Source organism: Lygodium microphyllum, chromosome 23 (genome assembly GCF_053477565.2).
Source record: "Lygodium microphyllum isolate KBCC chromosome 23, Lygodium_microphyllum_v1.1.10, whole genome shotgun sequence".
Lineage (NCBI taxonomy): Eukaryota > Viridiplantae > Streptophyta > Polypodiopsida > Schizaeales > Lygodiaceae > Lygodium > Lygodium microphyllum.
In genome coordinates, this window is record NC_141157.1 from 79,085,678 (window position 1) to 79,157,766 (window position 72,089).

Consider the following 72,089-nt stretch of genomic DNA (forward strand, 5'->3'; position numbering starts at 1 on the left):
ATAACATTTCTATCATATCTTTTGATTCTTTGATTGCTATGAAAGACACATATCACCAGGATATTACTTTTCATTCTGATTGGCAAAAATTAGTTCAAAATAATTTCATTCATGTTGATTCATTGTCATATAATGATGGATTCATGTTCTTTGAAAAGAGACTGTGTGTTACTATTCCATTCCGATCTTTTGTTTTAAATGAAATTCATTGTCCCCCATATCAAGGTCATAGAGGTATCATCTCTACATTACGCATGTTAACTGAAGATTTTTATTGGCCGCATATGGATGCAGATGTGTCTAATTTTGTTTCTGAATGTTTGATTTGTCAAAGAATAAAAAGACATCATGGTAAACAGTATGGGTTATTAATGCCTTTATCTATTCCATCTAAACCTTGGGAACATATATCTATGGATTTCATTACTGGATTACCAAATACTAAATCTAACCATGACATGATTTGGACAATTGTAGATAGATTTAGTAAGCAAGCATATTTCATTGCATGTAAGAAAACTTTAACAGCATCACAAGCAGCACAGTTATTTTTGAAAACTGTTTTTACTAACCATGGATTGCCGAAAGTGATCATTTCAGATAGAGATTCTAGATTTTGTAATAATTTTTGGATTACACTGTTTGCAAATCTAGGCACAAAGATTGATTTCTCATCTGCATTTCATCCAGAAACAAATGGACAAACAGAAGCCACAAATAGCACTATTTTAGATCTTTTACGTGCATACACTATCTCTAAACCTCAAACATGGGATACTCATTTGCATTTATTATAGTTTGCTTACAATAATACACCGCACACATCTACAAAGAAAGCACCTTTTGAAGTTATTTATGGACATAGATTATCTACACCTGTTGCATCTTTGTCTAATAGAATACAAAGTGCCGATGATATTGCTGTTATGCATAACACTATTTTTGATGAGGTAAAGGATATGATTGCTAAAGCCCAACAATCATATACCAAACAAGCCAACAAGAAAAGACAAGCCATGAATTTCAAAATTGATGATTATGTCTGGCTTAGAATAGAAAAGCGTAGACTGCAAAGTGTAGATAGACATCCAGTTGTCAAATTAGCCCCTAGATTCTACGGACCATTTAGAATCATTCATAAGATTAATGACAATGCATTCAAGTTAGAACTACCATCTCATTGGAAAATTCATAATACATTTCATATTAGTTTATTGAGACCATTTAGAGGACAATTACCTATCCACCCTGTCTATGAAAACCCACCTTTACTAGAAGAAGAGACTGAAATCCTTGAACCAGAAGCCATCATAGACACTGACTACATGACCACTAGAACTGGCCGAAGGTATTCTAGATATCTAGTGAAATTTAAGAACCATCCTGTAGAAGAAGCACAATGGATGCACGCTAGAGACCTAAATGCTTTCCCCACTCTGTTAGCTCCACATTGAGCTAATAGCAATTGAGGTCAATTGCTATCCCACCCCGGGGGTATAATGCCAGGAGGCATATTCCACGGTGGATTCCGTGAGGTTTTACGGTGGATTCCGTAAACTTAGATGACCGGGGCTCATACACAAAGAGGATTCTTTGTGCGAGAAGTTGATGGGGACGCCTGTCCTTTTCGGGCGTTTCATTAATTTAGTGTGTACATGGGTGATTCCATAGCGGGTGATTCCGCAAAATGCATATTAAATTAATAAACGTTTATGAGTTTAGAGTGCCCACTCGTAATAAATTAAGGTTAGGATTTATTTCTAACCAGTTGATTTATTTATGTAGCTGAAGACTGCTAGGTATTCACTTTTGTCGGTTTAATTGTGTTATTTTACTAACGATTGTGAATGCTTCAGTTGATGTGTAGAGATAGCAGCAGTGGCGGAGGAAAGCATTGGAGTCTAGCGGGTTTTCGATCTTTGGACTATATTTTGATAGGCGTCACGCCTATGTTTTGATTATGTCTATAGAGACATCGATTATTTATTATTATTTTGTATGCGCTTATGCGCCTGGATATGTTATTTTTATTTGGACATTGAGATTGGGCGTGCCAGACTCTTTGGGCGCCGTCCATTAGCTTTATTTTCCTATTTTTGGTAGAAAGCAAACTCAAAAGCTAAAATCTTGTCATATTTTTGTAATTGGGCTATTTTTGAGCATAAAGATTGGAAATATATATTAAATACATGCTTTGTGAAGCGCTCACACAAGGCATGGGGGAGATTCAACCCAATTTGTCTCTTGTCTCATGTCGTGCTTGTTTTTACATTGGTTTTTGTGCTAAAAAGTAGAGTGCTTTGTTCTTGGGGACCTTTGGGAATTCACTACGTGAGCTACCTGCGTCCGATCTGCGCACCACAATCCCAATTCTTGCACACCAAGCAGGTCTCTGAACTTGCGCAGCTTCTCTGCGCCCAATGCCTTCGTAAATATGTCAGCTACTTAATCATCTGTGCTGACATAAACTAGATCAATAAGACCTAGTAAAACTCTCTCTCGCACATAGTGATAATGCACCTCAATGTGCTTTGTTCTAGCATGATAGACTGGGTTATTTTCCAAGTGTATACTACTCATGTTGTCATAGTAGGGTCTTCGAGAAGCTCACCTGCATTTGCGCTCAACTTCACATTCTGCTCCAAAGGAACTGAAATAGGCTTACAGCCTATCATCCCATATTTGGACAGCATGTCCAATCCATACTGCCTCTGCAAGAGCCATATCCCACTTGGTGATCTAATCACCTCAATGCCCAAGAAATAATGTAGCTCTCCCAAATCCTTCATCCCAAACTTCTGCTTCAATAGCATTTTCACATGAAGGATATCTTCATCACTATCACTTGTGATAATCAAATCATCAACATAAATGACAAGCAGCATAATACCTTTCTCTGTTTTTCTCACATAAAGTGAGAAATCTGCCTTGGAAATCTAAAAGCCAATAGTGACAAGATACTGTCCTATCTTGTCAGACCATGCTCTAGGTGCTTGCTTCAAGCCATACAAGGCTTTCTTCAACCTACAAACAAACTCAGGATGAACAGCATGCACATAACCTGGTGGCTGCTCCATATAGACCTCTTCTTGCAAATCACCATGCAAGAAGGCATTCTTTACATCCATCTAATGTAAAGACCATTCCTTTGATGCAGCCATAGCAATGAGTGCTCTTACGGTTTCCATCCTTGCAACCGAACTGAATGTTTCTTCATAATCAATGCCATATGTTTGTGCATACCCCTTGACTACTAATCTTGCCTTGTATCTGTTCACAGAACCATCTGCATTGTGCTTCACCTTATAAACCCACTTACAACCAATTGCATTCTTATCTTTAGGCAAAGGTACCAATTCCCATGTAGCATTTGCTTCCAAAGCATCCATTTCTTCATCCATGGCTTTCTCCCATTTTTCTTTTCCCATGGCTTGCTCAAAAGAAGTGTGTTCTAGTTCTTGTATCACTTTGACCATATAGGCACAGTGAATGGCTGTAAATCCATCATATTTCAGCCTATCCACAGGATACCTAGCTCTGGTAGACCTGCGCCAAGTAGGTTCACTCCCAGGTGCTCTCAAAACATCCATGGTCTTCCTTACTCCAAGTGTAACAATAGAAGGAATACCCAACTCATCATCAATGCTCTGTTCTGAGCCACTGGATTCACCATCCACATAAGAGTGACCTGCATTCACATCAAACATGGGCTGATCTACCTTCTCTTTTCCTTTTCGTGAAACCTGCATACCACTACCTGCATTATTTTGAGGAGATTCTCCTGATCTCAATCTGCCTGTCCATGGCAAAGAATGTGAACCACTGCTAGAGGACACTCCAGGTCCACTAATATTTTGTGAGTGTTGTTGTGAGTTCTATGCAGCATTACCATTTTGTGCATCTACATCATCAATCACATTTACTGGTTTATACCAGCTACTCATCTCATCAAAAACAATATCTCTGCTCACTGTAAACTTATGAGTAGAAGGGTTATAGTATCTATACCCTTTTTGCTTGCAGAGAGTAACCAATAAAGATGCACTTCTCAGCTTTTGGATCCAACTTGGATCTCAGCTCATCTGGCACATGAACATAGGCAATACAACCAAAAATATTCAAATGAGAAATATCTGGTTTCCTACCAATATACCTCTCCTCTGGAGTCATCCCATGTATTGCTACAGTGGGAGTCCTGTTCATTATGTAGATTGCTGTAGTTACTGCTTCAGCCCAGTAAAAATTTGGCAAGTCTTTTTCGTGGAGCATGGCACGAGATACCTCTCCAATATGCCTATTTTTCCTTTCTGCAATTCTATTTTGTTGTGGAGTATGACTGCATGAATATTGTTGTTTTATGCCATGCTCCTGCAAGAACCTTGCAAACTCATTTGAGAGGTACTCTCCCCCTCCATCTGACCTTAGGTATTTTATTTACAGGCCTGTTTCTTTTTCACCATAGCTTTAAGAGTTTTGAAATGTCCAAAAACTTCACTTTTCTTTTTCATAAAATATACCCAAACTTTTCTGCTATAGTCATCAATAAAAATGACAAAATAATGACAGCCTCCAAGAGATGCAGCTTTAGTAGTCCACACATCAGAGTGGATTAATTCCAATGGCTTCTTACTCTCTTGAACATGTCTAGGAAATGGTTTCCTTGCCTATTTTCCAAAATGACAGGCTTCACATACCTTATGTATTTCTGCAACCTTGAATTTAGACAATCCTACAACAATATTTTGGGCTTGCATTGATTTAAGTCGTTGTACATTAACATGACCAATGCGTTTATGCTAGATATCAATATCAGCAACTACACCAATCCCATGTACAAACATTGCTGCACTCAATTCAGGCATGTCTACATCCAACGTAAACATTCTGCCCTTTTTCTTTCCTTTTGCTATCAAGCGACCTTTATTTTTCATATCCTCAACAAAGCATCCATGAGAATTAAATCTGACCTGCAAGCCCTGCTCAACCATTTGATCAACAGAAACCAGGTTCTTAGTGATATTCGGGACATGAAATACATACGACATGTATTTCTTTTTCCCATCCTGCATAGACAAAGGATTTTTTCCAATCTACACAATAGGATGTGAAGTATTATCACCAGTCTCCACAAATCCTAGTTTTTCCATTTTCCTTGCATCCTGCATCCATTCTGCATGACCTGTCATGTGGTTTGATGCACCCGAGTCAACATACCACACATCATTGCTTTCTTGTGCACTTGTCACAGAATTGGTCATATGCTATACCATAAACAAATGCTCATTTCTCTCATCACACTGTCTACTAGAAGATGCATAATTCCCTTGTTGCAATTTTCCATTCATGATGTCATTCTGCTTTTTATAGCAGTCTTTAGCCATATGACCCATTTTACCACAGTAGTAGCATTCAACATTGCTTTTTGCATTTTGGCCTCTTTGCCATCCACCACGACCTCTTTGGCTCCCCTTGCCTCTAGATTTACCACGTCCTCCTCCATAGGATTGGTTTTCTTGAGTTTGCTGCATATTCTGATTTCTACCACGGCCTCCTGTACCTCTGACTCTACCTCTTCCAGCATTTGAGTAGAAGATAGCTTCTTTTGAAGTTCCCCCTGAAGAAGCTGCACCACCATTTCTTTGCTCCTCAGAAATTAGAAGAGCAATCAACTCTTCAAAATCAGGAAATCTTTCACGAATGGAAATCGATGTTCGGAACTGTGCATAATCCTTTCCTAGACCATTCAAGGTCACATAAACTAAATCATCATCTTCCACTGGCGACCCAATGGAAGCAAGTGCATTTGCAATCTTCTTCACCTTCATGTGGTAGTCATTGATGCTCATACTTTGTCTTTGCATATTGTGCAACTCTTGCTTGAGCTGCATTTTCCTGGCTTGAGTATTTGTGCTATACATTTGTTGACAGAGTATCCCATGCCTCCTTTGGCGTACTTGCATCCTGAATATGCACAATCATAGAGTCTGAAATGCTAATAGACAGCCAGTACATAACTTTTCTTGCTCTCTCATGCCATGATTTAAATGCCTGCATTTGCTGTTGATTGGGAACATCAGGAAGAACTGGTTCTTCTTCATTTCCTGCAACGAATTCCCAATATCCTTTTCCCATAAGGAAATTCGTCATTCTGAACTTCCATGCTTGGAAGTTGTTCTTGTCAAGCTTTTCAGTGAGACAATCTATGAAAGAGAATCAGACGCCATTACAGAACACTGCAAAAAATTATGTCACTGCAAAGAACACAGCTTCAGCCTCACAAGGGCAAATTTGCAAAACTGACGAAAGTGGTATTTGACCACACAGTCACTTCCTAGTGACGATTTTGCATCAACAGGCAACAAGGATGATTCTGTAACTCCCAATGTCTTTGCGCACAGGCATACGATGCAATTTCTACAGTAACTTTTCACTGACCTGTAGAACAGTGGTCGCACAGCATAAAACAGGGCCTTTTCCTGAGTGCGTGCAGAAAACTTTCGCCTCCAAAACAGGCCCTGAAATGGCCTCAAATAAAAAAAACAGAGCAACCATGGGCTAAAGCCCTTTCCCGCAGCATATACTGCCCTCTTGCTATACCGTAAAGGGCGTCTCAATCTGAGAAAATGCACTCTTGGACTTTCCGGCTGTGCTACTTGTAGAGACTTGCTCCCAAAACAGAAAAATGAAAGCAACACTGGTCCTCTTACCAGAACACCGCGAACTTGGTTTGCTTTCTTGAGCTCCTTACCACGAACAAGGCTCTGATACCATGTCAAGATTATGGAAGAGAAGGAAGGAGTCTCACTTGTAGCTTTCCTGCTTGCACAATGGGGGAATACACACAAAGGTGGAGGCCGAAAATAGTTTTCCTCTTCTTAGTTGTGTAAGACAAAAGAACTCAAGTACATAGAAATAGAAGAACCCTATATATGGGTCTTAAACCAAACTCAACTAACTAAGGTGGCATACTAACTGAGCCACGAACTAGAGTAGATAAGGATAGTTGTCATCTAGCTATTATTCATGGGCGGTGTACCAACTGCATCTGCAAAATTGGCAAGTCGGTGACATAAATGCGCAACGGTCACCCTGGCATATCATGAGTGGAGCTCGATATCTCAACAAGTATTTTCCCTCAAGATTTGGGGTATCCACTGAATGTAGCTATACCTACACATGAGTATTGGGCTTTGGTAGGAGGTGGGCAAAGCTTCTTCCATGCCAAGTTGCACACCCCTTCAAGGTCTTCAACAGTATGTATTTCTTTGTTTTTTTCTTCCCCCCATTTCTCTCTTCTTCCCTTCCTCCCTATATGTACACACACAGACGCACACCCCTATGTATGTATATGTAAAATTATGTCTCTCCCTTCCTCTATCTCCATCCCTCCTATTTAACTCTATCTCTCCCTCTCATTCTCTTTTTTCCTTCCCTCCCTCTATTTCTCTATCCTTCCCTCTTCTTCTCTTTTTTATCTCCTCCTTTCTATTTCTCTCTCTTCTTTTCCCTCCATCTCTTTCATTATCTTGTCTATCCCTATCTCTCTCTCTATATATATATGTATAAACACAATGTATATATATGTATAATTTCTCTCTCTATTTTTCCTTCCTTTCTCTAATTTTCTATCCCCCTCTCCCTCCCTTTTTCTATTCCTCTCTCAAATTTTCTCTCCCTTCTTATCTTTATTTCTCTCTCTTTTTCCCCTCTCTAAATCTCTATTTTTATCTCCCTTCCTCTCATTTTTTCTCTGCCTTGTCTCTATTTGTTTCTCGCTCTCTCTTTCTCTCTCTCTCTCTCTGTGTCTCCTTTTCTCTGTCTTTTTCTCTATTTTTCTCCCTTATCTCTATTTTTCTCTCTCTCCCTCCCTCTCCCTCTCTCTCTCTCTCTCTCTCTCTCTCTCTCTCTCTCTCTCTATCTCTCTCTTTCTCTCTTTGCATCTCTCCACAAACAAAACAAAGAGAAGAGAAGAAAATAGAAAGATGACAATGCAGCTACGTCAAAGGCTTGAAGAAGAATCCCTTCACACTTCCTTTCTCCTTCTTTGTGTTTGCATGACTTTCATCCTTCTCCTTTGCGCCCATCTCCTCCTTCTTTGAGAATGGTAGTGGTAGCAGTGGCCTCTCTCTCTCTCTCTCTCTCACACACACACACACACACACACACACACACACACACACACACTCTCTCTCTCTCTCTCTCTCTCTCTCTCTCTCTCCCCAATAAAATTCAAATGAATAGACTACAAACTTGAGAATAATTGAATCAAACATTAATTTCCTTCATTCTCTTCCCTACAAGGGAGTAGCTCATAATATAGCCTCAAGACATGTTTCTTAAAATCTTAAAAAACTTACGAGTATGTCTAAAGTTTCGCATGTCAGGAGTCTTATGTCTAAGGTTGCATATATTAAAACATTATCTGACTTTTGAATTTTCACAATAGTTTATATAACTTATTAAAATTATTTTGGCTATAATTTTTATGCACGTATAGAAATGCATTATGTAATTGACAAAAAAGGAATCTAGGGAGTAGTTGGTTGGTAGAATTGCAACTCCAAATGGAGTTATAATTATACAACGAGTAGCTTCTTGGTCATTTTCCTTTAAACAATATCGTCCTCATCAAATCAAGTGTAGCAAAAAAACTCAAATAAGTCAAATGGTATAAAATATAAAAGTATTGAGATTTATATAGTTAAGATTAAAAACTGTTTGAAGCCAGTTTGAAATTCTCTTAGAGAATAGTTTGTACAAGATGCACGAATTGAAAAACCAAAAACTAAATAGGAGACATTGCAAGTAATATGTGCTTGCCTTATAAAGATATAGAATAAATGCTAAAAGTACATGATAACCCTATAATTAGATAAGAGACATTCTTAGTGTCTATGCCTTGCTAAAGCATGTGAGGCTCACTCCTTGCAAAGTGCACATTGTGGTGGAGGATTCATATCTAATCGTGTGATAATGTGCACACCATATGTGGTGTGTGTAATATTTTGCTCCTCGATGCCATGCATCTCCAATCTTGCTTGCTTTCAATGTTTTGTTAAATACAAAAGCCATTACACCATAAAGTAGTATGGTACCTGCCATAAGGTACACTTCAATATATAGCTCTATCTATAAGATAGGCAAAAAAAAAGATATCAAATGTTAAAGTAAAAGAATGCAAAACTAATCCATCATAGAAAAATGGATGACAGAAAAATTAAAATATTTTAATTTCTTGTTTGGATCTTGTTCTAAGGAAAATAGTATCTCTTATGCATTTCTTTCTATACCTTAAAAACAAGTCATTAAGTACTAAAAAATAGGAAAAAGAAATCAAATCTAAAATTTTGTGAAAAAATAGGGATTTAAAAATATCAATACAAAATACCTCAAACAGGATAATATAAGATATTACATACCCTTCGAAGAAATAAGAGTGTTAAAAAGTGGACAATGAACTAAATGTGTTTATTAACATTGCATGTATCATGATTTTCTATAGTCTACATGCACAACATTTTAGTAGCATAGTAGTACTATAGAAGTGTTTTAATAAATTATCGATGCTACTCCATCCACTCCTTAATGTTATATGACACTTATAGCTAGTGTTTTGACACTTATAGCTAGTGTTATACGATCATCATAGCTTGGTGTGCAGATCGGATGCTGTACGCTCGCGTAGTGAATGCTGGAAGGTCCCCAAGAACAATAGAACTCTATTTTTTGCACAAATTACAAGGTAAAAAGCATGAACGACATGAATAAGAGACCAATTGGGTGCAATCTCCCCCCATGCCTTGTGTGAGCGCTCCACAAAGCATGTATTTGATGTATTATTCATCTTCAAGCTCAAATAATAGCCCAAATTACAAAATAGCAAGCTTTTAGCTTTTGAGTTTGCTTTAACACAAAATAGGAATAAAGCTAATGGACGGTGCCCAAAGAGTTTGGCACGCCCAATACAATGTCCAAATAGAAATAACATAATCGTGCGCCCATGTGCATACAAAATAATAATAAATACCCGATGCCTTAATAAATAGGCGTGACAAAATATAGGTGCCATGCCTAAGGTATGCATCCATCAAAATATAATCCATAAATCGAATACTCGCTATCCTCCAATGCTTTCCTTCGCCACTACTGCTATCTCTACACATCAACTGAAGCATTCACAATCGTTAGTAGAATAATACAATTAAACCGACAAAAGTGAATACCTAGCAGTCTTCAGCTACATAAATAAATCAACTGGTTAGAAATAAATCCTAACCTTAATTTATTACGAGTGCGCACTCTAAACTCATAAACGTTTATTAATTTAATATGCATTTTGCGGAATCACCCGCTATGAAATCACCCATGTACACACTAAATTAATGAAACGCTCAAAAAGGACAGTCGTCGCCATCAACTTCTCGCACAAAGAATCCACTTTGTGTATGAGCCCCGGTCATCAAAGTTTACGGAATCCACTGTAAAACCTCACGGAATCTACCATGGCACGGAATCCACCGTGAAATATGCCTCCTGGCATCATACCCCCGGGGTGGGATCAATTGACCTCAATTGCTATTAGCTCAATGTGGAGCTAACAGAGTGGGGAAAGCATTTAAGTCTCTAGCGTGCATCCATTGTGCTTCCTCTCCAGGATGGTTCTTAAATTTAACTAGATATCTAGAATATCTTCGGCCAGTTCTAGTGGTCATAAAGTCAGTATCTATGATAGCTTCTGGTTCAAGTATTTCAGTCTCTTCCTCTAACAAAGGTGGGTTTTCATAAACAGGGTGTACAGGTAATTGGCCTCTAAAAGGTCTTAATAAACTAATGTGAAATGTGTTGTGAATTTTCCAATGAGGTGGTAATTCTAACTTGAATGCATTGTCATTTATTTTATGAATGATCCTAAATGGTCCATAGAATCTAGGGGCTAATTTCACAACTAGGTGTCTATCTACACTTTGTAGTCTACGTTTTGGCAGTGACATGCTTTGGCAGTGACCAGCAAGACCTCCATAGATAGTAGATTGGCTTTATTAAACCCATACGAAGGAGCTTGGGATAGATCTAGAAGTAAAATGATCAAAATGGTAGGTCATCACAAAATTCCAAGAAAATTTTGGAGGTATTTTGTCTAAAAGGAACTCACAAGAGTTAGAAGAAGTTTTAACTACTTTTTTAGAGAGAGCTTATTCTTATTCTCCCTTTCTAGCTTCCATGGAAGTTTCCAACCAAGATCTATGTATCTCTTCCTTATTATCATCTGACTTCCAATTTGAACAATCTAAAGACTTTATGGAGACTATTTATAGTTAGGTAACAACCATTAAGCATTAGTGTAGTGGCCATTATTCACTCCAAGATAGTCCTCGAAAAATGAGGCGCATTTTGCCTTGGTTACATGTAGTTTATACTTAATCTTCAAAATATGATATTTCATTTGGAGCTAGCATAGGCAGTGAGCATCAAGTTCTTATCATTCTTCTTTAATATTGAGCTCTATTTCTAGTGTTCTTGGCATTTTTCACTCAAAAACCCTAATATACTACATGCCAACTATTAAAGCTTACTCCAAGCTTTCAATTTTGGGAAGATTCATCCATATCTTGGTCTTGAGATTCATCTATAGTATTGGTACTTCAATATTGTTCCAGGATTTTAAGCATTGAAGCGTATTTTACAACAATAAGATATTATGGAAATGGATTTGGGGAGTTTTAATACAATTCTTCAACTTCGTTTCTGAGCATTCAAGAGTGCTAAAAACCATTTAAGATTGAAGCTACATTGACTTCCAAGTAATCATGGCTTGTTATTGTGCATGACATTGAGCTTTTAAGAGAATTCATGAGCCACCATTGAAGCTTTATAAATAAGGATTTGCTAGTGAGGGTTGGTATGACTATGTTCTTTGACTATTTTTGTTGGATTTTTTGCTAATTTTTGTATGATTTGAATGATGATTGATTGAATTGGAAGTGTTTGAGAGAGTTTTGGATAAGGTTGGATAGGTTTGAGAAGTTCATGATGTTTTTCAATGGATATATGATATGTTGAAAGGTTATGTTGAGTGTCTAATTGGTTCTGTTGGGCTTCTGTTTTGTTCTATTTTCCTTTTGTATGAGAGGTTGGAATGATGATTGCTAGATTTTGAGAGTGTTTGGAAGATTATTGAATAATTATTGATGGCTTTGAATGGTTTTAGTTGAGCTAAATGCTTTCTGATGACTTTTTGTTAAGCCTCTATTGACCGTCTGTAGAGCCTCTCCCTTTGTTCTATTTTTGCTCTCTATGTCTTTGTAAATGTTATGTTGGATAATGTGTAGCTTGGGAAAGTTTTCTAATCTTTGGAAGAGATGAAAACAAGTTCAAAGTATCTCAAAGAAGTGAAAGAAGTAGCTGCTAAATACTCAAGTGAAGACTAAAATGACACTGACATTATTGAACTACGAAAGGATACTGTAGTGGCTTTGGTGACCTTTCATGTTATACACACCTCTTGGGAGAGGTATCCATGACCAAAGAGGGATTATGGATGATTATTCTTGATGATTCCAATATACTATTGAGAGAGATATGTGAGAGAGATATAGAGTGAGAGATAGCTAAATTTTCATGAAAAACAATGTATCTATGAGTGAGAGACTATGAGAGAGACTATGAAGGTATTGAAGATGAATACTATGTGATGATTTCCATTCTAAGTGAAGAATTCTTTGTACTTTCTTATTTTTTTGATAAACAATATGTTGAATTTTTGTTGTAATAAATTTGTGGGAGAATTGTTATATGATGATGCGTGAAGATTTGAGAAGATTGGTGTTGTTTTTCTCCTTGTGGTTGATTAAAATATGAAGAAAATGCTTGTTGATGATACATGATAGATTTTATTATAGTAGAATTCCCATTTTTCTTGGTGTTCCTCTTGGGGATCCATGTTTTTGGTGTATAGCCAGGGAAATTTTCCATTAAAAAGCACCAATAGAGGCTGAAAATGGAAGAAGTGGCACTATTGAAGAGAAAGAAAAGCAATGGAATATTGGCAAATCCTTGCAACTATTGAAGAATTGGATATCTTCATTTCCAAAGCGACGTTCTACAAGAAGTGAATTCCTCAACGGCAAAAGCATGTCACTATCTTGATGAAGGCTCTATGTGATAGATTGATTTCACTATCCTTTGAAGCTACAGAAAGTTGCATTACAATAGCGAATTGTTTCCCACAAAACTAAAAAGAGAAGCAGAAACAGCGAGAATGACTATCCATGGGAGATTTTTGCCTTAAAGGAAGAATTTTCAAACATCATCAAGTGGAAGATTCTAAAGAAGCTTTGGGAGTCACGATCAGTTAAAGTTCACAAGAACAAGAAGGAAAAGAGTTGGAATATGTTTGTGGATGCTCAACAACAAGATATGTGAGATGCTTGGTGCATTGACAACCTTCTATTTGTCCAATTGGAAATCCACTAAAAGCTAGTAGACAGAGTGTTTTTCACAACCTATGCTATTTAAACCCTTCGAAGTTGGTATTATCAAGACAATGGCACTAAGAAGAATGAGTTTCGATACCTTCAGAACTGAATATCTTTCCCTTTGTAGTAGAATGAAAGCTGAATTTAGAGATGTTGAAAGGAAGGAAGTAGAAGAAATGTTGGCAAGAGAGTCCTCTAGAGATTGAAGCCCTTTTGATTCTGTTTTGTTGAGTACAGGCAAACTAGGTGGAGCTAACTCCTTGATGAATGATGTGATCAAGAGGGAAGCACTAGAACAAGTCCACAGGTATGTGAGAAGAGAGAAAGCAAAAATCAAAGTTGAGAACGAGCTAGCAGTAGAAGCCTCCTTTGACGCCCTTCTGGCATTCTTTACAACCCATGGTAACTCAAGGTCCCCTTCCTAGTCAGATCCGTCTTGGAAATATTGATGATAGGCTAGCAAATGTAGTCCCATTGCCCATTTTTAAGGGATAGTACAATGAAAACCTTGATCTTCATGTAGTTGAGTTTATGGTAGTGTGTGTAGCTAATAATGCCCAAACCCCCAAGCATTGGTTGGCAATATTCCTTGCCACTTTCAAAGGCGCATTGTTTTAGTAGTATGAGAGATAAGCAACAGGAACTTTTGGCATATGGGACGATAACCTTCCTCACTAAATTCAGGCATGATGGTTTTGAAGAGCGGATGTGAGAGGAGTTCATGAACTTAATTCAGTCCTTTGGTGAATGGGTGGAAGCATATGTCTCTAAAATGGAATCCATAATGAAGAGATGGACCAACCATCACTTGGGTGAAGGTATCTAGAAGGGAGTTTTTCTTAGAGGCCTACAACTAGAAGTTTGTAAGTTTGTGGAGCTGAGAAGACTAGTTAACTTGCAAGCTGCAGTGGAAGGTGCAAGACTGTATGATGAAGTTGAAGCAAGAATGTCAATAACCTCAGGAAGAGGAGTCTTATCTTTCCCCATGATAGTGAGAGATGGATTTTAGATCCCAAAAAGCGACCAAAATGTGCCAAAATATTTTACTCCAAGGCGGGAATTTAACCTCATTGGAAGTAGCAGAGATAGATTTGCCAATTTTTACAAGCAACAAAAGATGGGATTTGAAAGCAGTTTTGAAGAGCAATTTGAAAATTTTTCACAAAATCTTCAGGTGCCTAGTTAGACTAGTGCAAGTGGTCAGCAATGCAAGACCCCGAGTCGGGCATGCAGAAATTTCTGGAACTCAATTTGGAAGCCGAACAGTGGAGATATGAGACTGGACATTACAAAAGGCAAAAAGGCCAAAAATTTTAGACATTGGGCATGGTCCTTTGGGGGGGGACCAATTGGGCCCCCTATTAAAAAAATTTGATTTGGGGGGGGGGGGGGGGTTGAAACAGCGGCAACATGCAGTCAACACCCCCTCCTTCATGCGACATTTTTAAAAAGATGGCATGCCAAGACTTAAAGAAACCTATGGAACAATCTTCAGCAATGGATTCTTCAAATTTTCCTCTCCCTAATGCCGGTCTTTGCTCGCGTAATGGCTACCCAGATGTAGAGATCAAAACTCAGTCTTTCTCTCTCCTCTAAGAGGTTGATCACATGTAAAGAATCATGAAGGAAAGGGGGATAAAGAATGCTTGTCCATACAAGATCAAAAGGACACTAAGAGGCAATCTCCAGCACTATTGGGGAATCTTTGATGGGCCCATTGGTTACCCCGAAACCATTTTTAATAACACGCAACACACAAATAAGCGGTATGCTCATTTTTTACAAAGGAAATTTTATTGTTTTGATGTTTGATGTTTGATGACTTAAATGATGTGCACATGGAAAGAAAATTTGTATGAATCATGTTTGAAGTATGTTCGAGGGTTGCACATAATAAAATGTAGAACTAGTCACACATGGTCGTAATAAATAATTTAAAACTTGAAATGTGTCTTCTAAGAGGAAAAATGAGGGTTTCTTCCATTTTGAGTTAGGTGATGAAGTTCATATAGAATAAAAAACTAATAAAAATCAATTTTCAGTCAATATGATCAGTTAAGAAACATAAATCAGAAAATACCAAATAAATGAGGAAAAATAGTTTTTGCGACTAAAAAAAGTGATTTTTAAAAAAAATATTTGTGAACATATAACAAGGTTGGAGAATGAGGGATAAGCCTCAATTTAGCCTTGTTTCTATGTTAGAGTATGGTTTTTATCGGTTTTTACATGAAAAATTACATAAAAATAAATGTTACACCTATCCACCAATGAATGCAAAACCTAAACGATAGGTGGAAAAGGGGTTGTAAAAGTGAGTGGTCACTGAAGATATTTTAAATTCTAATTTATGCATAGCATATAGGCCGATCACCATTTAAATTTAAGAGAAACTGGTAGCACCCACGAGGAAACTTGGTGGTAGTCTCTAGCAATGTCGCAACTACGAGTAACTTGGAAATCATGAAAGGATTGATTTTGCACCTCACGTTGCTAGTTTTTTTAATCATAAAATGCTTGAGCGTGAGGTGTGTCATCCACAATTGTATTATGCATATCACATGGTAACTCCTAGATGCATAGCAATTGATTGCCAAAAAAATGACCTACACTGAGTTGTGAGACACCTAAGCTGTAGGCTAGACAATCGAATCTTTGGAGGTGAGATTGGTAAGGGAACACAAAATATCTTGGAACATTTGAAATATATAAGAGTAGGATTTATGTTAGAACAGTGTATCTTGGGGCCAATCCCTGAGGTGTAGGAGAGCTGTAGTGGGGCCACGACATTCAACTGGGGGGTGCCTCCTTTTAATTGTGATTATGTTGGTATACTACACCAAGATATGTGGGATCTCCCTCTGAGGATTAAGGAAGGGTAATCGTTGAACTATGTTCCACTACAAACACAATATCTACATTGGCAATTAGGGTAGTGTGTCCCCTAGACACTCCTGGCTACGAGCCCATGTGGCGTTATCTTGTGAGTGTTAGAGGCCCGGCTAGTGCCTATAGCCAGTGTCACACCCGTTTTAGGTCCCTATATGTGGTGCATTTTTCGGGAGCTGCCTACAAGTGGCGGTTTTCGAATCTTGGTCATATGAGGGACATGTTAGCCTTATTCTATATTTGAGAGCCACCTTGAAGCGATGGATGTTAAAATTGACCGATTACTATTACGCTAATTAGCATGACGACCAATCCAAGGAATCTCAGTAACCCAAAGGATACTTTGTCCATTTTAAATGGTTTAGTGGGATTTTTAGTTAGGCATGTGACTGATTACTTTATTATTTGCCCCGAAAGCGACACCATGCTCAAGTTTGGGTCGTTATATGGGGAACTACCCATGGAATAATCTTGAGTAATAATCCATGGGAGTTAGAGGAGAGATTAGGGAGAAAAAGTGAGGCTAGGAAGGCACAATCATCTATGATCCTCAATAATTGTAAGTTTTTAGAGGAAAAGACTGTGATGCCATTGGTTGGAGTAATACATGCCTATGAGCGAGATATACATTCGAGGCTAGGGCTTGATGTAGTTGGGTATCGAAGTGCAATTTTGCAAATCCATAAAGCATTGGATGATATCTATATATGTGGAAAACCCTTGTCAAAAAGGAAGGTTCTATTGGGACCTATCTCCGATTCTAGGGAAACAATAGCAAATGAGGATAGAATTATTAAAACATCATTAGGGTGATGAGGTAGACTCCCTATTGCATAGCATAGGCCTCCCCAAACCACTTTATGAGTTGTAGAAATGAATGGCAAGGATAGTATTAACCTTCCTATACAAATACAGGTGGAAACAGAAGAGGCGAGATACCCTAAAAGGCTAGAACTAGGTCATGATGAATATGAAGATTTTAATGACCTAGTGATGATCCCGAAGGAGAGGATTAAGTGCCCTCCTCCTTATAGGAATCTCCCAGTGTTTCATGGGCTAGTAAATGAGGATCTAATGGTGCACTTAAAATAATATAGCCTAACTTGCCTTGCAAGTGGGCTCAATGATATTCATCGGACGCTTGTATTTTATAGCACCCTGAAGGGAGAAGCTAGGAAATGGTACTAGAGCCTCCCAAGAGGGTCAATTAAATCCTTCGATGAGCTATGTGATAAATTTTTAGATGAATATGAAAATAAAGTGCCGATGACTAAGTCTTTAGGGCAGCTTCTACAGATTAGACAGGAGTCTTACCCTTCTGCTAAAGAATATGCTAGAGCCTTTGATGATATTCTTAGGATTTGGCCAAGAAGAGCCAATATGTTGCCAAATGATGTGCTTATGTGAGCTCTTTATGAGTGGTCTAGTGCTTACTACACAAATCCAAGTGAGAATGCGAGATCCTAAGTCATTAAATGAGGCCAAGATGCACACAATTGACTATGAGCAATATTTTTTGGAGTTTTCCCCGCTCATTACAAGTGCATCCTATTATCCAACCATTTCTACAAGGAGATAATTTATTTGTTGATACCCAAAAAACCTCTATGGGGGATATTGGTAGCCAAAATCTCCAAGTAGGAAGTGGCAATCCTATGAGCATGGATAAGATGCCTCTTGGTGGTAAAAAGATTTCGACCCAAGCAAGTCCCATCGAGGCTTGCAACAATTCCATGAGAGGTAGCCATGGAGGCACTAGTGGCATAGAAATTAGGTCTACAAGTGTGAATGAGCGTCCTATGAGTGGTTATTATCTTGCTCCTAGTCAAGCTCATAAGAGACATGTGCCGCCTATTAGTGAATCATGCTTTTGAGTAGATGCTATTCCTTTTAGTAAAAGCATGGTTCCTATGGCTAATCAGTTTTCAGAGTGGACAGAGGCAAGTAAAGACATCTCAAATAAAGAAGATGCAAAATATTGAAGGTCCACCTATGCTTGATAGAATTCATAAGGATGTGAGGCTAGCTATCCATAGTAATAGGTCCGCATTGAGTCCATTAGACCAATGTGGAAAATTGAGGCAACATAAGAATATAACAAGTGGAAAAAATAATTTTTATGCCTTAAAAAATTAGGAAAAAATATATTTTATGTTTGTGAATGTATAACAAGATTGGAGCATGAGGGATAAGCCTCAGTTCAGCCTTGTTTCTATGTTAGAGTATCGTTTTTATCGGTTTTTACATGAAAAATTACATAAAAATGAACGTTACACCTATCCAACGAATGCAAGACCTAAAGGGTAGGAGGAAAGGGGGTTGTAAAAGTGAGTGGTCACTAAAAATATTTTAAATTCTGATTTATTTGATTATGCATAGCATATATCCCAATCACCATTTAAATTTAAAAGAGACTGGTAGCACGAGGAAACTCAGTGCTAGTCTCTAGCAATGTCACAATTACTAGTAGCTTGGAAATCATTAAAGGATTGTTTTTGCACCTCGCGTTGCTATTTTTTATTATAAAATGCTTGAGCACAAGGTGTGTCATCCACAATTGCATTATGCATATCACATGGTAACTCCTAGATGCATAGCAATTGATTGCCAAACATATAACCTACACTGAGTTGTGAGACACCTAAAATCTAGGCTACACAATCAAATCTTTGGAGGTGAGATTGGTAAGGGAACACAAAATATCTTGAAAGATTTGAAATATATAAGAGCAGAGTGTAATCACATGTACTTTATGTTAGAGCAATGCATCTTGGGGCCAATCCTCGAGGTGTAGGAGAGCTATAGTGGGGCCATGACATTCAACCAGGGGTGCCTTCTTTTGTTTGTGATTACGTTGGTGTACTACACCAAGATGTGTGGGATCTCCCTCTAAGGAGTAAGGAAAGGTAATTGTTGGACTATATTCCACTACAAACACAATATCTACATTGCCAATTAGGGTAGTGTGTCCCTTGGACGCTCTTGACCGCGAGCCCGTGTGGGGTTATCTTATGAGTATTAGAGGCCCGACTAGTGCCTATAGCCAGTGTTAGGCCTGTTTTAGGTCTTGACAGGCCACAAACAGCAGTACCTCAAATGATGGTTTAATGAGACAACAACAGTGGTCTCAAATAGTTTCCCCAAGGGCGACTCAACAACAATAGTGGAATCCTACCAATTGGAACCAACAACGCCAATCTCAACAGGAGCTTTGAATCAAAATAAGAATAGAGGACCCTCTAGATCAACCCAACCAGTCTATGCAGTGATTATAGAGGCTTCCCAAAATCCTACTGCAACTTGAAGGACTACTTGTCCAATTTAGTTGCAAGCATAAAAAAAGGAGCTTGTGGATGTGATTACAAAAAAACTACAGACGTACAACTGCAAACATTCAAGGTGAATATTTTCAACATATCCAGTCCTGCAAGAGGTGGAGGATATGTGATGCAATCTAATATGTGGTGTGGAAAGTGCCATCAAGCGGGACATCTAGCCATTGAATGTACCTGAAAACCAACTATCCCTAGACCCTTCTATTCTTACTGTTTAAGAAGGAAGAGATGCATGAAAGAAGGAAGAAAGTCAAAGAAGCAAGGTCAATTTGTGGAAATTCAAAATGACTACCCAGGATATTGAATCAAAGCCTAGAGGGGTCGATCCTAATTTTGGCCCAAGGAGGTTTTCCTTTGAGTTACAAATGATGACAGTCTGACAGTGGCAAGCAGAGATCAGAAGTGGAGTGTTACAAATGTGGAGAAAAGGGACTTGTCTCACCAAGCTGTCCAAACCCTAGAAGGTCCATGGACTACAAACCCTTAGGCAATCGATTCAAAGGAGAAGTCTACACTACAAAAGAATGTCCCATTTCATCGGCTCCTGTGAAAGCTACCATTGATGCCCAACAAAAGACCCAAGAATGTGCCTCCAATTTAGTGTAATTGGAAGTTGCCGCAATAATGTGTACTAAGAAAGGAGAACCCATAGTTCCAAAAGAGAATATTCCCTTTACCAAAACAGTAAAGTTCAATATTCCTAATAAGGAGACACAGAACAATACTGAACAAAATGGCATAGTATAGAGCCATCCGATAGTACAGAAGGATACAGAGACAGGACTAGAGATCCAAGAGATAGAGGATGTAGAAGTACCTCTAGTAATAGATGAAGTGCAGATGTTGCCACAGCTAGAAGAAAGAGGGAAAATAAAAGTGGGTGTTGCCCCATTTGGTAGCCGGCTGGAGAAGCCCATGGATTCTATTAAAGAATATGACTTGGTCAAAGACTTGGATACCTTCAAACCAAACCTAACATTCTAACAGTTGATGATGTTGTCTTCTAGCTATTGAAAATATTCAAAAGCATACTGACAATAACAAGAGGCCTAAGAATTGCTCCTACCATTGTCCCTAAGTCCAATAAGACCCTAGAGCCTGTGAAAGAAGTGGATGAGGATCATGTCTTCTTGGATCCTGGTATCCTAGAGATTGGTGTGTGGATTGAAGGATGCTTTATGGTGGATGCATTGATTGATAGAGGTTTATTAGTGAACATAATGATGGATGTGACAATGAAGGATCTAGGCTTGCAAGGTATACAGCCTACGCAATGGCTTATCTCAGACTGCTAGACCAAAGCAGAATTAAGCCTTTGGGCATTCTCCCATATGTCAAGAAAAACCCTTGCAGGAAGAGATTATTGAGTGACCTGTTCTAGTTGTAAACCAAATTCCCACGAGACCTTATTCTCAGCTGGGAAGATAATGACTTTTTGAAGCAAGGGCATAGAGGATTGGTTCAAAACAACCCTAAACCTAGGTAGAGGACCCAATAAAGTGGTGCTAAAGTTGTATGGTTCACAAAAATGTAATGGATCCGCTTTCATTGAAGTCGTCACAAATTTTCCCAATGAAATTACAGATGGCACATTAGGAGACGAAGAGGCTATCAAAAAGATCTTTCCAAGAAAACAAAGGCATAGTCTTACCAATGGGTACTATAAGCCAACTCCCAAAAGAAGAAAAGTCTTTGTCAATGGGTGAACACCTCCTATGCCTAACCCAAGAATGACTTTAGAAGTCATCTCTGATACAGTGTGAAATAGAGGTATGGATGTACTATTCTCCTTGTTACATGGCCATATCAGAGACAGAGACAAAAGAAAAGCTAGACATAGAAGTAGAGACAAAGGATACAACAAAGAATCTTTCATTATCTTACAAAGCCCCTACACAGAGGGCAGAAATAGAGTCTGAAGAGGACAATGATGACAGTGGTAGAAGAAGATTATAAAAGTGCATTAGAAGAATCCATCTAGCTTGAAGAGAATACAAATGAGGAAGAAGTTCCAAAGGCTACAAAAGCTAAAGATCCCATGATGCTAGACAGAATGACAATGGTACCCTTTTGGATTGGCCAATAAGTCACATTATATGAAAAATATCCATAAGAAATGGATTAAGCTGAATAAGCCTTCCTTGAGTAGTATCTCTTGTCACCCGAATCTACCCTTCTCAAGAAAGGATTATGACGATGCACATTGCCAACAACCACTAGTCCTATAGCCCAAACAGAACTTTGAAAGGTCCTGTTGTGTGACAATCTTAGAGGCATCCTCAGAAGATGAGTCCTCGATTCAAGAGGTAACTAATTTCCAAACCAAATCTAAAACAACCGTGATACCATTTCAGCATCCCAATGAGCAAGTAGGGTCCTCATTAAAAGAGGAAATTGATTCATATGAGGAGGCCACTCCCTTAAAGGAGTTAAATTTATACCTAGAAGCAGTCCTCCATGGGACCTTCATCTGTAAAGTGGAAGGTGAAAAGTAATTAATGTTTGTGGATGCTGATGGTACGAAACGTTACTTGAAGGTGGGTAGTATTAGTCTTCCAAAAGAGGAGCTATCAATCTTGCATGACCTTCTAAAGGATAACTTGGACATGTTTGCATGTTCCTATAAAGATCTAAAGGGGATTGATCCCATGGTGTATCAACATCACATCGACTTAGAGCCTAATGCCAAGCCAATGAGGCAAAGACAAAGGCGTATGAATCCAAATTACTCACCTTTGGTGAAAGTTGAATTGTTAAATCTCCTTGAAGTTGAGTTTATCTATCCAATGGCCAATGGTGAATGGGTTTTGCTGATTGTGGTAGTATCCAAGAATAATGGAAAGTTGTGAATATGTGTGGACTTTTGAAGGCCGAATTCCAAGATAAAGAAAGATCATTTTCCTATTCCTTTTACATACCAACTATTGGACATAGTGGTAGGACATGAGCTCTATTCCCTCTTGGATGGATTCAGTGGATAAACCAAGTCCAAATCGCAAAAGGAGATCAATCCAAAATAACTTTCACAATAAAATAGGGAATCTATGCCTACAAAGGAATGCCATTTGGGCTCTATAATGCTTCTATTACCTTCCCAATGAGTGATGATGGTGGCATTTCAAAAATCATCTACGTGATTACATTGAGGTATACCTAGATGACTTTTGTGTCTATAGCCTAATTCGTGAGTACTAGGGACACCTAGAGTAGTGCTTTGACAGATGTCGAGAGTATGGGATTTCTCTCAACCCTGAAAAATGTGTCTTCAGAGTCTCTTCAGGAGAAATTTGGGCCACATTGTTTCTAGATAAGGGATAGCAATAGACCCCACCAAGATTGAGAAGATTACAACTTTAACAATGCCAACCAACTTCAAACAGTTGAGGGGATTCCTTGGCCATGTGGGCTATTACAAAAGGTTCATTGCACACTTTCAACAAAGCAGTCCCTTTGCATAAGCTCTTGAGGAAAGATGCGGAGTTTACATGGACCATTGATTGTGACGAAGTATTCAACACCCTGAAGAAGTAGTGTCTGATTGAAGCACCTACCTTGCAACCTCCTAATTGGATGAAGGAATCATGTGTGCATACTAACACATTTTTCAAAGGTTTAGGAGCAGTCTTATGCCAAAAAGGTTCCTCAAAGTTAGATCAACCTATCTACTATGCAATCCTAAAGGTAACTAATCGAGAAAGAAATTACACAGTGGCGGATCTCAAATGCCTCGCTATGGTGTTTGCTTTGGAGAAATTGTGGCACTACCTACTGTTGTCGATGCATTTTAAATTCTATGTGGACCATGAGGCCCTATCCTTCTTGATGAATAAAGTAGATGTGAAGGGGAGAATGATGAGATGGCTCCTTTTGTTCCAGTAGTTTGACTTTGAAGTGGTTACCAAACCCAATTGCTCCCCTGTCGTGGCAAAACATCTATTAAAAATCCCTCAAAGTGATGAAGAGAAGGAGGATGACCTAGACCTCCTTGATTCTTCCCTCTTTCTAGTCGAAACTATAACCCCATGGTATCCAGATATAGCCAACCTCTTGGCTACTCAACTGTATCCTCGTGGTATCTCCAGCTATGAGAAGAAGAAGTTTCTATTTTGGAATCAATCTCCTACACCTTGCTAGGTGGTGCTTTGTATAAGAGAGGCAAGAATGAAGTACTTCGAAGATGTGTTGCAAGAGATGAGATCAGGATAGTTCTAAAAGCATGCCGTGACGAGCCCTGTGGAGGACACTTTGTAGAATAAGCAACAACCATAACATGTCTTGTGCATATTGCTTTTGCAACAACGAATTACCATGAGGTGTAGAAACAACCTCAATCCCAAGGAAATACTTCAGTTCACTCAAATCTTTGACTTGGAATTCAACATGTAACATTTCCTTGACCTCTCCAATTCCCATGGCATTATCACCTGTAATGATCAAGTCATCCACATAGATGACCAATATCACATAACCAACCCTTGTCTTCTTTGTGAATAGGCTATGATCAGCCTTGCCCATAATGAAACCAAGCTTTTGTAAGAATGTACTTATCTTAGCATTCCAAGCTCTAGGTGCTTACTTCAACCCATACAATGCTTTCTTCAATCTACACACACGTGTAGGAAAATCAGGATGTACATATCCCTCAGACTGATCCATGTATACTTCCTCAACCAAATCACCATTGAGGAAGGCATTCTTAACATCCATTTGATATATACTCCATCCTCTATATTTTTCCAATGCAATCACTATTCTCACAACTTCCATTTTAGCAACAGGGTTGAATGTCTCCTCATAATCACGACCATATTGTTTTGCATACCCTTTTGCCACAAGTCTTCCCTTGTATCTTTTCAATGTGCTATCTGATTTTCACTTCACCTTGCATGCCCATTTGAAACCAATAGGATTTTTCCTTCAGGTAAATCAACTAAATCCCAAGTGTCATTTTCAGCCAATGCTGAATATTTTACATCCATTGCCTTAGACCAATGATCATCCAAAATAGCTTTAGAAAACTTTGTGGATTCCTTGAAGCTAGTGAATTTTTCCATATATGCATAGTGCTTCATTGTGTAGCCACTTTATGTAAGCCTATTCATAGGCTTTCTGACTCTTTCTGATCTCCTCAACTAAGGTGCAGTATGAGACTCTCCTCTCTCATGAGGTGGTACATATCTATGTCTCACGCAAGGAGTCACAACTGATGGAATGCCAAACTCACTGTCCAAGTTGTCTAGGTGAATCATAGCCAAAAGTGAGTGGCCCTATAACATCATCAAGTTTTCATTCACCTTTATCCACATTTCTACCCCTCACTAACATATCCATGTCAGTGGATAAAGATGATGAAGTCCTCAATCTACCTGCTGTCCAAGGACTAACTGATGTAGTAGCATCTCTAAAAGGCCTAGAAATTTATGCGCTCTCATTTGTACCTACATGTACATAAGTCTCCTAACAAACATCATCATCATCCCCATCAAGATGGTCTTCTTCTCATGCCATAAATTCTTCTCATCAAATACTGCATCTCTTGAGACCAATGTCTCATGAGTAGAAGCATTATAGCATTTCTAAGCCTTCCTATCTTGTGCATACCCTATAAAGATGGTCTTTTCTACCTTTGGATCAAGCTTCTTCCTCTTCTCATGTGGAACACGTACATATACAAAACATCCAAAGACCTTAAGATGGCTAATGTCTAGGCTTTATCCCATAAAGCCTCTCATGAGGAGTCATCTCATGTATCCTTGTTGTTGATGTATGATTAATGACATACACAATAGTCATTACATCCTTTTCCCAATATGCATTGGTAGGCTCTTCTCATTAAACATGGCTCTAGTTGATTCCATGATCACCTTGGTTTTCCTTTCTGCCACACCATTTTGTTGTTGTGTGTATTTGCATGTCAATTGCCTCTTTATCCCACATGGGCTACCAAGAAGTGATCAAAGTCTTTAGAGACATATTCTCCACCACTATCAAATCTCAAGCATGAGATGTAACAAGCCAATTCTTTCTCCACATGTCTCTTGAAGTCCTAAAAAGCATCCGTGACACCACTCTTGTGCTTCAGCACATACAACCATGTGTACCTACTATAGTCATCTATGAATGACACATAGTAGTGTGATCCGCCAAGAGATGCATTCTATGAGGGGGCCCATACATTAGAATGTACAAGCTATAATGGTCTAGTAGTGGTGTTTACATGCCTCATAAATGGAAGCCTTGATTGCTTCCCAAATTTACATGATTGACATACATGTCCCAATTCCACATGCTTGAACTTAGGGAGTCCAAGTACAACTTTCTTATGTTATATTTTTCAGCTTTTGAACATGTACATGACCAATCCTTTTATGCCATATCTCAATGTCCCTTATTGCAACATTGTCATGTGAATACATAGCAACATTCAAGGCTAGAATTTTTGCATCCAATGTAAACATCCTACCATTTCTTTTGCCTTCAGTAATGAGTTTGCATCCTTGACCATACTCTTCAATGTAACATCCATCTCTATTGAATCTAACTTGTAGATTCTGTTCAGCCATTTGTCCCATAGAAAGAAAGTTTTTGGTAATGGAGGGTACATGTAACACATCATATAGACTCTTTTTCTTATCACCATGCATCATCAAGGGAATGGTACATGTATGCTTAATGTCATGTTGTGTATCATCCCGTGTGCAAACATATCCATGAGCACCTTCTACAAATATGTCAAACCACTCTCCATGAGGAGTCACGTGGATAGATTCCCTTGATTCTATATACCATACATCATTTAATTTTCCTTGTGTAGGTAACCCTTCTTCACATCATGCATAGCAAATAGCTTGTCATTCTCTTGCATACCACTAGAAGAGGCATAATTACCATGTTGCCTCCCTCTTTCTTTCTGAACATTCTGCTTCTTGTAGCAATATTTAGCTACATGCCCATATTTTCCACAATAATGATAATCCTTATTTGCATTTGATTGATGTCCATGACTCATTTGGGGCTGTTGCCAAGTACCTCTTCCTCTAGATGAGTAATCCCCTCTTCCATGAGCATTAAAGGCACCTCTATTTGCTTGAGGCTACCTGTTTTTCCATCTAGTACCTTGTTGTCGACGGGCTGCATATGCATATTCAGCCTCTCTTCCTCTAAAGTTTGACCTTCCTCCTCCACCTCTACCCCTTTTATTTGAGTAGAAGACATTGTCCCTGCAGTTCTTAGACCCACTGGAACGTGTATTGAGTCCAAGCTTCACTTCTTCATGAAAAAGAAGTGCCACAAGTTAATCAAAGTCAAGTTTCTTCTCACACAATAATATGGAAGTATCCAAGACCATGGAGGGTAGTGGCCACCAAATCATCATCCTCAACTTCAGCTCCAATTGAGCCTAGTTGCACTAAAATGGTTCTAATCTCACTCACATAGTCTTCAATAAACCTTCCATTCCTAGATGTGTGGCTGAATTTTTACTTCAATTGTGTCTTTCTTGCATGAGCGACATGGCCATAATTCTTTACCAACAAGTCCGAAGCAGCTTTTGGTGATGTACAATTTGCAATTTGCATAGCTTTTGTGTCTGACACACATAAGGACAGCTAATACAAGACCTTGCTAGCCTTTTCCAACCATGCCTTTAATTGATTCTATGTTGGAGGTCTATCCTCCAATAGCTCTTTCCCTCTCTCTCACTTTCTCTCTCCCTCTCTTATGCACAAGAAGGAAGTAAGAGCAAGAAGCAAGAAGAGAGGAAGTTTGGCCACACATAAGAACGATCTTCTGAATTCTCTTTTTGACTATTATACATGCCTTATCCCCTCCTTGGGCTACCATCCCCTTTTTGGTCCACCTTTGTCTATACCTCTACTCTATTTTCCTCCTCCTACTATTGGGACCTAAAACGGTCCTGACACTAGCTCTAAGCACTAACCGAGCCTCTCTATACTAAAAGAACACAACCCCTCAGCCTTGGGGTGGCCAGGAGCGTCTAAGGGATACACTACCCTAACCTAACTTCTATCATAAATTTCACGTTTGTTTTAAATTGTAGCCCAATGGTTAAGCCTTCCCCACACTCCTCAGAGGAAGTCCCTATACATATATTGGTGTAAAAACACCTCGTAAGCACAAATAGAAGGAGGCAACCACTGGTTAAATGCTATGGCCCCAATACAGCTCTCCTACACCTCACAGATTGGCCCCTCGATATGCCGCTAACACAAATAATACATCACAAACTCCACTCTTGTTTTAATCCATTCCATGAGATAAGATATTTCCTCACTTAACACTTCCCCAAGGAACCCAATCGTCTAAATCTATAGCTCAGGTATCTCACAACTCAACATGGGTCATATGTATAAGAAAAAAATTGCAATGCATCTAGAAGGAATGACCATGTGATATGTGCAATGCAACTGTGAATGCCATAGTGCTCAAACATTTTATGTTTTAAAAATCAATATTGTGCAGTGCAAAGACATTTCTTTCAATGATTTCAGCCTATACGTAATGTTGTGTTGCTAAGGGTCAGCAGAGGCGAGAATCCTCATGCTGCTTAACCCTTTTAAAACTTAAATTATAAATGTCCTATATGGTATGCGCAAGAAAATAGATCAAAATTTTAAATGCTATCAACAACTAATCAACAACAAAGCCCCTCTTTCCCTCTACCATTTAGGTTGTGCATTGTTGATAGGTGTAGAAAGTGGTTTTTTCATGTGTTTTTCTTGTAAAAAGTGGTAAAAATGGACTTTAACATAGAGACAAGGCTGAAGTGAGGTTTATCCCTCATGATCCAGCCATGCCATATATCCACAAACACAAAGCATATTTTTTCTTAATTTTCTAATGCAAAAACCTAAAATTTCTTATTTTTCCACTATTTTTCTTCATTTATTTAGATAAAATTTATGATATTTCTGATTTATGGCTTAGGATTGATCACAATCACTGAAAATTCATTTAATATTCATTTCTAATCCATATGAATCCCAAAGTCACAACAAAAACCCCAAAATTTATTATTTCTATGAAAACCACATAATTGCGGGTTTTGCATGTTTCGATATAAATCATTATATGACTAAATTTTCTAGTTTTCTTCAAGATTTCTAATAAACTTCAGAACTATCAAACAAAGGCAACCATTTGCAACCAATTCCATCAACAAACATCTATCATAAAACAAATGAATCTATTACTTACACATAGAAACCCAGTTTTGGATGAGCATATTTAATGGTTGGGAGACCGGTGACACTCTCTCCAACTCCGATCTATGATCTCCTTTGCTCGGATTCTATTATTCCATCAGTATCTTCCATCAAACTCCTTCCCCTTCTCCCATAGAATCACGCATGTGAATAGGCATCATGAGGAGAGAGGAGAGAGAAAGATTGATTTTTCAACTTCTCCATCAGACAGCCATTTTGCAATAAAAAATCGAGGCAATGGAGAGTGAAAAAATAAAGAATATGCTATGATTGATCAATTGTGTGGCTTGCTTTGCAGGCTCCAACCACCCCTTGATGCAAATCGACGCCATGGAGGGGGCGTCGTTTTTTATTGTTCCCATTTGAAACCCCACCCCCATGGAAAAAAATTAGGGGCTTATGGGCCCCCTAAAGGCCCATGTCCATTTTTCTTGTCCGTTTTGTTGGTCACTTTTGACCTTTAAATTGTTGCCACTCGTATTCCTTCCGTCTGGTGCCCAATTTCAAATTTGAAAAATCGTGCCTGCTGTCTGACTTGACATCCCTAATGCCCAAGAAGCTATGTCTCTTCAATCCAACCATTAAAAAAAAAAACTAAAAATCCACAACCACCTCAATGGCCGAAGTTTGCATTTCTGTCTTCCTTGGTCTCTAAAAATTGTAGAATCTTCATGTTCCACTTCCATCGGCTTGAAATTCTCGCATAAAATTTACATTAATCCACTCCTCTTTGGCACTTTAAGGGTCTTTAAATGCTACTCTCATTGGTGACCATGGGATAGGGCGACTCAACTCGTCGAATCCCATGAACTGATCTACACAAACATCAACCATAGAAAGCATCAAGCTACTACAAAAAATATACTAAACAAAACACAAGAACAACTCTCACACTGCCCCTTGATAGAATTAAGGCATGAGAATCCACAAGGGATAGGCCTAGAATAATCTGATAGAAAGCCAAAGTGAGTCGCTAACCAACTGTTCTAGCATGGAGGATTGGCTTAAAAGCCTATCAAAGAGGTCATCCTAGTGGTGGTTTGAACTACCTACCTAGCTTAGGACAATTGGTCCAGGACCTCCTACTAGGCGAGGACCCCTATAGCCTGGTCATCATATTTTTCTTGTAACACATTTTTCTTTCAAGGTTTCCATACTTGGGTGTGTAAAAAGGAGGGAGTTGATGAGCGTAGAGTGACCCAAGGAAAATAGGGCATCGGCCTCAAGTCTTGACTTGGTACCCACGAACCTACAAAGCTCTCATGAGGTGATACTTAATTCTTTTCTATTTCACTCACTTTTATTTTCACTCCAACCTTCCTTTTTTTTCAGCTAGCTGTTATCCCAAGGAGGAGCAGGCATCGGGACTTGTCCCCACGAACCTACTAGGCCTCCGCAAGGTGATAATAAACTACTTGTAAGAACAGTGACCAAGACCAATAAGGCCCCGAAGCCGGTGAAGGAAGTAGATGTGGCTAATGCCTTTCTAGATCCTGGAACCCTAGAGATTAGTGTATGGATAGAAGAACGCTTTATTTCAGATGCATTGATTGATGGAGGCTCATCAGTAAACATAATGATAGATGTGACAATGAAGGACTTAGGGTTGCAAGGAATTCAACCTACACAGTGGCTTATTAGATTGGTAGAACAAAGCAGAATTAAACCATTGGGCATCCTCCCATAAGTAAAATCAACCCTTACAGGAAGAGACTATTGGCTGACCTATCTGGTGGTCAAACCAAATTCTTATGGGACCTCATACCTTCTGATGTTGGGAAGACCTTGGCTTTTTGAAGCACGAGCCAGGACGGATTGGTTCAAAGGAACCCTAACCCTAGGCAAAGGACCCAACAAAGTGGTGTTGAAGTTGTATGGATCGCAAAAAGGCAATGGATCCACATCCATCGAAGTCATAAACTGACTCCTCCAACGAGGTAACAAATAGTACATCAGGAGACGAAGAGGCTGTTAAAGAGATCTTTCCCAAGAAAACAGAGGCACAGTCCCTAACAGTGGGCACTGTAAGCCAACTTCCAAGGGAAGCAAAGTCCTTGTCCATCGGGGAATACCTCCTGCCTAAACTAGAATTAACTTCTAAAATCACCTCTTGCCGTGAGATAGAAGCATGGATGTACTGTTCTCCCTATTACATGACAATCACAGAGACAGTAATAGGAACAGTCACAGAGACAGTAACAGAGACGGAAGTAGAAGCAGATGCAGAGGCAGAAGATCTGTTCTTCTCCTACAAAGCCTCTACAGAAGCAGAGATAGAGCCTCTAGAGAAAGAGGATGGAAATGATGAGGAAGAAAACGAAGAAGGTTATGAAAGTACAAATGAATAAGATCCTCTGATAGTGGATGATCTTGTTGATGTCCCTACAAAGACCTCAGAGGCCGAAGATCTCAGGGTGTTGGATGGAATGACCATGGTTCCATTTGGGTTGACCAATGGACCACAAAGTATGCAAAATCAGCATAAGCAATGGATCAAAGGAATAAAAATTAAGTTCACCAGTGGCTCATGTCGCCCTGACCATTCATTTTGGAAAAAAGATGATGATGATTCCCCTTGTCAACAGAAGCCAAAGCCATCAGAGTCACGACTTATAGAAGGTCCATGCTATGTAACATTCCTGGACGCATCCTCTGAAGATGAATCCCTAAGTCCAGAAGAAATTACCACTCACACAGAAGCAAACAAAGCTCTGATACCCTTTCAACAACCTCAATAGACAAATGAGTCATCTATTCAGATGAAGGACACTGGTTCTAGTGGAACATCAGCGGACACTACTTCCTTGAAAGAGTCAGAACTCTATCCAGAAGCAATCCGTGGGAAATTTATCCGCGAAGTGGAAGGTGAAAGGCAAGTGACGTTCTTGGATACTGACAGTACTGAACATCACCTAAAAGTGGGTCTCAATCTTCCAAAAGAAGGATTAATGGTCCTACGAGATCTACTAAAGGAGAACTTAGGCATGTTTGCTTGGTCATATAAAGATCTAAAGGGGATTGATCCCACAGTATGCCAACATCCACATTGACCTAGAGCCTGATGCCAAACCTATAAGGCAAAGACAAAGGCGTATGAATCCTAATTATTCTGCTCTAGTGAAGGCTGAATTATTGAAACTTCTTGAAGCCGAGTTTATTTATCCTATGGCTAACAGTGAATGGGTTTCGCCCATTGTGGTAGTACCCAAGAAGAACGGGAAACTTCCAATATGTGTGGACTTTAGGAAGCTGAACTTGAAGACGAAGAAGGATCATTTCCCTATCCCTTTTACAGACCAACTGTTGGACACAGTGGCAGGTCATGAGCTGTATTCCCTCTTGGATGGATTTAGTGGATATAACCAAGTCCAAATTGCAGAAGAGGACCGATCCAAAAAAACCTTCACCACAGAATGGGGGACCTATGCCTATAGAGTGATGCCATTTGGGCTATGTATATAAAATAATACACGGCGCAGCGAACAGAATCTGAGAAAGAGATAGAGAGTACACAATAGATAAGAGGAGAATCAGTAAATTCTTTAACTCCAAACAACTAATACAAAGATGGCTCTGTCCACCTGTGCGCTTCCACTGTGTGAAGCTTAGATGGCGATCTAGACAGAAGATAGGTGAAGAGCTTAAGGCTAGCTGGAACAACAACTCTGACTGGGTGAAAGATGAGTGATAGATGGCTGTGAAGGGGTTTAGCTTTTATAGCTTGCGAAGGCTATTAGGTCGGCCTGACCGACCTACCATATGAGCCTCCACTGGTCGGCCAGGGAATATTTCAGGGAATATTCCCTTTACCATCGGGCCACTGGCCCCCCTGGGACCCCCCCAGCCAAGGGCCGCTTCCGCAACCCCCGGACCCCAAAATAGGGGACCCTTTTAACTCCCTTACCCCACAACTTGATGCAATGTGCCTCGAGTTACTACCAGCTTAACCACTCCGTCTAACCCAAAGATTAGATCCACAATGGTCACCTTTTTGCCATCCGGTCACATAGACCTCATCTGATATACAAGTCAGGACTCAACCAATGTCTGGGCTCACATTTGGCTTCTCCTCATAGTGGGGGCCTTACAACTTTGAGCACCATGGATCATTGGTGGCACCTAATGAGGGTGGGGCATTGATCATATCTAACACTGTAATGCCCCTGCCACCTTCCAACGAGTAATGATCGTTGCCTTCCAAAATCATTTGCATGATTTCATTGAGGTGTATCTTGATGACTTCTGTGTCTATATTTTGATCCGTGAGCATTGGGACACCTAGAGCAATGTTTTGATAGATGTCGAGAGTATGGGATTTCTCTCAACCTTGACAAATGTGTCTTTGGCATCTCATCAGGAGTCCTTTTGGGCCATATTTTCTCTGCACAAGGGATTGCAACAGACCCGGCAAAGATTGAGAAGATTTCTGCCTTGGCAGCACCAACAAACCTCAAGCAATTGAGAGGATTTCTTGGCCATGTGGGCTACTACAGAAGATTTATTGCACATTTTGCAACTAAGGTGGCCCCTTTGCACAAGCTCCTAAGGAAAGATGCTGATTTTCTTTGGACTGATGACTGTGAAGAAGCCTTTAATACATTAAAATAGTGCCTTATCCAAGCACCTATCTTGTAACCTCATGACTAGACGAAGGAGTTTCATGTGTACACAGATGCATCAGTTGAAGGGCTAGATGCTGCCCTATGTCAAAAGGGCCCCTCTAAATTAGATCAACCAATATATTATGCCAGCCGGAAGGTCACTGATAGGGAACGGAACTACACAGTGACAGAGATTGAGTGCTTAGCAATGGTGTTTGCACTAGAGAAGTTTAGACACTATTTATTGTCAATGCATTTTAAGTTCTACGTGGATCATGAAGCCTTGTCCTTCCTAATGAACAAAGCAGATGTTAAAGGGTGACCAATGAGATAGTTGCTCCTATTCCAGGAGTTTGATTTTGAAGTGGTCACTAAGCCTGGGGCTGTTCCCATGTCCTAGCCGATCATCTATCACGGATCCCTCAAACTGCACTGCAGAAGAGGAACATGATGATCTAGACCTTCATGATGCTTCCTTGTTTCTAGTTGAAATAGTTACTCCCTGGTATGTAGACATAGCCAACCTCCTGGCAACCCAACGGTATCCTCCTGGCATCTCAAGCCATGAGAAGAAGAAGCTTCTATTAGAATCATCCCCCTACACCTTGCTAGATGGTGCACTGTACAAGAGAGGCAAAGATGAAGTATTACGAAGATGTGTTGCAGGGGATGAAATCGGCATAGTATTGAAAGCATGCCATGATGAATCATGTGGTGGACACTTCGCAGAAGAAGCGACAGTCAGAAGGCTGTATTAGCAGGTTATTGGTGGCCGATCCTCCACAAGGATGCACATGACTACTGCAAGAGATGTGATGCTTGTCAGTGAATGGGAAACCCACCAAAACAAGTGCTATGCCACTGCAACCCATTCTTCCCCTAAAGCCATTCGAGAAGTGGGGGATTGATTTTGTGGGTCCCATTGATCCACCTACCAGACGGAAACATAATAGATACATCTTAGTATGTATAGATTATATTACAATTTAGTGGTGTGAAGCTAAAGCCTTGAAGCGAGACGATGGTAACAGCGTGGCCCTATTTATGTACAAAAATATTATCACCCATTTTGGCAGTCCCCTCAAGCTGGTAAGTGACAAAGATACTCATTTCCTTAACAAAATCATGGAGGAGCTGAGGGAACTGTATAAGATCTGCCATCGCAAGTCCACTCCTTACTATCCTAGAGCCAACGGCCAAGTTGAAGTCACCAATCACATCCTTTGCTCGATCCTGACAAGAACGATTGTTGCACATCGTCGCGACTTGGATGATCGACTTACAGAAGCCCATTGGTCATACAAAACCTCTCATAAGGCAGCTACAGGACAGACCCCTTTCTAGTTAGTGTATGATACAGAAGTCGTCTTCCCTATTGAACTGGAATTTCCCTCTTTGTGACTGGCAGTTAAAGAATGCTTGGGAGATGATGAGTCACTACAATGCCGCCTCCTGTACTTGGAATGCTTGGATGAGATATGGCGGATGGCCCTATAGTGTATGAAAACCACTCAAGCACGACGCAAGGCCTATCATGACAATTTCATCAAGCACAAGGAGTTCAAAGAAGGTGATCTTGTCCTAGCCTATAATTTGAGACTTGGCAAGTTTTCTGGCAAGCTTCAACAATGGTGGATGGGCCTGTACAAGGTACTTGCTGTCAATCCTAATGGCTCTATTCAGGTGTAGACCGTTGATGCTTATGATGATCCTTTCCTGATCAATGGCTATCGTCTGAAGAAGTATTTTCCTCCTTGGGGAACTTGACAATCACAGTCGACCTACCCTCTTCCTTTTGGGTGTCGCATTGTCCTTCTCTTCATGCTTTTGATAGCCTTTATGATTCTCCTCATGAGGGGGTCTCGTTCTGCTAGCCCCTCACAGATACCTCTCAATCCGACCTTCTTTTCTTCTCACCTGATCCAATAACGGTGGCGACGTTGGTCCTGACACATGGTATTTCTACCATTCTCTTTCTTAACAACAAAAAAATATAAAGGGAAAAAAAAAGAGGGAAAAAAAACAAAACAAAACAAAGAAACAAAACTGTTATGGGAGAAAAGGAAGAAATTCCCTGTCATAACAGGCCTCGTTCCAAGAAAAGGTGGAAACACCCTTGGGCGGGAAGCTGACTGTGGAAAAGGTGGTAACACCCTACAGTTCAGGATAGCTGACTCACCATTAGAACCTTCCCAGCAAGTAATTTGAAGCCACCTCCTTTGGTGCGCTGTCTCAGCAATATCAGTCCGTCTATCCTTCTTAACAGACGACCTTTCTTACAAATCATTGAAGTACGTGACTTGTTGGCTGCCTCCTTGGATACGCCTCGTCTTCAAGATCTTGATGACAATAGCCAACACGATCTTCCTCACCAACCTCTTGAGTGATGTGAGCTTTCATCCTAACAAGATGGGGACGTGAGTATGGGCTGCCCTCTGTATCTATCAGAGAGTGAGACAGAGGGTGGGTGAGTGACTAGTTTTTCCCTTCAAATCAAATGAGAGGTGAGATGTGTGAACGGAGTGTTGCACGCATGGGATGGGCCTCTCAATGCATAATGCACGATCTATTCCTGTGCACTGCACCATAAGGCTCCCTGGCCTTCCTTCTTGCACTGTATGTCAGCACAGGGTGGGATGCACTGTTGCACCATCAAATGCGCACAAGGCATACAACCTCTCCACAAGTGACAGTGAGGATTACATTAATGGGTTTCAGGAATGGGCTGCCCTCTGTATCTTTCAATAGAGTGTGAGACAGAGGGTGGGTTGAGTGTGACTAGTGTTTCTTCAATCAATTATCGAGAGGTGAGGATTGAGGGACGTTACGACCCCTGGAGTCAGGTACGTTCTCGTTTCCCTTTGCACACACGGGATGGGTCTCTGCCATTAGCAAAGGATATGTCACTCTGTTCTGTACACTGCACTTCAAGGCTCCCTGGCCTTCCTACTTGCACCTATACCAGACGAGTTGAACGCACTAATGCACCATCAATTGTGCACCATTGCATACTCTCCCTGCACCATTCCCTTGTCGATTCCTAAACCGGGTGTGAGCTCTGGGTTTCATCATTATTCACTCGAGTGATGTTAGTAATGGGGCGAGTGGTTGTTCTTTCATTCCATTTGAGTGATCGTGAGCTGAGTGCAATATCCCTCATCATCGACGAATTTCCTGTGATTCCTTCAACCAACTACCTCCCTGGGTGCTGCCATCTGGTCCCTTCCATGGAGGACGTGTGCTGTGAAGACACCTTGGTACCTCCTGCAGTCGACAATGACACAAGACGTAACCTCGATAGTCGACATTACTCCTCGGCAATATGGGCCAAGTTTTCTAATCCTACACCTTCTGTTTCTCAATGACGGTCATGTTTTCAATGAGAGGACGTTCATGGTTGGTCTGACGTGTGGTACTAGGTCCTTGTTGTTCGGTTTACCCTTTCCGTTAAGGTCTTAAGTGTGGGGACGCGTCCCTGGACATCAGTTCTGCATCTCATCATGGAAATACATCTATCCACCTCCAAATGCAGAAATTCATTTTTTATGCTCTGATGGGGTCCCTTTCCCACTCCTCTGTTCTATTTCACCTTGTCCCAAAGGCTGTTAATAGTTCATTTGCCTTTATCCTTTGTTTTGCCATTTTTCTATGTGAACGCGCCCTACGTTCACTGAGAATCACATCCAACCTTACAACCCTGTTCATCCCTTCGAATTGCCCATTTTTCCTTTTTACCAACCCCTGTTCCGACCAATGGTTCTTGAGTTATTAATTTTTGAAGCAACTCCTGTAAATTGGATAGTTTTCCATGTGAACGTGCTTTTATTGCTTCGAACCACTGATCTGATATACCCTCCCTGCCCTACCCATTCCTCCTGCCATTTTTTCTTTTTACACCCTATCCTTCCCATGCACGGTTGGTCCGCTAATTTTTGCAGGTTTTTGGGTCTTTTTCGTGCCTATTTTTCACATTTTTTCATGTGAACATGCCCTATTTCACCAGAATTCCAGTTTAATTTGACAATCGTATCCCCCCAGCCTTTCCCCCACTTTTTCCTTTTTTCTCCCTCCTCTTTCGACTGTCAGATTTTTGGTCTGTTTTTCATGTTGTTTCCAGGTGAACACCCTGATTTTGCCCCAAAACCCATGTCGCATTTTTCAATCACCTTCCCCTCATCTCCTGACCCATTTTTCCTTTTTACGGTTTTTCGATTCGATGTTCGGCTTGTATTTTATTAATTTTTCTTTCCATTCACGTGTGCCGCGTCCCACATCTCGCGCGTGACTGCGCGCGTTTTTGGGTTTAAGCGCCTCGCGTCGCCTCGTGGCGTCTGCGACTCGGGTGTCGCCGTCCCCGCTCGTCTGATCTCGCCGATGCAAATTTTTTTACTCCTGCCCCGCGCATGCGCGCGTGACGAGGGTGTGCTCACTTTTAATCAACAAACCAAATTTCACTCTTTAAAATAAAAACAACAATAACAACAACAACACAAACCACCAAAACAAAAAAAACAAAAAAAACCCCCAACACACAACCCCACAACAAATAACCACACCTCAATAAAGAAAATAATAATAATAATAATAACAATAAGAAAATACAAAACCACTAAAACACCAAAAAAAAAAACAAAAACACATAATAAAACACCAATATTAAAATAATAATAATAATAAATAAAATAACAATACATTAAAAAAAAACAATAATCATCACACCACAACATGAACAAGAAATAGAAAAAGACAAAGAAATCGAAAAAGAGAAAAAAGAGAAAAAAAGCGAAAAAAACAAAAAACCAAAAACCCAACAAAGAAAAAAAAACAAAAAAAACTTAGAACTTAAAAAAAAAAACAAAAAAAACAAAACTTACATGTTCGTTGTCTCGCGAACGTCGGCCCCTCCTTCCTCCTTCACATGATCTCCTCCTTCGCAGTGCCCCCTCGGCCCTTCTTCCTCCTCGCATGACCTCCTCCCCTCCGTGGCCTTCGTGGCGTTGCGACCTCCTCCCCTCCCTCCTCCGTTGCGTTCGTTCCTCCTCCCCTCCCTCCTCCACGACGCATACCTCCACTCCTCCTCCAACCCTACCTTCTCCCCCTCTCCTTCCACGCCGCCCACCTTCACTCCTCCCCCCACTGCCGCGTCCTCCTCCATCTCCTCCTCCTCTCCCTCCCTCCGCCTCCACCATGTCCTCCTCCACCTCCTTCAGCTCCCTCCTCCCTCGCCTCCCTCTCCTCGACGTCGTTGCTCGCCACCTCGGTCTTCCTCCTCCCTTCCGCTGTTGTCCCCTCCTCCTCAACCTCTCTCTTCCCACACCTCCTCCCCTCTAGCTGCCCGCTGGCTCATCGCATCCTCCTCCATCTTCTCCTTTCCTCCTTCTCCCACCATGTCGCCGCGGGCCGCCACCCACCACCCCTCCTCCTCCTAGTTAGTTTTTCCACAAAAAAAAAAAAGGTTCCCTAATTAACTTAACTTAATTAACTTCATTAACTAATCTCACTTTACCTAACTTAATCAACTTAATCACCCTACATACCCTAATCAACCTAATCAATCTAACTAACTTAATCAACTTACCTCACCTAATTAATTTAATTCACCTAATTTACTTAACCTAATTTAGTTACCTCACCGAACCTAATTTAGATCACTTAATTCACTACCCTCCATTAACCCCCGTTTTAGCCCCCTTTCTTGCCCTTCTCCCCTCAACCCCCACCCTCCACACGCTGTGCGGGCCTCTCTAGGTGTGCTTGCATGTACGCATGTGGTCAGTAGGTGTTCACGCGCGAGGACGCGCGTTTGGTCTTCTCCGTGCAGTGGAGTGTGCCGTCCCTGAGCACACACATTTGTTCACACGTAGCCAGGTATCTCTTTTGATTTTCCACGAACTTGAGAAAAATACTTAGAAAAACCTAAAAATACTTTAAAATATTAAAATTTTCATAAAAATTCAGTAAAAAACATAAAAATTTTACAAAATTTTTCCTTTCTAAATTGGGTACTTTTTTGGTCGATCTTGCTGATTATAATATAGAGAATTAATTGCAAAAACATTAATAATTTTTAAAATCCATTTTAAATTCATTAAAAATTGAGAAAAATTAATTAAAAATCCCTAAAAATCAGAATTAAATTCAAAAATATAACAAAAAATTCCATTAATGCATTTTATTGCTTTTAAAATATTTTCAAATAAAATATATATATAAAATAGAGAAAAAATAATAATTAAAAAAAAAGTAAAATACAAAATCAAAACACACTTAAATTATAATTAAATAATAATAATAACAATCTCACCCACACACTAATGAACATTGCCTAAACCAAATGTGATCCCCCTAATATTTCTTGGATATTTAATTAATAAAAAATAATTTAAAAAATAAAAAACTAAGGTGCTTTATTTTTTCTAGTCAATGGTTTTCGTTTTTTAAATTGGATTTCTTGCATTTGGGACTAATCAGTGCGCCCTCAGTCTCTTGCATATACACCCCTACTAGGTATCTATTTTTCATGCTTTTTTTAAAAAAATCCCTTAACCACAGTTAATTGTTAAAATAAACTTTATTCACCCACTTTTCCACGTGCGCTCGTGCTAAACACACATTTTTCTAATAAATTAAAATCAACCAGCCATTCACTTTGCACGTGTTATGTGCGCTTCAAAGGCACTTTAATTTTTTAATAAAAACGAACTAGCCGTTACAAAAATGCACGCGCTGAAAAAGAAGAGTGCTTCATACACATTAAAATGTTAATTAATGAATATGCATTTAGAGACCTGAGTCTAGGGATCGCAATCCGGGTTTCGTTAAAAGCATCATTTCACATTAATAAATTGTAACTAACAATTTAAAAATGAACCACCGTTTTCTTATTAAGGCTTACAACCTAATAAAATTTCAACCATTGTTAATAATTTATTAAAATGAACCCTTCACTAAAATCATTCCCCTCACTACACTTTTTTCCCTCCCTTTTTAATAAATATGCTTCGTGGGATTGGCACATATAGTCCTTTAAGCTGACATTGTCTATTAAAGTTTTGGTTAGGTCCTGATTAGGTTTTTGAGGTATAATGGTTTGTTTGTGTGATACGATTACGGATGCAATTTGTAGTTTTTTCTCTTTTTTGCCTGATACGGGGTCTTGGGTGACTGCTTCTTGCATAGCATGAAGCTTTTGATCGCATATGTGTACGGGTCATGTCGAATTTTTCTAGGATGTGGGTTATTTGGGTGGTCACTTGGTAGTTACGTTTGTGTGTGCTTCTTTTAATCAATTTCTTTTTTATAGCTATTTTGCTGTTTTACATGCATTCTCTATGATTGTCTGTGTTTATGGTGTGTGTGTATTCTATCTGAATGGCGCCTCAAGCTCCTCCTCATGTTCAGTATGTCCCATTGGTCAATAGGGATTATTCTTCCCTACTGACTTTTGAGCCTATCGCGAAAGCGGGCCTTGCAACTTTCGTGGCTGCTTCACTCCCTTTGATTCCAGACGATCCAGCCCTATGTGATGAGTTTCTTGCGTCATATAGTAAGAAATCGGGCTTGGTTCATGGTACTTCCATGGTTTTGGCACCTAGAGGGTTAGGGAAGGCTTTGTCTCTTCCCTACAAAGGAGAACCCTTTGTTATAGCCAGACAATTATTCTCAAATGACGAGATTCTCAAGCTGTTACAGAAGCAGACCAAAGAGGTCCTTGATGTCAAGAAGGTGACTAACACTTCAGGAGTGTCTTTTTCAATGATCACTGATCCTCTTTGGAAGCTAGTCTACCAATTTCTCCAAGACAGGTTCAAGCCTGCCAAGATACCATCCCATTATTTGTCCAAGGAGCTCTTCACAACTTCCAAGATGGTATTAAAAGGGGTTGCCATTGACTGGAGTACTTACCTTCTTACGAAGATGAACCAACATTTTGTCAAAAAGTGACCAGAGGGAATGTTATCAATGTAACTTATGGTTCCTATTTATATGCTTTCTTGACATATTCAAGCCTTAAGAAGGCTGTGCTACCTCCTCCTCCATCTAATCCAGTCCCTCCCCCTCCACCTTCAGAAGATTCATAGCCCATTGACATAGAGGATCTTGATTTTCCCTCCTCCATTGGTCATTCAGCGGAAGCGCTTGAAGCGTGTGGCAGAGAAAACTCCCCCAGTCATTCCTTCAGTACCAATTCCTGCTACCTCTGACAGTGACCTTCCTACCTACCTCACATGCAACAACTTATTCAAGGCACACTGAGAGGGTTCTTTGAAAATATTAGTTCCTTCATTGAACAGTTTAGTGTTAGGGGATGCCATTCATTTCCTTTGTAATGACATCCAAAGTTTTATTGAACTCTCAGTTGTTGACAGCTTATGTTCAACAATTATATGCTTCTTTCTATGAAGAATTGATGCAATCCAAAGACCAGATGCATAAGGCAACCATAGAGTTAGCCTTTGCTAAAGACACTCTTGTCGATCTGTTTAAGAAGATGGAGCAGCAGACACAAATGATCGAGACCCAGAGAGAAGAAATATCTTCTTTGAAACTTCAGTTAGCAGAGGCTCAATCAGAGGTCACTAGAGTTTCGGAAGAGAAAGAGAAAATTTCCAAAGAAGCTCAAGAGTTTAAGACTCTTTTGGATACGAAACTGTCAACTTTGCAGAGACTGCTCACAATACATTGGGATCCCAAGCTTCCCAGATTAAGCAATTTTGCAGGACCAACTGGCGCAGTCACGGTCCATTCCTCCAAGCCCCAATGTTCCTATGATTCCTTCTATATCTCAACAAGACTTGGCAGTTCTCCAGAGACAAGCCACATTATGTCCGTTGTTTCAAGATAAAGTGGAAAGATTGCAGTCCAGGATGGATTTATTATGGTCTACATTTGAGCACTTTTAGGAGTATGTTCCTCTGGACCATTCCTTTTTTTTCCACTATCAGTTGCAGAAGTTGGCCTTCTATATGAAGCTTTCAACGATGGATCTCCCTCTTCCAGAGGATGGTTGGAGTGGGGCTTGGTCTTCTAATTTGCTGATAGAAGTTGTTCGTAATAATTTTAGATGATGTAGATCTGGCTTGGTATGTGGGGGATATGGTCTTACAAGCTACCTTATATGTCAACTATTTGGAGTTGAGGATAGATGACATGTTCCAGTGCTATTCTCCTAAAGTGTCTACTTGCCCTGACACTTCATGCCATTCAATGATTGATTCTGTAGTCTTGAAACAATGCCAGAATACAGCTTCTACTTATGTGTAGAGAATTAACCAACTAAGGGTGGATCTCCTAGCTTATCTTTCCAAGAACCATCCATTTGATTCATCCTTATTTGATGTCTACCATCGACGATCTGTTTTAGGTCCCTCTGTTCCTAGCTTATTGTACTACCAACAAATGGCTCATCGCTATGATGCTTATTTTTCCCTTTATAAATCCAATTCAATAGCTATCTTACCTCTCCTTTTCCAACCTCAGGGTTTTCCTCAAATTCCAATCTTCACCTATCGTTCTTTTATTGAAGATCGAGTCTTTTCTCCTTCTCCGCCATGCCCTTCTCCATCTATCCATATACCTTCTACTTTTCATGCTTATCAATTGACACCTTTTCTAACTGATTCACTTAAATTTTCAGCCACTCCTTCTTTAACTTATTTCTCATTTTATGATTTTGCCTACCCATCTCTTCATCGTCTTTTACTTATTCCACTTCCATCTCCTGCTACTTCTGTTTCTCAACCCCCTCAGTTGGTTAGTGGGTACGAAGGATTTGATCAGCAGATTCTTAGAAGAAGAGGATGGAGCTCAACTGATTCTCTCACATGACCACAAATTAATTGGCCATTAATTCTAGGGGGCTGGACAACTGCTAGTCAAGCATACCAAAATTACCTCCATTTTTCTCACCAATATTCACAATCTCTAGATCCTTCAATGAGATTGACAGCCCATTTTTCTTGATACTTAGCATATATTCATAGGCATTCCCATAACAATCAAAAGGCCATTCCAAAGCTTTGTATGAATGTCAATGTGAACAATGATTCCCAACAGTTGGATGTCCTATATTTTCATGCCCTTTGTCTACCTAGCAGATACCTTGTTTTGCTAGAATGGATGTGTTGCCTTCAGTTCTTTCAAAATTCTCCCAAGACATTTGTGGATGAATCCTTGTCCATGGATCGTTTTCGTAATCATCAAGCCTTCAAAAGGGAATCCTCTTCATTGATGCCTTTGCAATGTATTTTGGATGATTCTTAATGATATATATCTCTCTTTTTGGAGGTGTCATTCATATGGTTGTTTTGTGTTTAGTGTTTGTGTTGTGGGTTAATTTTATGTGATGAGATCGTGGTGGTTACCTATTCGATTTGCTTTTGAGATATACATTTTTGGAGAATTGCAGTGGTGGTGGTGCTGGTTGGATAGTTTGAGATGATGAAGAAGAATCTATTATATCCTATACAAAATTTTTATGACTTTTTATTGTTTATCAGATGTGTTAATGAATAACAAAGTTTTCCTTTAGTAAAGATCAAAATTGAGCTCTTTAGTAAACTTATATTCTTCTTTTCCTTAGGTCGCAAGGACGCTTCCTTTCTAAGTGTGGGGATATGTTGAGAGTGGAAAAAGACTGAATTTTTTACTAATTTTTGTTGTTTTTTAGGTCTAAGTGGTTTATTTTTTATGGATTTAGAGTGATGTATGGTTGTTAATACAAGTGTTTGAGAGTGTTTTGGATGATATTGATTATGTTTTGGAAGCTCGTGATGATTTTTAGTAGAAATATGAAGCTTTGTGATGTTCTTTTGAGGTTCTGATACCTTCTGTATAGTCTATGTTTTGTTCTGATTTTCTTCTATATGAAGCATGGATTGATGATTGAAGTAGGTTGAAATCTTTTGGAAGTTTATTGAATAGTTTTTGATAGTTTGGAATGGTTTTAGTATGAGTTATGAGGATTTGATGTTCTCTGATGACCTTATGTAACCCTTTGTAAACCTTCTGTAGAGCCTCTGTCTCTGCTTTGTCTCTGTTCTGTATCTGCTCTGTTCCTATTCTGTTTCTGTTCTGTAGATCTTTTGTAAGTGTTCTGTGAAATGTATGTGTGACTTTGGAAAAGTTTTCTTACTTTTGGAAAGGATGAATCTAAGTTCAAAAGAGCTAAAACAAATGGAAGAAGCAGCTGCTGAAGATTGAAGAGAAGATTGGAGTGACAATGACAGTAGTGAGCTATGAAGAGATATTGTAGTGGCTCTGGTGCCTCTTCACATCAAACATACCTCTTGGGAGGTGCATCCACGACCTAAGAAGGATTATTGAGAGTTATTATTAGAGTATTGTAGTGAGGAGATGATGTACTATTGAGAGAGAGAGAGAGAGAGAGAGAGAGAGAGAGAGCCAAAGATAGCCAATTCTATCAAAACAGTGTATCTGTACATGAGAGATTGAGAGAGAAAACTGTGAAGACATGGAAGATGAATACTATGTGATTGATTTCGATTCAAAATTGGTGTATTCCTTTATGTTCCTTGTTTTATTGATGGATTCTATGAAGAAGTTGAAGATTATGGTTGATTCTATCAAATCCGTGGGAGATATCTACTATGATGTTGTGTGAAGATTTGTTGTTTTCTTTGTTTTGGTCATCAAAAGAATGAAATAAAAGCTTGTTGATGTTACAAGATAGATTTTCTTGCAGTAGAATCCCCTTTTCCTTGGTGTTCCTCTTGGGGCTCCACCTATTTCTTTAATCCCCTTCTCTTTTGTCTACTCCTCCCCCCCGAATCTCCCTTCACCCTATTGTCTCTTATGAGAACGAGTCCAAGATTAATGCTAGATGGCATTTCCCATTGGAGAATATACATGGCCAATGGAGCCCCAAGAGGAACACCAAGGAAAAGGGAATTATCTTGCAAGAAAATCTATCTTGTAACATCAACAAGCTTGTTTATTAGGTTTTATATGATCACAATGAAGAAAAGAACACCAGGCACAACAAATCTTCATGCAACATCATGTAGATCTCCCATGGATTTGATAGAAATCAAAGGAATACACCATCTTTGAATGGAAATACATCACATAGTATTCATCTTCAATATCTTCATAGTCTTCTCTCTCAATCTCTCACATACAATCACTCTGTTTCAATAGAATTGGCTATCTCTAACTCTCTCTCTCTCTCTCTCTCTCTCTCTCTCCATCAATAATACATCATCTTCTCACTACAATCTCTCATAATCACTCTCAATAATCCTTCTTAGGTCGTGGATACTCCTCCCAAGAGGTATGTCTGATATGAAGAGTCACCAGAACCACTACAGTGTCCTTTCATAGCTTACTACTGTCACTTCACTTTAGCCTTTACTTGAGTCTTCAGCAGCTACTTTTTTCACTTTTTTTAGCTCTTTTGCACTTGTATTCACCTCTTTCCAAGGTTAGAAAACTTTCCCAAGCTACACTCTCATCCAACAGAATATATACAGAAGCATATAGAATAGTCACAGTACAGTACCAGAACAGCTACAGAACAGTTACAGAGCAGAGACGGAACAGAGACAGAAGCTCTACAGAAGACCTACAGAAGGTTACAGAAGGTCATCAAAACCTCATAACTCATACTCAAACCATTCCAAACTCTGAAAAACTATTCAATAAGCTTTCACAATATCTCAATCTTCATCAATCATCAATCCATCCCTCCTTTCAGAGAGAAAACAAAACAAAACAGAACAAAACAGAAGCTATACAAAAGGTATACAGAACTAATCATCAAACCACTTCCAAACCAATCAATCATCTCATAAAATCAACCATTCAACTCTCAAAAACAACAAAAATCAGCCAAAAAACAGGTCATTTCAACACTCAACATATCCCCACACTTAATAAGAAAGCGTCCTCGCGGCCCAGGAAAAAGGGAATACAAGTTCATTCAAAAGCTCAACTTTGATCTTCAATACATCTTCAAAAACAGTCCATCCAACCACGACCCCAACTTATCACCTATATCTGATATAAAAATACAACAAAAGGAAAACCCTTTATACATTAACACTTCTTATCAAACTAAAAATCACAACAAACTTGTAAAGGATACAAGAGTTTTCTTCTTCTTCTTCTGCATATCAGCATCTTCAACTTTCTAACCACGACCCCATCACCACAATTCTCCAAAATGTAGCTCACATGAAAGCCAATCCAATAGGCAATCACCACGTTCTTATTACATAAAGTAACTCACAACACAAACAGTACACACAACACAACCATCTGAATGACTCCTCCAAAAAGAGATTTTGTCATTAAAAATCATCCACCATACATTGGAAAAGGTATCAATGAAGATGATCCCTCTTAAAAGATTGGTGATTTCGGAAACGATCCATAGATAAAGATTCATCTACAAATGTTTTGGGAGGATTCTGAAAAAATTGAAAACAGCACATCCTTTCCAACAGGACAAGGTATCTGCTAGGCAAACAAAGGGCATGAAAGTACAATATATCCAGCTGCTGGGAATCAATGCTCACATTGACATTCATGCACAACTTTGGAATAGGCTTTGAATCATTATGAGAATGCCTATGCATATATGCCAGGTACTAAGCAAAATGAGTAGTTAATCTCACTGAAGGATCTGCAGACTGTGAATACTGCTGAGCAAAATGAATATAGTTCTGGTATGCTTGACTGGCAGCTGTCCATTCTCCTGGAATTACTGGCCAGTTTATCTGAGGTCTGGTAAGGGAATCATTCGAGCTCCATCCCCTTCTTCTGGAAATCTGATGATCAAACCCGTCATAGTCACTAACCAACTGAGGTAGTTGAGATATAGAAGTGGTAGGAGAGGGAAGTGGAATAAGGAAAAGTGGATGAAGAGAGGGATAGGCAAAATCATAAAATGAAGAATAATTTAAAGAAGGAGTGGCTGAAAATTGTAGGGAATCACTTAGAAAGGGTGTTAACTGATAAATAGAAAAGATAGAAGGTACATGAAAGGATGGAGAAGGACATGGTGGAGAAGGGGAAAAAACTCTATCCTCAATAAAAGAACAGTATGTAAAAATGGGAATTTGAGGAAAAGATTGAGGTTGAAAAAGAAGGGGTAAGATAGTTGTGGAATTGGATTGACAGAGGGAAAGATATATATCATGTCGGTGAGCCATTTTTTGGTAATACAGGAGGGTAGGAACAGAAGGTCCTAAGATAGATCGTCGATGATAGGCATCAAAAAAGGTAGAATCAAACGGATTATGTTTGGAAAGATAAGCTAAGAGATCCACCCTCAGTTGATTAGTGCTCTGGGCGCATAGGTAGGGGCTGTGTTCTATCTTTGATTTAGGACCACAGAATCAATCATGCTATGCCAGGAATTATCAGGGCAAGTAGCCACTTTGGAGGAGTAACTCTGAAACATGTCATCTATTCGCAACTCCAAATGGTTGACATACAAAACAGCTTGTAAAACCACGTCTCCCACATACGAAGCCATATCCACTTCATCTGGAATCAACAAGTCTCCTCGTAGATACATATATGACATCAACATGGTATCAGTCATGACAGAATCTTCAAACACCATCCTTACTACCTCTGTCAGCAACTCAGCAGACCAAGCCTCACTCCATCCATCCTCTGGAAGAGGTAAATCCATCGTGGAAAGCTTCATGTAGAAGGCCAACTTCTGTAATTGATAGTGGACAAAGAAAGAATGGTCTGGTGGAACATATTCCTGAAACTGCTCAAATGTAGACCATAACAAGTCTATTCTAGACTGCAATCTTTCCACTTTATCTTGGAAGAGAGGACACAAGGTAGCCTATCTCTAAAGAGCAGCCAAGTCCTGCTGTGAGAGAGAAGGGATCAAGGGAACATTAGGGCTTGGAGGAACAGACCGTGACTTTGCCAGTTGATCTTGCAACTGCTTGATTTGGGAGGCTTGTGATTCCACGGTGTCATTAGCAGTCTTTAGGGCTGAAAGTTTGACATCTAAAAGAGTTTGGAACTCCTGCGCTTCGTTGGACATCCTCTCCTTCTCCTCTGAAAGGCTAGTAACCTCTGATTGAGCCTCTGTTAAACTGAATCTTCAAAGAAGATATCTCATCTCTTTGGGTTGCAACCAGGTGGGTTTGTTGCTCCATCTGCTTAAAAAAATCTGCTAGTGTATCCTTAGCAGAGGCTAACTCGGATGTTGCTTTATGCAACTGGTCCTTAGACTACATCAACTCTTCATAAAAGAAAGCATATAGCTGTTGAACACAGGCTGCACTGACAATTCAATGGAACTCTGAATGTCCTTACAGTGGAAAGGAATTGCATCTCCCGAGACTAGACTGTTCAGTGATGGGATTGATATATCCAACGAACCTTTTCGATGTGCTCTGAACAGGTTATTACATGTGAGATAACCAGGGAGATCACTGCCAGAGGTAGCAGGAATGGGCACTGAAGGAAGAACTGAAGGAGCTTTATCTGCTACCCGCTTCAAGCATTTGCGCTGTATGACCAGGGGAGGTGGAGAATCATAATCCTCTATATCAATTGGTTCTGACTCATCTGAAAGTGGAGGAGGAAGAGGGACTAGATCAGATGGAGGAGGTGGAGGCACATTCTTCTGTAAACCTGAGTAGGTCAAGAAGGCAGACAAGTACGATCCATAGGTGACATTGGTAACATTGCCCCTGGTGACTTTGACGAAATGTTGATCCATCTTAGTGAGTAGGTAAGTGCTCCAATCAATAGCTACTCCTTTCAACACCATCCTTGAAGCTGTGAAAAGCTCTTTGGACAAGTAATGGGATGGCGTTTTTGCAGGCATAAACTTGTCCTGGAAAAACTGACAGACCAACTTCCACACAGGATCAGTGATCATGGAAAAGGAAACTCCTAAAGAGTTGACCACCTTCTTAACATCCAAAATTTCCCTTGTTTGCTTTTGTAACAGCTTCAAAATCTCTTCGTTAGAGAAAAGCTGGCGAGTGGTAACAAAGGGTTCACCTTTGGAAGGAAGAGAAAGAGCCTTCCCTAGGCCTCGAAGTGTCAAAGTCATAGAAATACCCTGGACCAGTCCCGACTTCTTGCTGTAGGAGGCCAGAAACTCGTCACACATCGATGGATCCTCTGGAAGCAACGGGGAGGTAGCCACAAAAGCAGTGAGTCCCGCCTTCGTGAGAGGCTCAAAAGTGAGTAGGGAAGAGTAATCCCTACTGACTAGTGGGACATACTGGATAGGGGGAGGAGCATGAGAAGGCGCCATTCAGATGGTTACACACACACCACAAACACAGACAATCAAGGAGAATGCCTGCAAAGTAACAGACAAAAAACCAAGGATAAGATAGCAACCAAAAATGGTAAAACGTGACTCGACCAACTATCCCCAAGCAAACCACAGCCTAGAAAAAATTCGACATGACCTCTAGACATATGCGACCGAAAGCTTCATGCTATGCATCATGCAAACACCCAAATCCCCGTATCAGGCAATAAAGAAAAAAAACTACACACCGTACCCTTAACCGTAACAAAGAAATCGAACTAAAACATAACCACAACCCTTACATATCAAGACCACAATGTTGATAATCAAGGTGTGACCATGGAGAGAACTCCGAAGACTTCGCATACCCATCCCACGAAATGGGTTCATTAAAAAGGGGAAATAAGTGCAGTGAGGGAAAAATTAATTTAAATGAAGGGTTCATTTTAATAAATTATTAAGAAATGGGTGAATTTTTATTAAGTGATAAACCTTATCAAGAAAACAGTGGTTCCTTCTTAAAATTTTAATTACCAATTATTAGGTTAAAGCGGTGCTTTAATTCGAATCCCGGACTTCGATACCCAGACTGGGTCTCTAAATGCAAGTTCATTTATTAAAATTTAAGGTAATGTGGAGCGCTTTTTTGCCAGCGCGTGCTCGTGTGACGGTTGGTTTATTTTAATTAAAAATATTAAAGTGCCTCTTTAGCACACTTAGCGCGTACTAAGTGAACGACGAGTTTATTTTTACTAAACAAATGGTGTGTTTAGCGCGAACGTGCGTGCCATGGTGGTGTTTAGGGTTCATTTTTTTGTTAAAAAAATTAATCGTGAGTTTCGGGGTAGCGGGAAAAAAATAAGAAATAAAAGGAAAAATACTTGGTAGTGGGTGTATGTGAATGCAAAGAATACGCTCTCCTCAATCCAAAAATATTTGGATTTGTGTCGAGATTTTTCAAGTTGAGTAGTTTGAATGAAAAAGGATTTTTATTTTTTATTTTTGATGAATTTAGGTGTTGCATGAAGTATTTTTTCAACTTAGAAAATATGCCACAATAAGTAAAAATGTTAATGGAATTTTTAGGAATTTTTGGGAAATTAATTTGGAATTTTTTAACACTTTTAATGATTTTTTTCATTTTTGGGGTATTTTTAAAAGAATATTGAATTTGAAAATGGTCTGAATTGTTTTTCTGAAATTTGCAGGTTAGAAAAATAGTGCAATTTGCTGCAAAATTAGTAGGAATTTTTCTAGATTGTTCTGTATTTTTTTCAGAATTTTAAGGATTTTTAAATATATATTTTAAATTTTTCAATGTTTTGTTAAAGGTTTGCGGGTTTGTGAATTAAAAATCTGGGAAAATACCCAGAAATAGGCTGCGTGGCAGCTGCATGTCAGCAACCGGCTAACGATCTCCCGCACACGCTCACGATCAATCACGAACAACCGAACAATCACACACTCGCGCATGTGGCTGCGTCTCGAGGGGGGCTGCGGGTGGGACGGGGGTTTATGGAGGGGTTGGCTGCTGCGGGTCTGCAGGGTAGGACGTGGGGCTTACAGGGGAGTAGGGGGGTTTAAGGTGATGGCTGCGGGTGTGCGGGATGGGGGGCTTATGGAGGGGTAAGGTTGCGTGTTTGGTGGGAAGGGGAAAAGGGGGCTTGGAGGTAGGGTGGTGTGTAATGGTGGGAAGGGGGATTTAGGTGGGGGAAGGGTGTGTAATGGTGGGGGGGAAGGGGGGTTTAGGTAGGGGTTTTGTGTGTGGCAGGGGGGGTTAGGTAGGGTTTGTGTTTGTGGTGGGGGAAGAGGGGCTTAGATGGGGGTAGGTGGGGTATGGTGTGCTTTGGTGGGGGTTGGGGTAGGGTGGGTGGGGAATGGGGGGGAAGGGGGACTAAGATGGGATAAGGGGGGTGTGTTAGGGTGTAGGTGGCACGTGGCAGAGGGGAGAAGAGGGAGGTCAACGGCCACAAGGCGACGCGTTAGAGGGCAGGACGGTAGGGGAAAGACAGGGAAAATGTGCAACGGGAGTTCCGGGGGAAAGACAGGGTGTTCACGTGCAAAAAACGTAAAAAACGGAGCAAAAAATGCAATTAAAAATTAATATCAAAAGATCTGTGCATCGAAACGAGGTACAAGAAAAAGGAAAAATGAGCAAAAAGACGTGCCCAACAATCCTATCATGTCAAAACATAATTCCGACGGAGATAAGACGCGTTCACGTGGAAAAAACCCAAAAAAAACCCAAAAATAGAATCAGAAATTAATATTGGACGAACCGCTTGCCGGAACGTCATGCACTAAAAAGGAAAAATGTCCGCAGGAAGGGGGGGTACAGGGTTGTCACGTTAAAACACAGTTCCGGTTGAAGTAGGAGGGGTTCACATGCGAAAAATACCAAAAATACACCCAAAAACACATTTAAAATTTAATAATAATAAATCCAAAAGTCGAAAGAGGGTGGAGGAAAAAGGAAAAATGTGGGGGGAAGGCGCAGGGGACACGGTTGTTAAATCAAATTGGAATTCCGATGTAAACATGGTAGGTTCATATGGAAAAATGTCAAAAAGACGCACGAAAAAGTCTCGAAAAACCGGAAAATTAATATTGGACAAACCGTGCATTAAAATGATACGGAGTAAAAAGGAAAAATGTCAAGGGAAAAGTTGTTGTCAGGGCTATCACATCAGATCATGGTTCCGAAGCAAGCAAAGCATGTTCACATGGAAAACCGGCCAATTTGCGCAAAATGCTTCAAAAATTAATAACTCGAAAATCGTGCATCGGAACAGGGGTAGGTAAAAAGGAAAAATGGTCAATTCAAAGGGAGGAAGAGGGCTATAAGGTTGGGTGTTGACTTCGGTGAACGTAGGATGCATTCACAGGGCAGGACCGCAAAATCAGGGAATGAAGAAAAACTGCAAGGGAACAGCCCCAAGGGTGGGTGGAACATAGACGGATGGGTGGGAAGGGACCCCATCAGGGTAAAAGTAAGTCATAGCATAGAGTCATTAGCAGGTGAAGGCATATGCAGAAGGGTAGGAAATGTAGACGCGCAGGGACGTGTCCCCACACTTAAAACCTTAACAGATAGGGTGAACCGAGCAACAGGGACCTAGGACCACTCAACAGACCATCCACTAACGTCCCCGCACTTAAAACATGAACGTCACTGAGAAACAAAAGTGGTAGGGTTAGAAAAACTTGGCCCATATTGGTAAGAATCAAGGTTGATTGTCGATGGCACTTCCACTGTCGTTGTCGACTGCAGGAGGTACCAAGGCATCTTCTCGACACACATCCGTCATGGCAAGGACCACACAACAGCACCCAGGGAGGTAGCTGGTTGAAAGAATCGCAGGAAATTCATCGATGATGAGGAATATTGCACTCAACTCATAGCACTCAAATGGAATGAAAGAACTGTCACTCACCCTAGGACTAATATCACTTGAGGAATAATGATTGAAACCCATATCTCGTACCCGGTTTAGAAATCGACAAGGGGGATGGTGCAGAGGGAGTATGTCAGGGTGCATAGTTGAGGGTGCATTAGTGCGTCCAACCCGGCTGGCATGAGTGCAAGGAGGAAGGCAAGGGAGCCTTACAGTGCAGTGTACAGAACAGGGTGACGTGTCTTGTGATGACGGCAGAGACCCATCCCGTGGGTGCATAGGAAAACGGAAACATACCTGACTCCAAGTGTCGTAACGTCCCTCAATCTCACCTCTCGGTAAATGATTGAAGAAACTCCAGTCACACTTAACCCACCCTCTGTCTCACTCTCTATTGATAGATACAGGAGGGCAGCCCTTTCCTGAAACCCATTGATGTAATCCTCATGGTCACTTGTGCAAAGGTTGTATGCCTTGTGCGCATTCGATGGTGCAACTGTGCATCCCGCCCTGTGCTGGCATACAGTGCGAGAAGAAAGGCCAGGGAGCCTTATAGTGTAGTGCACAGAAATAGATCGTGCTTTGTGCATTGAGAGGCCCATCCCGTGCGTGCAACACTTCATTCATACTCCTCACCTCTCATTTGATTTGAAGGGAAAAGACTGGTCACTCGCCCCACGCTCTGTTGATAGATACAGAGCGCAACCATACTCACAACCCCATCTGGTTAGGATGAAAGCTCACATCACTCGATTGTTTGTCGATGAAGATCGCGTCGTCGGTTGTTGAAGAGGCGTACCCAGGGAGGTAGCCATCAAATCGAATGTTGTGTTGGATAGGACATGTCGTCTGCTAGAGGACAGTTAGACACTCTGCAGAGAGACCCAGGACATAGCGTACCAAGGGAGGCAGCTTCGGAACGGGATCCTGGGGATTTCAATTGATGAATCCACTGTCTGGACTGCTGGGTGTTGCCATCTTTTCCACAGCTAGCTTCTCGCCCAAGGGTGTTTGCCACCTTTTCTTGGAACGAGGCCTGTTATGACAGGGAATTGCTTCCTTTTCTCCCATAATATTTTTGTTTTTTCTTATCTTATTTTTTGTTCTTTTTTTTTTCCCCTATTCCCGAGGGTGTCTCCACCTTTTCTCGAAGAATAGGTCGGCATGACAGGGACCTAAGTCCTTTTCTCCCATGACCGATATGTATATTTTTATTTTTATTTTCTTTCGAATTAAGCAAGGGAATGGTAGAAATGCCACTTGTCAGAACCCACCTCGCCACTGTCGCTGGTGGAAAATAGAGAATAAGAGATCACGGCTGGAAGATGGGGCTAAGGGGACAGAGGGTTGTGTCCACTTCATCAGGAATGGTTGAAGAACGGCTATCAGAAGTAGCATCATAAGAGTGATAGTGCCACGCTAACGAGGGAAAGGATCAGGTGACCATGATTGTCAAGATCCCCAAGGAGGGAAGTACTTCTTCAGGCAATATCCATTGATCAGGAAGGGATCATCAGAGGCATCAACGGTCTGCACACTTGGACAGAGCCATTAGGGTTGACGGCCAGTACCTTATATGGGCCCATCCACCGCTGTTGAAGCTTGCCAGAAAACTTGCCAAATCGTGAATAATAGGCTAGGACCAAATCACCTTCTTTGAACTCCTTGTGCTTGATGAAGCTGTCATGGTAAGCCTTGCGTCGAGCTTGCATGGCTTCCATGCACTGTAGAGCCATCCTACGAGTTTCGTCCTAACATTCTAGGTGCAAGAGACGGCGTTGTAGTGAACCATCGTCCCCCAAACGCTCTTTGATAGCCACTCTCAAAGAGGGTAATTCCAGTTCAACAGGGAAAACAGCTTCTGTACCATACACCAGCTGGAAGGGTGTCTGTCCTGTTGCTGCTTTATGGGAGGTTCTGTACGCCCAGAGGGCCTCTGTAAGTCGATCGTCCCAATCATGACGATGTGCGGCAATTGTTCTTGTCAGGATTGAGCAGAGGATGCAATTGGTGACTTCGACTTGGCCGTTGGCTCAGGGGTAGTAAGGAGTGGACTTGCGATGGCAGATCTTATATAGCTCTCTCAACTCTTCCATGACTTTATTAATGAAATGAGTGCCTCTGTCACTTACCAGATCTAGGGGACTGCCAAAATGGGTGATGATATTCTCGTACATGAACAGGGTCATGCTGTTACCATCGTCCCGCTTGAGGGCTTTAGCTTCACACCACTTTGTGACATAATCCGTACATACGAGGATGTATCTGTTTTGTTTCCTTCTGGTGGGAGGATTGATTGGACCTACGAAGTCGATTCCCCACTTCTCAAACGGCTTCAATGAAAGGATAGGTTGCAGTGGCATGGCACTTGTCTTCGTGGGTTTCCCCATCCTCTGACAAGCATCACATCTTTTACAGTAATCATAGGCATCCTTGTGGAGGGTCGGCCACCAATATCCTGCTAGCAGAGCCTTCCTGGCTGTGGCTTCTTCTGCAAAGTGGCCTCCACATGGCTCGTCATGGCAAGCCTTTAAAACAATCCCAATCTCATCTCCTACAACACATCTTATGAGCACTTCATCTTTGCCTTTCTTGTACAGTGCACCGCCTAGCAGGGTGTAGGGGGCTGATTCTAATATAAGCTTCTTCCTTTCCCGACTAGAAATGCCAGGAGGGTACTATTGGGTTGCCAGCAGATTGGCAATGTCTGCATACTAGGGAGTTACAGTTTCTACTAGGAATAGGGAAACATCAGGTAGGTCTCGATCATCCTGCTCCTCGTCTGCAATATGTGGGATACGCGATAGATGATCAGCCAAAACATGGAAACGACCAGGTTTGGTAATTACCTCAAAGTCAAACTCCTGAAATAGAAGGAGCCATCTCATCATTCGTCCTTTCACGTCTGCTTTGTTCATCAGGAAGGACAGGGCCTCATGATCCACATAAAATTTAAAGTGGGTGGACAGGAGGTAGTGGTGGAACTTCTCTAGGGCAAACACCATTGCCAAGCACTCCAGCTCTGTCACTGTGTAGTTCCCTTCCCTATCAGTGACTTTTCAACTTGCGTAATAGATGGGTTGATCCAGCCTCGAGGAGCCCTTCTGGCATAGAACTGCGCCTAAGCCTTCAATTGATGCATCAGTGTGTACATGGAACTCCTTCGTCCAATCAGGAGGTTGCAGAATGGGTGCCTCAATCAGACATTGCTTCAGAGTGGTGAAGGATTTGTCACATTCTTCCATCCAAACAAACTCTGCTTCTTTCCTCAGAAGCTTGTGCAAGGAGGTTTCCTTTGTTGCAAAATGGGCTATGAACCTTCTGTAGTAACCCACATGGCCTAGGAATCCCCTCAACTGTTTGAGGTTGGTGGGTGCTGTCAGAGCTACGATCCTTTCGATCTTTGTAGGGTCTGTTGATATCCCTTGTGCAGAGACAATGTGGCCCAACAAAACTTCAGAAGAGACCCTAAAGATGCATTTGTCGGGGTTGAGGGAAATCCCATACTCCCGATATCGATCAAAGCATTGTTCCAGGTGTCCCTAGTGTTCCCGGGTCAAACTATAGACACAGAAGTCATCCAAATATACCTCAATAAAGTCGTGCAGATGATTTTGGAATGCGGCTATCATGACTCGCTGGAAAGTAGCAGGGGCATTGCAGAGCCCAAACGGCATCACTCGGTAAGCATAGGTCCCCCATTCTGTGGTGAAGGTTGTTTTGGATTGATCTTCTTCTGTGATTTGCACTTGGTTGTATCCACTGAATCCATCCAGAAGGGAATAAAGCTCATGTCCTGCCACTGTGTCCAACAGTTGTTCTGTGAAAGGAATCGGAAAATGATCCTTCTTCGTCTTGGAATTCAACTTGCGGAAACCCACACATATACGAAGCTTGCCATTCTTCTTGGGTACCACCATGATGGGTGAAACCCATTCACTATTTGCCACTGGATAGATGAACTCGGCTTCCAGAAGCTTCAGCAGCTCTGCTTTCACCAATGTGGAATAATTCGGGTTCATTCGCCTCTGTCGTTGCCGTACTGGCTTGGCATCAGGCTCCAAGTCAATATGATGCTGACATATTGTGGGATCAATCCCCTTTAGGTCTTTGTAGGACCATGCAAACACGTCCAAATTCTCTTTCAACAAGTTGTACAAGGTTGACAACTCCTCTCCCACCTTCAAGTGGCGTTCAGTGCCATCTGCATCCACAAAAGTTAACTGCCTTTCACCTTCTACTTCACGGATGAAGGTCCCGCGGACTGCTTCTGGGTACAAATTCAACTACTTCAAGGGAGTGGTGTCCTCTTCTGATATCCCACTAGAACCAACTTCTTCTTTTGGTAGAGACTTAGGTTGCTCCTTGAGATGTTGAAATGGGATTAGAGCCATTTCGGGTTGGGTTTCAAGATTAGTTACCTCTTGGCTTGAAAACTCATCTTCTGATGACACGTCCAGGAACGTCACATAACAGGGACCCTCTGATGCCTGTTGGGTTTGTGAGACTGGTGCTTGTTGGCACGGTGCATCATTATCATCTTTCTTTGGCAAGGGTGGGTGAGGACGGCAAGAGCCACTTCTGAAAGACAGCTTGTTCTTCTTAATCCATTTCTTATAAAGATTTTGCATATGAGAAGATCCATTTACCAAACCAAATGGTACCATCGCCATTCTGTCCCATAGCATGAGCTCGTCTGCTTCTGATACTTCTGGAACTTCTTCTTCATATATATCCTCTTCAGGTGGGATAGATTCTTCTGGCTCACTTTCATAACCTTCTTCTTCCATATCCTCTCCATCCTCTTCTGTCTCTGTCTCTGTAGGAGCTCTGTAAGAAAAGAACAGGTTCTCTGTTTCATCTTCTGCCTCTATCTCTGGCTCTGCTATGGCCATGTAACAGGGAGAGCAATACATCCATGCTTCTATCTCACTGTCAGAAGTGATTTCTGAAATCATTCCTGGTTCAGGCAGGAAGTATTCACCCATTAACAATGGCTTTGCATCTTTTGGGAGTTGGCTTACAGTATCCACTGTTAAGGAATGTGCCACTGTTTTCTTGGGAAGGATCTGTTTGACAACATCTTCGTCTATTGATGTTCCATCTGTAGCCTCATTAGGGGAGTCAGAAGATAATTCCAAGGAGGTGGATCCATGTCCTTTTGAGCACCATATAGCTTCAGCACCACTTTATTGGGTCCTCTACCCAAGGTCAAGGTTCCTTTGAACCAATCCGTCCTTGCTTTAGCTTCAAAAAGCCATGATCTGCCCAGTAACAGAGGGTAGGATGTACCATAAGAGTTTGGATTCACTACCAGATAGGTTAGCCAATAATCTTTTCCAACCACTGTAGTCTTCACATATGGGAGAATACCCAAAGGCTTGATTCTGCTCTGATCTGCCAGTCTGATGAGCCATTGGGTGGGTTGCACACCTTGTAGGCCTAGATCCTTCATTGTCACATCCGTCATAATGTTCACTGATGAGCCACCATCAATCAGTGCATTTGTAATGAAGCAGCCTTCAATCCACATGCCAGTCTCTGGGGTACTCGGATCTAGGAAGGCGTTAGCCACGTCCACTTCTTTGACAGGCTCTGGAGCTTTGTTGGACTTTATTGCTGTTGAGGGAGCAATCCTTAAGCCACGTCTTCTTGTTAGTATACTTTTGAACTTTTTTCGGCAACTGGGAGACAACATCAATAATTGTCGGAATGTGAGGTTTGGTTTAAAGGTATCTAGATCTCTGACCAGATCGTATTCCTTAATAGGATCCACTGGCTTCTCTAACCGGTTAGGGAATGGGGCAATACCCATTTTCATTTTCCTTCTTTCTTCCATCAGAGGCATCATGGGGACTTCTTCTGCCACTTGTGGCACTTCCTCCTCTTCGATCTCCTGGACCTCTGGTCCTGTCTTTGGAACTGTCTCTATGATTCTCTGTGGCACTGTGGTGCTCTGTATGGCACTGTCAGGCTCTGTTCTATTCTGTTCTTCTGGTGGAAGATTGAACTTCACTGTTCTGGCAGGAGGATTATTTTCTTTTTGGATAGGTGGTTCCTTCTTCTTTGCGCGCGTGATGGCAGCAACTTCCAATTCCACTAAATTGGAAGTAGGCTCTTGGGCCTTGACCGGATTATCAGTAGCATAGTTTTTCACTGGGGCTGGGCTTGGACAGTCTTTTGCAGTGTGGCCTTCTCCTTTGCATCGATTGCATAAGGGCTTGTAATCCACTGAACTTCTGGGATTTGGACAATTTGGTGAAATATGTCCCTTTTCTCCGCATCTGTAACACTCTACTTCTGATCTCTGACCACCGCCAGATTGTCTTCCTCTGTAACTTTGAGAGGGAAATCTTCTTGGACCGAAATTAGGACCAAACTCCCTAGGCTTGGGTCCAATATCATGTGTTGTCATTTTGGATTCCAGTAAATTGAATCTTGCATCTTCTTCCTTCGCCTATCATGCATCTCCTTTAGAGAGCAAATATCCTCTGTATGGTTCTTCCGTAAACAGTAGGAACAGAAAGCTCCAGGGATGGTTGGTTTTCGTGTACATTCAGTGGCTAAATGGCCTTCTTGATGACACTTACCACACCAAGTATTTGACCGCGTCACATCTCTTCTTGCTCCTGCAATGTTGGATATGCTAGTAGTATTCACTTTCAGCGTCTCTAGCTGCTCTGTAATCACATCCATCAACTCCTTTTTGATATTTGCAATTGAGTTGGATAAATAATCCTTCAAGCTTTCTCCTCCTGAGGTACTGGAAGTAGGGTTTTGAGGAGTCTCTGTAATCACTACATAAACAGGTTGGGCTAGTGCAGAGGGGTCTCTGTTCTGATTCTGATTCAGAGCTCCTGTTTGAACTGTTGGCTATTGGCTCCAGTTGGTAGGGTTCCACTGTTGCTGCTGATGTGGCATTGGGGAAATTGGTTGGGACCATTGTTGTTGTGGTTGAACCATCATTTGAGGCATTGATTGTGGCCACTGTGGATTTGGTGCACTGTACTGTGATACTGGGGGCATTTGTTGGTAGGGGTAGGGGACTGTCCCTGGGACTGCATTTGGTGGGTACATCATTCCTGGCATCAGAGAAGGTAGGACTCCTCTTCCTGGATTCATCGCCAATCTAGCTTCCACTTCATCATACAGTCTTGCACCTTCTGTTGCAGCTTGCAGGGTGGCTGGTCTTTGCAGCTCCACAAACTTACGGACTTCTGGTTGTAATCCTCTGAGAAACACCCCCTTCTGAATGCCATCATCTAGATTATGGTTAGTCCATCTCTTCAAGATGGATTCCATTCCTGAGACATAAGCTTCTACTCTTTCTCCAGAGGACTGACTTAGGTTCATAAATTTCTCTTGCATCTGCTCTTCAAAACCTTCACGCCTGAATTTAGTGAGGAAGGCCAACTTCAGGTCGTCCCATGTGCCAAAAGTTCCTGCTGCTTGTCTCTCATACCACTTAAATGCCGCGCCCTTGAAAGTGGCGGGGAATATTGCTAACCAATGCTCAAGGGTTCTGGCATTGTTAGCCACACATGCTACCATAAACTCTGCTACATGAAGATCGGGGTCTTCATTGTACTCTCCCTTAAAAACTGGCAATGGAACTACATTTGCTGGCCTGTCATCAATATTTCCAGGACGGATCTGGCTTGGAAGTGGAACTCTAGTAGGAGGAGGAAGGGCTTGATGTGCCATTGGGACTTCTGTAAAGAGTTCCGCAAGGGCGTCAAAGGCGGCTTCTGCTGCGAGCTCGTTCTCGGCTCTGATTTTTGCTTTCTCTCTTCTCACGTACCTCTAGACTCGTTCTAACGCTTGCCTCTTTATTGCGTCATTCATCAAGGGGTTGGCTCCATTATGTTGTTAGTGTTCCACAGAGGGTTAACAGAAGGCCTCAGTCTCTGGAGGACTCTCTTGCCAACATTTCTTCTACTTCTTCCTTCTCAACGTCTTTGAATTTTGCTTTCATGCCACTGCACAGAGGAAGGTATTCGGTTCTGAAGGTGTCAAAATGCATACGTCTAAGCATTGTGGTGGTGCCATCATCATAGTAATGCCAGCTTCTAATGGTTTCAACAGTGTATGTTGTAAAGAACACTCTGTCTACCAACTTTCAGTGGGTTGCTAATTGAACAAATAGAAGATTATCAGTGCACCAAGAATCCCATGTATCTTGCTGTTGAGCATCCACGAACAAATTCCAACTCTTTCCCTTCTTGTCTTTATGAACCTCCATAGACCAAGACTCTTGAAGCTTCTTCACAATCTCCCACTTGATGATGTCTGGAAACTTCTCAATGAATGCCAAATCTTCCATGTATGTTCATTCTCTCTCTTTCTACTCTTCAGTTTATTCCCAAACAGTTTGCCACCAAGATGCAAGTTTCTGCTGCTTCATCAGGAAGAGGAAACTATCCACTACATAGAGCATGCATCATGATGGTGATGTGTTTCCGCCATTGTGGGATGAACTTCTTGTGGAAAATGGCTTTGATTATGAGAAATTCCAACTCTTCAGTGAAAGAAGGAACTTTACAAACATCCATTGAATTCTTATCTTCTTCGCAATGCCAATTCCTTCATTTTCAGCCTCTTCTGGTGCTTGTTGATGGCAAGTTTTCCCGGCTGCGCACCAAAAATATGGAGCCCCAAGAGGAACACCAAGGAAAAGGGAATTCTCTTGCAAGAAAATCTATCTTGTAACATCAACAAGCTTGTTTATTAGGTTTTATATGATCACAATGAAGAAAAGAACACCAAGCACAACAAATCTTCATGCAGCATCATGTAGATCTCCCACGGATTTGATAGAATCAACCATATTCTTCAATATCTTCACAAAATCCATCAATATAACAAAGAAAGCAAAGGAATACACCATATTTGAATGGAAATACATCACATAGTATTCATCTTCAATATCTTCATAGTCTTCTCTCTCAATCTCTCACATACAATCACTCTGTTTTAATAGAATTGGCTATCTCTGACTCTCTCTCTCTCTCTCTCTCTCTCTCCATCAATAATACATCATCTTCTCACTACAATCTCTCATAATCACTCTCAATAATCCTTCTTAGGTCGTGGATACCCATCCCAAGAGGTATGTCTGATATGAAGAGTCACCAGAACCACTACAGTGTCCTTTCATAGCTCACTACTGTCACTTCACTTTAGTCTTTACTTGAGTCTTCAGTAGCTACTTTTTTCACTTCTTTTAGCTCTTTTTCACTTGTATTCACCTCTTTCCAAGGTTAGAAAACTTTCCCAAGCTACACTCTCATCCAACAGAATGCATACAGAAGCATACAGAACAGTCATAGTACAGTACCAGAACAGCTACAGAACAGTTACAGAGCAGAGACAGAACAGAGATAGAAGCTCTACAGAAGACCTACAGAAGGTTACAGAAGGTCATCAAAACCTCATAACTCATACTCAAACCATTCCAAACTCTAAAAAACTATTCAATAAGCTTTCACAATATCTCAATCTTCATCAATAATCAATCCATCCCTCCTTTTAGAGAGAAAACAGAACAAAACAGAACAAAATAGAAGCTCTACAGAAGGTATACAGAACCAATCAGAACCTATCAGAACCTCACAGAACTTCATAACTCTACTAATAAACATCATGAACTTCCAAAACATAATCAATATCATCCAAAACACTCTCAAACCACTTCCAAACCAATCAATCATCTCATAAAATCAACCATTCAGCTCTCAAAAACAACAAAAATCAGCCGAAAAACAGGTCATTTCAACACTCAACAGCCAAAAGGGTGTTATTGGGGCCACGAGTATCTCATTTAGCACCTATGAAGTTAGTGAGCCCTCGGCCAAAAATAAATAGCCTATTTTGAGCTCTCTTGTTGTTGTAGATGCAGAAAGCTCCCTAGTGAGACAATAGCCAGTCATTGGCAAGATCCCTCCCACTTACTCTAAAAAGCTTTCAAATCATGGTGGCTGGCAAGGCATTAATTAGTATGTTGTTTGTGGCTAGCAAGGATTTAATGAGCAACAAGGCCCAAATGAAAGGGAGCTTTTGATAAGATCATTCTCACCAAGTGCAATGGATAATCATCATCCCCATTTAACTTAGAAGAATTGATCTCTAGAATCTTATTTTAATATTTACTCACGCTCCAATGATTAGAAAATTTTATTTTTTTCTCTTCATTTAGAGGGGTTTTCTCATGTATGGTGGTGTTAAATAGGATAAAAAACAATTCATTGATTGGAAGGACTTTAAAATGCAAATGGTACAAGTATTTGTATCTTGAGTGGAAAAAGAATGCTTGTTTAGAAGATGATACCAACTTGATCAAGATAACCTCACAATGAGGGAGTACACAAATTAGTTTATAGACTCGATAGTGTATATTGAAAGAATTAGTGATGATACAAAGTTACATAAGGATATTTAGGGGTTGAAACCAAGTCTCTCTTTGCTTATATAATGGCTCAAAAACCCTCCACCTTGTTTGATGGGATAGAGTTGGCTAAAAGATATGCACATAAGTACCACAATAATGATAATTTGTAGCAGGATTTTAGATAGCAAAGAGATCCCATAAGGTAGAGCCAATATGGAGGGCTTTATAAAGGAAGTAATGTACCCATCCCAAAAATCCCTACTTACCCCACTTTTAATGCTAAAAGAGAAGAATCAATTTTGGGACAACATTTAACACAAGGGAGAAAGTAAGCATGTTGAAAAAAGGTTAAGAAATGCCTCAACCCAAGGTGGATAAAGTGATCAAAAGTTTATCTTAATTGATGTAGTTAAGGAAAGAAAGGAAATGCACCTATGTTTCTAGTGTGGGGACAAGTATACATCAGACTATGCTTCTAAATGCCCTTATAAGACAACTAAGTTTAAGATTCAAAGCATGTATATCGTGGACAACTGGAAAAAAGTGTTATCAATGCCATGATACATTTGAAAATGATGAGTATGAGAAGGATCTTGAGCAAGATAAATTCTATGACCCATCCCTTTTGACCCAAGTGGATGTTTGCCTTGTAATCATGGTGGGATTACTTCTACTATACCTTCACATGCTGCCATTTCCATTTGTTCCATATCTATGGATGCATGGACACTAATAGATATTGCATCCCCAGGATTGATGACTTGCTTGATTATCTGAAAGGGGCAAAGTATTTTACTAAGATAGATCTTAGATCCATAGCTTTCATCAAATCTCCATGAGAGAGGGTGATCAAATAAAGACAACATTCAAGACTAATCAAGGGCTTTATCATTTGCCTATGATGCCATTTGGATTTATGAATGCCCCAACCACTTTTCATAGCCTCATGAATAAGATTTATACCCTTTTATTTTCAATTTTATACTCATATTCTTTGATTATATCCTTATTTATAGCAAGTCATTGCAAGAGCACATGTCACATGTCAGAAGGGTATTTGGCATATTGAGAGAGCATAGATCATTTACTAAGGAGAGGAAATGTGTATTCATGTAAATAGTAGTGGAGTACTTAGACCACAATATTGTGAGTGAAAATGGGATGCAAGCTTACCACAAAAAGATACAATGTGTAAAGGATTGGCCAATGCCCTCAAACACCACTTTCCTTCATGGATTTCTTGGTCTTTCATTGTTTTATTAAAGATTCATCAAGTATTATGTGACTATTGCAATATCCTTGACAAATAGATTAAATAAAGAATTCTTTTTAATGCCATAGCTGATCTTAGCTTTAATCAAATGAAGGAATTGCTCACTTCAGCCATCTTCCTAGTATGCCTTGACTTCTCCAAGGAGTTTATCATCTAGTGTGATACCAGTGGGAGGGATATACCTATTGTTTTATTATAGGAACATGGTGTAATTGCATTTGAGAGTCCAAGCTTGATGAAAAGGAAATGCAAATGAATGTATATCAACCAGTTTAGAGTAAAGAGTGACCGTAAAGTCCTCAAGTACTTCTTGACTTTATCTACTTTGACTCCTAAGAAATGGAGATGGGTGGCAACCTTGCAAAATTATGATTTTGATTTCACTCATGTAGGGGTAAAAATAATGCAGTGGCTAATTTACTGTCATGGATGTGGGCATGTAGAGTATCATCTATATTAGAGCTACATATTAATTGGATTGAGGAGCTCCAAGAGGCCTATTTGTTGTTGTTGAATGAAGAATTTAGCAACATATTTTAGAAATTACAGCATGGGTGGTTAATGGAAGAGAACTCCTAATATTAACTTAATACTGGCCATATATGGTCTCATGGTAAGATTGCCATCCCCCATACCTCTAATTTCACATGAAAGATCATGAAAGAGATGCATTCTGGCCCTGCTACTAGTCACTTAGGTGTTTTCAAGACCTATGATAAAATTTCCAAGAGCTTTTACTAGAAGGGGCCTATGAAGGGATGTCAAAGACTTTGTCACTTGTTGTGTTCATCAATGCCAACTAAAAAATGATAGAACTCGTAAGCCAAGTGGTTTTTTGCAACCCTTACCTATCCTTGAGGAGAAATGGATGCATATTACTATGGACTTTATCACTAGCTTACCCACAACAAGGATGGAACAACATATATATGGTGGCAAATAGACTCACCAAATTAGCCCACTTCATTCCCACAAAGATTCAATAGACACAATCTCAAGTGGCCAATTTTTACGAGCATGCATTTAAATTGCATAGGTTACCATAAGTCATAGTGTATGATCGACATATTGAGTTTGTGAGCAACTTTTGACAGACGGTATTTAGCTCTTTGGATATTGCTAACCTTCATCATATAATAGGAAAATTTTGAAATAAAATAGAAATTAAATAAATTGCAAGATAGAAGAGAATTTCACAAAAACTTGCACGGTACAAGATTGGGTACAAGCTCCCCCTATGCATGAATGAGCATCTTCTCCATCCATGCAAGAACGGATTTGAATTAAGCTTTTGTGCTCAAAGTACAATAAAGTTATACTTTTGTGTTTTTGTACTTTTTTTTCCATGACTTGCTTTTGGGAAAATAAATTTAATATACCTGATTCTAAATAGCTTTACATTCAAAAATAATATTTTAACCCTTCAAATAATTACATCCAAAATAATTATGCATGTGTGCATACAAAGTACTTGTACTTATGAGCACCCTTTTAAAAAGATATTTCAATGCTATATAGCGTATAATTTCTAATAAGTTTCCCCCACTATGAAGCAAATAATTTTTATGCATTAAAATATGCATCCCAAAAAACTAATCTCTCATAACTTTGTCTAATAATATGCTCAACACAACACAAAACACATTAGCATCCTTTCATTTATTTGCCATGCATAATCTCATCAATATTGCACATGTGTCTCTCATGCACCGAGTCATAGATCATGTGGCAAATAAAGAAAATCCACTAGATATAAAATCAAATCAATATATTTTCATGTTTAGTTTGATAAAATACTATGATAAAATGATTTTATAATATTTTTCCTACAATAAATGTATGCCCATGGGATATTTAATGTGATTGTAAGTGATATGCATTTATTAGAGTTAGCACTAATATTTGAATCCATTGAGAGTTTTCCACAGAATGATTTCTGTACTTGATGAGATACCTAAGATACTAACTTCCAATCCTAGTTGTGGTCTGATTATGGTCAAGGATTACTTCACATACTACAATTTCAATATCTTTCTCTAACAAAGGAGGGCATCAACAACACGAGTAATAGAGAGAGTCTCCCTTAAATGATTTTAATAGACTATGTGAAAAGGATTATGATTTTCTAGTGAGGAGGAATGCCTACTCTAAATTCATTCTCATTAATCTTGTGAACAATACAAAATGGGGCATAATACATTGGTGCTAATATAATTTTTAGATGTCTTTCAATGGATTTAAACCTCCTCTTTTCAAATCTCAACACTAAATCATTTTCTTGAAATTTAAAAGCCTAATGCTTCTTGTTAGCTACATACCTCGATTGGCATTGATGAATCCTTTTGGTGACTTTCTTAAAAATTTTGCTATGGTCATTAGCCAAAGTTTTAGTAGCTGGGATATCAATAGTAATGGTGATCATATGGATAGGCAATTTCTTTCCATAGAATACTCTTGGGGGTTCACTATATATGAATCCTCTATATCATATGTGTTCAAGGCCCATTTAAAATTACCCTTATTTATGCATTTTTCTAAAATAAGACACATCCCTTTTCTTTTTAATATATAAATAACCCCTTTATATGGCATTCTTTTGTATGCAATAAATAAATAAATATAGTATTTAAAGAATCCCTTCTTTTAAATCCACATAATATGCTTACATATTTATAAGTTTCTCTCTCTCTCTCTCTCTCTCTCTCTCTCTCCAAGAGAATACTTTAAAAGGTGCTCTATTGTTTGTAGAATGTGGGGTATTTTTGTAGGTAAATTGGAGGATATGCAAAGTTTTGGTCCCAATTATTAGGTCGATCAATAGTGTAGGATTTAAGAAGGTCAAGAATAATACTATTGGTTGTGTAAGTTTGACCATTGCTCTTAGGATGGAAAGCTAAGGTGAAATATATCTTAGAGCCTAAATTTTTAAATAAAGCTACCAAAAAATGATTGCAAAAAAGACCATTACGATCACATAGAATATATAACCTTAGAAAACCCATAATAAGGAAATATGGTGTGTGAAAAGTTTAGCAGCTTATGGGTTAGAGAAAGCCATTTTGCAAGGAATAAAATAAACTTAATTCATGTCATGGTGTACAAACATTGTGGGAACACCAATAACTTTGACATTGGAAACATGATTTTAACATGCAATTTGAATTTTACCAAAACCAAGCAAATGATATGTTGCAATATTTTCCATTGGCCTATGACTTAAGCAACTACTTTGACATGAATTAGATGGTATTGAATCATTGGATGCAAATTTTTAATAAAAGAAACCCATTTAATGTATTGGTAAAAAATTAAATATTGGTTCAACAAATGCTTTATGGCATGTTAATCAGCTTTTATGAGAACCTCGAATACCATAAGGTAATGTTTCTAGATATTCAAAGCATGAACTACAACTAACAATCCTTTATCATAAATACTATATTTTTCTCCAAAAGGTTTCATTTTATAACTCTCATACGTGATAAGATTATCATTTTTCATTAAAACTTCATGTATATTTGAATCACTAGTATCAATGTGACTACAAGAAAGAAAGGCCATGAAAAATCAGGCAAATGGAGAATAGGTGCATGTGTTAAGAGATATTTCAATGTGTCCAAGGATTTTTATTAACTATAACCCTAATGAAAAGCAATATTCTTTTGCAATAGCATAGTCAAAGGCAAAGAAACCAATGAAATTTTTCTATAAAACCTAGCTGATCCAAAAAAAGATCAAACTTCATGCACACTTTTAAGAGTAAGAATATGGGTTTGAATTGTCTTAGGGTCAACTGTGATACCTTCAATAGACACAATGTGTTTCAAATATTTAATTTGATTTTGAAAGAATGGACTCTTATCAAAATTCGCATAGAAGTGATCTTTATGTAGTAAATCAAATATGATGTGAAGATGCTTCTTATGCTTCTCTTTTGACTTAGTGAAAACAAGTATATTATCAAAGAAAACAATTACAATGCCTTGGTAATCTAAAAAATTTCTATTCATCATACGTGCAAATGTAGCTACTACATTATGAGACCAAAGGGCATACAAATAAATTCATAGTTACCAAATTGTATCATATATGTAGTTATAAATACATCAAGTGAATCTATAAGAAATTGATGATATCTTGATGTACGATCTATCTTGCTAAAAGTTTTGGTTCCACTGAGTTTATCAGAAAATAATCAACACTTGGAATAGGATACTAATATTTAATTGTGCCTTTTTCTAGAGCTTTATAATCAATACGCATCCAATATGTTTTATTTTTCTTTTCAACCAACAAGATATGTGCACCAAAATGAAAAGAACTAGGAAAAATTAAGCCCTTTTTTGTCTTTGGATTTCTTTTTGATGCAAAGGACTGTGCATACAGGGAGCTTTGTGCGATGGAAAAACATAAGGAAAAGTTCAAATTTGTGATCTAATTCTCCTCTAGATGATGGCAACCTAGGTGGGTAATCATCCACAAAACAATGTTTATATGAGTTTAAAAACTTTTTCTATGCATGTGATAATGTAAAAGCCTTAGAATTTTCCGCTTCAATCACAAAAATCATACATACATTGTGTTGTTTTCTAAGTGCTCTCTTAGCTTATGTGTGACTAATCGAGGGAACAATTCAATCTCGAGGGTCGCTAGTTAAATAAATTATTGTCTTTAAAATTCAAAAGTTATCATGTGAGTGTAATAATCAATGTCAAGATTAAATTAATGTGTGAAAGGCATACCAAGAATAATATCTGATGATTAAAGAGGTATAACTAGGAAATCAAGTTTCTCTTTATGTGTCTCCATATAAATTTGTAACTCATTTATTTCATATGTTCCATTATATCTAATGCCTTGAAATGTAGTTTTAACCTTATACAATGAAGGATTACTCTCTAGTTGTAACCTCCTAACCAACTTTTCCAAAATAAAATCATGGGAACTATCATCTCGTGCAAAATATCACATCCGAATTATTAATAAAACTACTCATTTTCAATAAAGTATATACAAAAGTATGTATATCTAGTTTTTCTTCGGTCATTGATTCTTGCTAGAATGTGTTTGTAGTCCAATCAGGAGCATAGTTAGGGACCTCCTCAATATTGTGAATTGGACCGAGTTATGATTGTTGTTGGAAACTCAACAATATTATCAATAATGTCCAAGTTTTCCATAATGATGATAAGTAAACTTGGCCTTTGTATTCTAAATATTAATATTTGTAGTTTGAGGCTTTACGTTGTTGTTTGGATTGTTATTTGCATACCTTTGTGCATTGTTGCTTCTTTGTTGGAAGTCAGATCACATGTTAGGTGAAAAAGAATTAGGATGATAGGGCACAAAAGGTCTCCTCGAATTGCAAACAATGTTGAAAGGCTGGAATAGATAAGTTTGTTGATCGACAAGCATTTGGGCAATAGATTGAAATTCTTTCTTGACATCATAAGCATAGAAAATAACTTCGTAAATGGAAGTGGGTTTAAGATTATTTAGTTTAGCTTGGATGCTAGATTGAAGATCATTTTCGTATTCGTATTGGAGGATGCTATCGAGAACTTCCTCAAGCATATGTAGCAGCAAAAGTTTTTGCTAAAATATTTCCATGTAAGTAGACATATTATCACCTTCTTGCTAGATAAATTTTACGATTACACCTTGCTTAAAGATAAAGCAAATACAAAATTTAAAATTCTTTAACTTGTTCTTGAATTTTGATCCACATCTTTGACCAGTTTGTGCTATGGTGAAGAATGTTTCACCAAAGCAATGCTTTATTTGTCAAATAATTAGTTGTGCACTTGATTTTATCCTTCTCAAGGAAAGCTTCTTCATCGAAATAATCATTGAAGTGGCTCAACCAAGATAAAATAAATTTTTCATTCTCTTTTCCATCAAATTTAGAAAATTGGAAAGACTTATTGATTATTTTGCAATCCTTATTGGTTTATTACATGTCAAAATTTTCCTTTAGAATCAAAGGCATATGATCATCTTTGTCTTGGGTTATGGAATTTGTTGACGATCATACTCTTGAAGCACCATCATGACTACGTTCAAATTATGTTAAAAAATATTGATTTACTGTTTCAATTTTTTTTAAAGGAAAAGATGATTCCACATTCTCCATATTGACGTCATCCGTGTTTTATGGTCCTGATATGGTAAAATAGATCTTATGTGCAATAACAACCCTTTAGGAATCTTGTAAATATATATTTCTTGCGTGTGAGTGAAGTTTTCTTGCTCAATAAATGACTATGGAATATATTTGGATTTCTCTTCTACAAAAATAATTGCTTGCGATGATGGTAAGTACACATTTTGTTTCTCACACAAAAATAGCCTTTATGGAAGTAATATAGGACTCATGAAAGGGGACTTTGTGGGATAGGGATTTTAATAAGTGTCCCCCAAACCCCCCCCCCCCCCCTTTTTAAATAATTGGCTTAGAACAAAAACAATAAGTTTTTTAAAAGCTTAATTAGTCTAAAGCTTTTAAAGCATTAGCTTTAGCCTAGAGCCAAAAACATAATATTGCTACCAAATGGTGGCCTAAAACGGCATTCATTCAAAGGAATAAGGTTCAATCAATGGTGTCATTTTGATGGCACTAATAACCTATCATTTAGGCAAAAGTTAGAGGTGCTTTTAGAATCATCATCTTCTTCTACTCGCATCTGAATGGCCCAATGATATTGTCATGCTTGAGTTAGGAAAACCACACTTTCCTTTTTAAAACCACTAGAGGAGTGGTTTTGCCAAAATCGTGGGTTTCTAGTAAATAGAAAGAGTAAAAAGTAGAAGCCTTTGTCTTCTAAGGATGAAAAGAAGTACATAATTGATAATGATAAAGATATTTAAAGCAAAAACCCTCTATGAGAAACGTGAATAGACCGATACTTGATGTGGATGATAAGGAAATCTTCAAGATGGATATATGCCTTCTCTTCAATGTTGGCACATCCACCAATCATTGTGCTTTGATACCAATATGCTATTCTACATCATAATATAGGAAAAAATTAAAAGAAAGTAGAACTTAAACAAATTGCAAGAGAGAAGAGAATTCCATAAAAGCTTGTAGATATAAGATGGGGTATAATCCCCCCCTCCCCCATGCATAGGTGAGCACCTCTCCTATGTATGTATTTCTAAATTTGAATTAAGCTTTTGTGCTCAAAATACATTAAACACATCTTTTTGTATTCTAGCTTTTCCTTTTCTTGCATGACTTGGT